Below are 60,948 nucleotides of genomic sequence, written 5' to 3' on the forward strand. Positions count from 1 at the left end.
ATAACAATTATGTTTTATTAAGTGAAATTGTAGGTTCGTAGGATGAATTGATCAAAAGGAAAATAAGTCTAAGCATGTGGTTTACGTTAGTAGTAAGAGTGTCGTTTTTTCCCTCCATCCCTCTCATTTTTTTCTATTTTGTTTTCTTTAACTAAATGTCCAAGTATTTGTTGGACTCGTTCTTCAGGCAAATTGCTTACCTGATCCGGGATTGTTGTGTCAATAAAATAAGATTACGTATTCTTATTACCAGTTTTATTTTGATAATTTTTTTATATGAATTTTATTGCACCGATTCAAGTTGCATTAGAAAAAAGTTGACAAAATATACAACTTTCATGTTTAATGTGATATGATCTTTTATTTGGATTGTTTTAAAAAATGTCGTAAGATTGCGTATTCTTGCTACATGTTTATTTTCTTTATAACTTTTGCATACAAACTTTCATTGCACTGATTCAAGTTGTATTAGAAAGACAATGAAATATTCTACAATTTTCATTATTTTTTGATTTTTTTTTATCATTGTAAAAAATGGCATTAACTCTTATTGTGGCTCGAGCCAGATGTAGGATTACGCATTTTCACCATAAATTTTGCATTTCTATTTTGATTAGGCTGATTCAAGTTAAGTTGTGGAGCTCACAAATATACCTAAAATAGTTTTGCAATTTGCGATACCCAAATTAAATAACTGCAGAAAATTACTACAAAACAAATGGTGTGATTTATTTTTATATAATTTTGTCATACGAAATCAGATCAAGCTGATTCTCATCGCGTTTAAAAGTCGATATGGAAAACTACAACTCTTGTGTTTTGCAATTTTTGAGATTAATTTTTTTTATCATAACTATGTAAAAGAATGAGCGTAATTTTGTAATTAAGGACCTTTAGGTGAAAAAAGATATATAATCCTTAGATGCTTAACTCATGATGGATGTTTGAATAGTTTTCCATTAGATATAAGTAGATGTACAAATATCATATTATTAAATTTGAACTATTGCTATTTATCATTTAGAATCCGACGAATATCTCACAAAGAGAACACCGACGAGCATGAATGTTGTAGGACCTCAAGCTCCATCGTTCATCTTAAAATAAATTGGCAGTACAAAATACGCAGACGACAAACCCTAACCTTAGATATACAATCGCCCATAACATTCAATTGCCGCCCACATTTTTTTTTTTTTTGCAAAACGCAAGCTAACAAACACAAAAGTTCATATAACCCATTTAACCATTCTGCAGCGAAGCCAAGTTATTTAGTATGAAACAATCACTTTGGGTATGACTCCTTTGTGCGCATAACTGTACGGGTTGGGATCGGAAATTGGAACAAATTGAGACATATTTAACATTCCTCCACAATCTAGAGATAATTTTATAGATCGAGTTCGTCACACATAAATAATCCAACACGATTTACATTTATCATGCGATTTGGTAGCTAGAGTGGAAGTTGCCTAGTACATTTCGAATTGTAAATTGACTAAATTCTATTGCTCTTGTCATTAATAAAAAGAGAACCTCTTGCATGAATCAAGGACCCTTTGCCACACACTCACTCATATCAAAACTTTAAAATTCCTCGTTCAAAAAAGTAAATAATTAAATAAAAGGGTAAATTACAATCAACAACCCCTGAGGTAAGATCAAATTATAAAATCTCCCCCAATGTTTGGATAATTACAATTATCCCTCAATTATGAATCTTCTTACATGTTCATCCATATATGATGTCAAATTCAACATAATCTTCTAGATTCTGTGGAAACTTGTTTTGTGCAAAAATACAGTTTTAAATGCAACATAAAAATCTGATATTTACAAGCCAAGAGACACATCTTATGATCATCTTGTTTTTGCAGCTCGAACGGTATAATACAGGTACAAACTGAGAATATTCCACATAATCTACAAGATTCCACTAAATTTGACACCGCAAGCGTGAACTAAAAAAAATTCATAATTGAGAGGATGATTGTAATTACTTAAATATGAGGGATTTTTCGTAATTTAACCGTATCTTGGAGGGTTGGCCGTAATTTATCCTTAAAAAAAGAAAAAGTTTGAAGTCGATTTCTGATTCCCAATTTGATTTTGAAACATTTAGGCCTCGTTTGCTTAGTGCTATTAACCTCTATTAACTAAATAGTAGGGGTTAGTAAGATGTTTGGTTGACGAGATTCGTATTTAGTCAAGCCCGCTATTACACTTAAAGCCCGCAATTAAGTGCTATTATTTGGTTAAATTAGTAGCACCCTTCCCCCTGCGATTAATTTTGTAGGGGGTGATTAAAAGAGGAAAATACAATTTTATCCTTACTTAAATACTTAATCTAATGAATATTTTTTTAATTAAAATATTTTTTAGACAATTCACATTAAATACCAGAATTTAACAAATTTAATACAAGATTTAATCTAATGAATCAAACATCTTACTGACTAAATAATTAATTAGTCAGTGGGGTATTAATCCAATCTCACCTAATTCATTGTAATCCGATATAGGTAAGTAAACGAGGCCTTAATGTACAACCCGAACCCAAAAAGCGAAGGCCATTTTGATTCTTGAATTTCTTTTAGTCCCGAAATTACCCCTCCCCCGTATGGCCGTAACATTAATAAAAGCAAGCCTCCTGTCTTCGTCAACATTCCCCCCTCTCTCTCTCTAAACATTAAATCCTTCTCTCTCTTCTCTCTCTATCTCTCTCTATCTCTCTCTATACTTTTTAGGCTTGGGAAATTGGGACCCACAAAGGTCGCCGAAATTCTCATAATTATATCTTCAGAAGGAAGCAGACCCATCACTCAAAGCACTTGACCACACTCACTCACTCTCACTCACTACTCATCACTCTCTCTCTCTCTTCTTTTTTGTTTCTCTCTCTAATTTCGCCATGGAATTGGCTGACAGTACTGATGCAGCTCAAGGGGCTGGGTTCTGGTTGCCATCTGAGTTCTTCGATGATTTTCTCACCGACAAAGAAAACTTCCGTGCTGACTCGGACTCCGAGTTCTTCTTTCCCACCGAGTTCCCTTACGACTTTGAAACTCAGTCAACACTGGACCACGCCGGAAGTTGGTCGAGCGGCCGTTCAAAGGACGCCGTTGAGGATCTGATTTCGAAGCTGAAGCTCCACGGCGCTGATGTGACCCGACCCACCAAACATTCGGGCCTCCTGCCCCACCCGAGAACCCTGGATCAACTTCGACCCGCACCCACCACAAACCCTAACCACTCTGCTTTTCAAAACGTTTATGTGAGACTCCTCCAATTTTTTCTAAAAAATATTTTTTTTTCTAGAAATTTGCATGATTAACCCGTGTTTTTGTTTAATCATTTTTTTTTGTAATAACAATATATTAATTGTTGGTTGTGCAGTTACAGCAGCAGCATATTGCGAAACAAAGCGGTGGGATTTGGTACAGTGAGCCGCAAATGTACCCAATGAGGTCCGGAAGGGAAATGGGCCAAGGCGCGTGGCTCATTCACCACCAGAACCCGACCCGTATTGTTGGGTCCGGTCATACGGCGGTTTTGTCGGGTGGATCTGTTGGCGGTGGCGGTGGCGGTGGCGGTGCGGCGGTGAAAAGAAAAAGTGCTGGGACAGGTGTGTTTTTGCCTCGAAGATACGGGAATATTAATGACAGTAACGCTCATTCAGATTCTCGCAAGAAGCCAGGTTTTTTTTTTTTTTATTTAATTTTTTCCTTTTTCATTTTTCCCATTTTCTTGCTTTTGTTTTTATATTTTTTTATTTGGAATTATTTGAATTTTGGATTTTTTATGGCATGCTTTTATTTTGTGATCTATTTGCTTTATTTGGAGATAGACCCATTTCTGTCTTTATCTCTTCCAAGATTGGGACCCTTCTGTGCAATAATGGGCCATTTGTTTGACCATTTTTTTCTTTTCATTTTTTGGGTTATGGAGCCATTTTATTTCAAATAAAAACATTCAAATACATTTGAACCTCTATAAATTAACACAGTCGCTCGGGACTAACAAAATTCTATTAATTTAGCAAAATATTAAATTATCGAAAGAATAACTTAATATGTTTTCACCTAGTCGGGGTCAAATAAATTAATATTTAAGCGAGGTTATTAGTTTATCGATGTTATACTGTAACTACCCATTGGCTTTGTATCCAATAATTTTGATCCCGAATCTTTAATTATGAGCAAAAATCAGGAGCAAATCTTTGATATTTTCGTATAACATGCTTCTCTCTACTATTTATATCTAGTTGCGATTCATCTAATTATTTTACTCCGATTTCAGGTTATTCGGCGCTTAACAAGAATGTTGATAACATGAATGGCTTTGTTCAATATCGACCACACTGTCACCCCGATTTCGCCGGGCGATTGAACCCCAACTATGGTATGGAACTTTTTTTTGTTCGGTTCTAATTAAATGATCTGAATTAGTTTACATCTTTTTATTTTGGATATTCATTGATTAATCATATGATCAGAAATGTTGATGGCTCGAAGAAACGCGCTAATGTTTGCAACACCGGCAAATTTTGCTACTCGAAGGCTCCTTTCCGATGGCTTGTAAATTCTTCAACAGTGCTTTTAGCGTAGTTTGTTGTGTGGGGCCCGTTTTTTCCAATGGTAGAAATTAGAACTTACTAGGTAAGAAATGTAGCTATTACAAAAGTTTGATCATGTGTGTGTAGTAGTTAGGAAGTGCAATAAGAGAGATCACAAGGATGTTATTTTTTTTTTTTTGTGGCATTGGTTATTTTGTAATAGAATGTAGTAGTTAGATTTGATTTTAGTGGGGAAATAACATAGATTGGTTTGGTTTGGTTTTTACTTGGGGCTGTTTTTTTTTTTTTGAGTTTTGAAATTAATCCACAGTCCTCGTGTAATGTACTATTTGCATTCAATTGCTAAAATTATAAATGTAATAACAAAAGGTAGTTTTGTCATTGATGCAAATAGTTGATAATTTATTGTCATTTTACTTACTAATCAATTATTGCCTTTGTGCAATTATCGTTGTGGTTATTTATGAATTGGGGGTTAGGGTTTGGTGACATAATGTTGCATGGATATTTTTTTTTTCTTGTTTACAAATAAAAAAATAAGATTTTTTTTTTATATTATTTGTTGTTCTGAGTTCAGTTTGTAATTATTTTTTTCTTACTAATTTTCTTCTTATTATTAATATTAACAAGTACCTTGTTTCCCTGTAATCCACGTTAAATACAAATTTCAAATTAATTATTAGATAAAAATATGTACATATATGCATTATAATATTTTTATCTAATTGTTTTCTAGTAACCTTCAAGTAGGGTATGGTGTACGCGTATCATGTCGAGTCGAACAAATGGTTGATCATGCTTGTTTGATTATTATTATTATTATTTTTTTTTTATGGATCTTTTAAAATTGTGGTTGACTTGGTTTGATAAGCAATTGAATCAAGCTCAAACGAGTTTTAATTGAGTTGAACATGAATCAAGCTCGATGAGCTTGATTTTCTTTACATGTTTTATTATTATTTTTTTAATTGAACTCGAGCCGAGCTTCATAACTTATCGAACAAAAATACCAATTTGTTATTTTCACAAATCTAGCTCGAACAATTACAAATCAAGTATCATGTAGTTTGATTAAATTTGTAGTTAGCGCAACATGTGTACTTTTAGTGCCATGAATTTGAAGTGAGTTGAACGTGTTGATCTAAGGAACGCAAACAACCGCATGACACATTATTTTAACGACGAAGCAAATTATTGTAAATACTACTGTTAATGAACTAATTAAATCATTATGAATCACACTATATCTATAATTTATTGATATGTTGTGTATGTACACTATTGAAATAACACTTCTTAATTGATGAAGAATTCACTATAAAAAATGTATTTTTATATAGAACAAGATCGAGACTCTTTTAAGTATCAAAATAATAATTGCGATGCTAAAAAAATATTACATATGTTGAATTTATCGGCACATTAGTTAGAAATGGCAAGTTAGTTCCTATTGACATTAAAGATTGGCATGTAGTGCCGAATTGTACTAGTTGCTGGATTTGGTTAAGGTAATACGATTTAACCCTCGTCTTTATTTAATTGAAATATATATGTTTTGAAACTATTTGATCACTATGTTTGCATAATTAAGGATAAGTTCTATGATGCACCTGACTTTGAAAATAGTACATTGATGAATTTAGCAAAGAGTTGGAGGAGCTGGAAAAATAGAGTAAAATCAAATTATTTTGATCGAAACAAATCACTGGAAGAAAACTTGCACAGGAGACTTGATATTGATGATGAAAGAATTTTTTGCAATCAATGGAAAAATGCTGTGATTTATTGGAGTAGTGATGCTGCACAGGTAGAATTTTTTTTTAATAAAATTTTAATTGAAGATAATGCTACTATATAACTAGTGATTAATTCACTTTGTAATTTATTGATCCACACAAGTTTTTTTTTTTTTTTTTTTTTTTTTTTTTGCATATTTAGAAAGTAAGTGATAAAAACAAAGATAACAGAGGAAACAAGAGCATGCATCATGTTACTGGAAAACGAAGCTTTGCATAAGTTAGGCATCATATGAAGGTTTGTTTTCTTGTAGAGATAGTTATTCCAAATAGCATGCATCATGTACTTATTCAACTAACTATACATATTATCTTGTAGACAGAGTTAGATGTTGGGAATCGGACACGTGTACGTAGCGGGAATTTTTTTTTTTTACGCAAATTTAAACAAATTTAAATCACATAATCACATGCCCGATAATTGTAAACAATTAATTGCGTACCTTTGCGCTTCCAGCAAAATTAAAAACAACATACATGCGAATTATTTAATCGACATTATATCAACTAGCATGCTCGCATTAAATCAACTAATCATGCTCGTAATAAATTACGAATTACATGTAATTACATAATACATATAAATTCATACAATATACTACGATACGAACATACATATTTAATCCAAATTAAATCAATATCAAATAACTACGGATTCGAAACTTTACCTCTTGAAGCGTGAGGTAGGCGCACGAAACGAAGCAAGATTGCCACAGAAACCAATCCGTGCAATCCGGGAGCGGCGACGGCGGAGTGGCAGCGGCGACGCATGAGCAACGGCGGCGCGTGAGGACCACGCGTGCGTCGTTGGCTCCTCCTCGATTCTTCGATATTCCTCCTCTCGGATTTCACCTCGTATACTTCGATCTACTAAAACGTGGCACTAGACACGAAATAGTTAGAATAAAACGGAAGAAACGAAAAGAGAAAAGAACTACCAAGACGATCGGCCAAGGGATGGCCGATTCCGGCGAGATGGTGGCGACGGCGGCGGTGGTGGCCGCGGGTTGAGGTTGGCCGAGAGAGAGAGGAGCGGCTAGGGTTTTGTGTTAGGGTTGTATATTTGTGCAAGACCTATAAATCAAGTATTTATAGTGTCTTGTATAAAAGCTCTAATGGGCTTAAGTTGGACCGGGCCCAACAACTTAAGCTCGTCAGTTCTTTACTCGCTCATTTCTCTGAATTCAATGATCGGAAAATTGTAATGATTACATTTTCGGAATCATTATAATGTCCTGGTCATTACGAGGGCCAATTCTCGATTTCCAGCTTTCTAAAAGTGGAAACCCTAATTCAGTGCACTTTCTAAATTTGGAAACTTCCCAATTTACAAAGTCCATTAAGATGATCGCCTATTCTTTTCCTTTTCTTATTCTCATTCATAATTCCAAATCACGAATGTCGGACTCAATCATATTGACTTCCAATCATGCAAAGATAAAATATTTTTATCTCTGACCGTTTATTCAAAGTTCAAAGATCTCATGTGCACGAGCAATGTGACCCTCGATGGTTCAGGTGTAAGCTAGCCGTGTGCCCATAACCCTTTGTGGTCAAAACTCGTCCCTTAGAGTTACTATTAAGATGAAGCTCGTTTCATCTTAATCACCCAACGAATCTAGATTGGCGTCTAGCAACTACGCGTCATGATTCCCTAGATACAAATGAAGTGCCTTCAAGAACCTTTTGATATAATTAGCGTACAGTACGATCCCTTCGATTCATATGTCCCGATTGAACTAGAGGCATTGGTTCATCGAGACCTCCTTAGTAGTTCAATGACTGTGCGATCGTTCTAAGTGTTGTAATCATTACGTGCATGACTTAGAGAATCGAATTCTCTAATCATCACTTAGTCATCTCTGGCTAGAGACTTAGAGATTACAAACTATGAGAACACATAGGACATCCAAGACTATTCTAGCGATCGAATCCCCGACTACAGTGCACAGACCTCCCACTAGATTTCAGACTGCACGAACACTGGCCCTTGGGGTGGTCCTCGGTGGAACTCAGGGACATGTCACGATACAGCTGGTCCTTTAGTGAAGTCACGGTGATGTCTAGGTCATAAGGACTAATGGTGTACAACTATACCATAGATATCTCTACTCGATTATTGAGAACCACTTAGAGATTTTTAGGGTGAGGGAGTTCAGTGAACTCGTCAACTTACGAGCACCCACTTATGCATGCCGATATGACAACACCGTTTACTGATGAGATGCAGTACACATACACTAAGTGCTAGTCTCTTAATGGGAAAGGCCGATATCCTCATTGGTGGCGTAACCCTTCGACTAGGAACACGTTTAACAGTTATAATACTAAAGTAAATATCTTACGATCCTAACGATCAATTACTAGTACTTTTAATAACTGCAAGGACTATATCTATGCTTGTGACAAAGGGACAAAGATATAGAATGTCAAGTTGTTTTTATCATTAATACGAATTTTATTTATTTATTACAATAATAAATAGAAAGACCACAGCCACAAGTTGGCTTGTTGGTCACCTACTTTAACATTAGAAGCATCGAAAGATGCTACTGTTGATGATGAACAAAGTAGTGATGGAAAACATGTTGATCCTATCGTAATTGAACCAAGTAGGTCCGACCTTTTTGAGAAATGCTATACTCGAAATGGAGAGTCATCTAATCCGAATGTAGCAGATTCTCTCGTAAGCGAGTACATTCATTTTATATACATATATTTTGAAATTTTAAATATGATAATGCAACGGTTTAATGTTGCCTAATTTAGAAGTTTGATTTGATCATTTACATGTGCAGCGTAAGATGAAAAAATTAATAAGTGAACTTCCAGATAATGCAAATGATAGTGGCCCAAATGACATTTTTTCTCAAGTTGTGGCACAAGATAAACGTGGGAGAATAAGGATACTCTGATGTTTACGGTGACATGCGTAGACGAAGGTCTTCTCATAACATCGCATGGCATAATAAATGTATGCATTAAAGCAAAAAGTTGAACAACAAGAAAATATGATAACGGAGTTCATAAAAATGAACCAACAAAGATCTAGCCACTATTCTTGCTCTACCTCCATCTGAAAATAGAGTCACTTCATCATCATCTCACCCCCATTCGACCTCTCGTGGTCCCTCAGTCTCGTCGTCAAGCATGACGCCTATAAAGGTAATCCCTCAGTTTTCCCTTGTCATCTGAGCATTGATTATTTTTCGTGTATTAAATTGGAATTGCATGTGGTGAATGATTTGTAGTTAATTGATTTTGCAATTCATATTATCAATTTATAATTATTCCTGTTGGTTGGAGCAAAAGTATGTCTGAGAAGTATGTTTGAATCATAAAAAAATGTAGCAATTGGTATTCTTGCAAGCTTAGATCCATCAAAATGCATTGGACAAGTACGACCAGGGAAAAATTGGTGTGAAATCATTATTAATGTTGGAATAGCTATGGATGAAGACTTACTTCGATCGATATCAGATTCTAGAACCACTGTTGGTGATGCTATTGGTGAGGCTATTGCATGGCCACATAATTTGGTAATATTCTTTGTATTTCAATATATTAAAAGTTATTCTGGTCCTTTTTATTAGTGATATAATTTATTGTTTGGTTGTCTTAATAGGTTACAATAGATGGATAATTTTCAGAACATGGACTTCGAGATTTCATGGCGACGATCTTTCAAGTTCTTATATAAGATAATTCCCTAGGTGACTTTGTTTTTGGATGAGCTTTAGGTATTGCTCATGGTTTGGTACATTTTGCAAAATTGTTAGACTTTATTGATATTATATGTTTCTCTATTAAGTAGTGCGGTAACTAGAAATTCTTTTAGGAAGAACTTTTTGTTTGAAATGAAAATATTTGTTACTTTACTATTTATTTTGCCTTGGACAAATGAAATGGATACTTAGTGATTGATTGTGTCTTTCAACCCCAATGGAGGTGGTGTTCGATTTAATTATTTGAGAAATGATTGACTATAATTTATATTTGAAAAGTGAAAATTAGATTTTTTTTAGTTTAATATTTATGGTATGCCCGGTTTTGTGTCATAAAAATTGCACTGGGGACACATTTGCTCTTAACGATAACACCTATTGGGACGACGTTTGTGTCACATTAACACTTATTGAGACGGTTAATAAAATCAGTTAAAAATTATGGAATATTTAATACGACGGTTGACAATGTCTCAAGGAAACTGTTTTGGGACGGCAAGTACAAGTTGTTGGGACGCTTTAGGTTGTCATTTTTAAAGTTAAGCCGTTAAAACACCTACTACGACGGTATTTGGCGTCATTATAGAAATGAATTGGGGACGACTGAGAGCATCATGAATAGAAGTTATTGGGACGCCGCTGATAATGCGTGACAACAATATATTAGAACGCTTACCTATGAGACGGTTTAGTGGGCCGTCCAAATAGATAAACCGTCTCAATATCTACATTTCGTGACACATTGCGGGGTCTTGATAAACTGTATTTCAAGTAGTGCATGTTGCTCCATTATAGTTTTTGTAAGGAAATGTCTCTAAAGAATCGGTTGATGCCGTCGAATTTTCACGTGAGTTTGTTATGCTAGACGTGGAATCAAAGAGGGTGAGGCCGAGCAGGATGAGCTTCACTGCGTCCACATTTCACTTCGTGACAACATACAATTCTACTAGAGAGTGTCGTCAACGAGTGTCTGTGTACGTTGATTGGGTGGTGGTTTACGGTTCCGGAAAATTCAGTGTCTTTGGGGATGCACAAAAACTGTGACACAGAGCGGTTGATACGGTAGAATTCTGACGTGAGATTGTTATGCATTGAAGCTGAAAGCGGTTGGTGTGGTCGAATAATGAAATGAAATTGTAATTCGTGAGGCGGGTTCCTCCCTTGAAATGTCGTGTGATTTAAGGTCCTTAACATGATTGTCAATCAATTGCACAACTTCCATAGCATAAGAACATGATATTAGGGTGTAGATATACATGTCAAACAAGTCATTTGCCCTTTCTAGAAATATGTAGATATGGAGATTTAATTTATGCGGTTGGCAGCCTTTCTCTAAATAATATTGGAAGAACTAAGTGATAGAAATAACAAAAAAAGGTAAAAATGCAAGAATAATTTGTAGGAAAAATACTTGTATTGCTTTGAATATTTGGATTTTTGAATACCTTACAAATGAGGTCCCTATTTTAATTTGAGATTATTTTAGAGACCCCATAATTTCCAAATTATATCTAACTAACTACCATGTGGATTCCACCCTATGGCTAACCCCCATCATTTCGAAAATAATTTGACAGACCCCCCTGGGCATACATGAAGTACCTAAACTGCCCTTAGTAGCCCTTTTTCTAAACGTGGACGTTGCCATGTATACGTGATCCCACCATTTTAATTCCATATGAATGCGGAAAACGTGCGACGTATCAGGGAAACTGATTTTTCTTCGGGATTTCGTGAGATATTCGTTTTGTTTCAAAGCTTTCGATTTTCGTATTCGGTGTAATTTGTGGATCTCTGTATCATTCATTTTCGAATACGTTGACGACGTCTCTGTAAGTGTTTTTTTAAATTTTAACACATCAGAATTAATTGTCGACGAATAATTATGTATTATGTAAATTGTTTATAATTTTTGTAGATCTTGCGTTTTTTTTTTTTGTCTTTAAATGTGTTTATGGAGTGATCGTGTGTTGATGTATTCTCTGTTTATGTGTTTTTCATTTGGTAGTTACATGTAGTAATGTTTATCAGATTTCGCGTATGTAGAGTTCGTTGGCAATGTGTATCCATGTGTAAGATATATTTATAAGACCAGTTATAGTTTAGTACTAGTTTTATATGCTTTTGTTGGTTTTTGTGTTTGAGGTGGTATGAAGGAGTTCATGCAGTGTGTTCGCGTTTATGCAGGCCAAAGAACAAAAGAATTCCTTTTCTTGGGGAAAATATATCAAGGAAGATGAAGTGCAGCAGGTGTAATCACATTGGCACCCACAACAAGCGAACTTGTATTAGGAGCATGGCTTAGAATTTTAACATTTTTCTGAATTTATTTTGCTGGATTGTTTTTTATTGTTTGTTGACGTCTGAAATTGAACTAATTACAAATTGGTGTTTGATTTTGCATTCGTTGATGTGTTTTCCTATTTGTTGATGGTGTGTCAAACTAATTCAATATGTATTGCTCGTGTGCACAACATCACTCGGTCCACAATTATGTGTAATTTACATATAGTTGTATGTAGTGATATTGTGATGAAAAGCATATAATCCGACTCTGAGTATGAATAGGATGACTTGAAACGATTACTTTGGAAATAAGCATCTATATCTATGTTAAGATTGAAGTTTTGGGTATGTTTTAGTTGTTTATTCGTGTATGAAATTGCATGTGTTGTATATATAAACAAGTATTTTTCTTGTATTTGTAGTCATAGTTACATGTAGTTATATTATTGTTGTCTTCAAGTCTCAGTTTATATGTAGGTTTATCAGTTGCAAATTCTCATGAGCTAATTGATTGTTTGTGGGGAAAACATTTGGGACAATGGGATGAAACTTTTAATTATAATAAAAGCATAATACACACAACTACACAAGTGCAATATCGAAAGCAAAACATTATCGAAAATAACAAAATAAGTTTAATCCCAAGAGTCTGCAGATTCCCAATCGTACTCGCCCGTCTCTTCATCTTCCAGGCAGTAGTCTGAAGACGATTCGTCAGAAACACAGAACACAGAAACGGAAAAACAAACTAAAAAAAAATCGAGAAACAGTGCCAATACCCATTTACAGAGTTTTTTGTAAAAAGTACATGTTTTCTTCATAGCTTTTGCCTTTTTCACCATTATTCTGGTTTTCGGGGAGGAGCTTTAATACGGCGGCGAAGAAACGAGTAGTTTTGTTGTCCGTCGGAGGTGAAAGACGGTGGGTTTTGTGGTCGGCGGTTTCCATAAGCGGAGGTAGGTTGGAGACGACAGTCTTCTTTGCTGATATGTTGAGTGTAATTTAGATTTTTGGGGAAATGCGCGGTTATATGGGGATTTGATTTTGTCGAATTTTTTATTTATTCTCCAGCGTATTTGTCCTGTAGGGATAGTAATGTACTTTCCTAACTCCAGGGGTATGTCAAAGGAAGATTTTTCATTGGGTTTATCCCTAATTAATTTGCCTCTTAGGGATATGTAAAATAAGCCCTTTAAATTTATATCAATCCACCTCCTCAATGAACTGTGGAGATGGACTTTATCTAATGGCTAAGAGTTGTATTTTAAAATATTATAAAAAGTTCCTACAAAACATCTAAAAAGAGAGAATTCTAGAAAATCTAATTACAAAAGATGAAAAAAGAAGAGGATTATTAGAATGACAAATACATTCTGTTGGAGTATTTTAATAAAAATATATATCTTATTATAAAATATAAATATTATTTTTGACCACATTTATGAGGTCTTTAGACCACTATTTTGAAACCTACAAAATTATTATTTTGCCTCATAAAACCTCCATATTCTCTTTAATTATATATTAAATAGAGGTTTTATGGTGGTCATATTTTATACTATGTAAAGGGGGTTTTGGTGGCTTTGTAAAAGCATGGGAGTAGAGGGAATATTATATTTCTAAAGATCATATATCATCTATATTATATACACATATGTTGAGCTCTTGTTGTGTGTCGGGTGTAAGCTTCTACTTCACTTCAACGTGCAATTTCGGTGAAGTTACTGTTCTTCGTTTCCACATTACTTCAGATAATTTTGCAGTACTAGTATTTATAATATAGCATGTGGTAATGTTTTGAGATGTGTATGCCTTTGTTTATATAATTTGACACACATATATTTATTGTTGCATGAAAATATTTTGAAATAAATTCTTGAATGACCAATTATGTGTAGTTTTTTTGAGAATAGTGGGTATATATTTAGTGCATTAAAATTATCGTTTACACGAGGAATTGTATGTGTAAAAATTGCATGTTGCGGCCGTTTTGGACTTCTTTTATGTTCTATCATTCATGTTTCAAATTCCATATTTGACTAGTTAACGTTTTTGCTAATGTGAACTTAATTGCATTTAAACTTAAACATATAACCGTTGTTGGAATTATGAGTTACAAAGATTAAAGTAGGTTATTGAAATTCATTTAATAGAAAATAAAAATTGAAACGTTGGAATGAAAACGGTTTTGTGTGTTTAAGAATTGATGAATTAATTTAGCAACAATTCCATTTGACCGTGAGAAATCCGTTGCACGCTGCCAAGGTTATCTCTATATATTAATTCATGTTTAGTTACATTGCATGCAATTCTTTTTGGGCAAAAGTCAAAAGAATAAAATATTTGTTCATGATGTGTTTTTTACCGTGCTCTGACTGTGCATTTCGAAGGATTATTTTTGCATGCATTAATCTGTTTAAATAAGATTTGGAGAATAATTTTGTGTAATAATGAGATAACTTTTTAAGGAGATAATATTTATGAAAATAAATAATTTATTTAAATTGAGAAATAGTGGGAGTATTATAGTTTTCTCTAAGTGTGAAAATGAGCATGATATATTATATTTTGATTTTAATTCATGATGCATGTGTTTGAATATTTGATGTAGTGGGGTTCTTAGAGAGCATGATCATAATGATTAAACATTTTATGTATTTTTTAAATATTGAGAAACAGTGGGGGTTTTAGTGTCTACTTATATGAGCATGTTACAATTGATTTTAACGTGATCTTTTTGTTTAAATTACTCACTTTATAACTGCAAATTTTTATAGTGATAATGTGAATAATTGAGTAATATTATTGTTGTGGATTAAAAAATATTATTTGCAATCTTGAATATGCAAGTAATTATCAAAGGCCTAATTTTGCATGTACGTGACATATATGTTATTTAGAAAGGCCTAAAAGTGGATATTGATTTGCGAAAATCAATTTGTGATTTGTTAAGTGAAACGTTTTCTGAAAATTTTCAATATTGTTGATCATTGAAAATCTAAATAAGAGGAATTATATTTCTATTTGATTAGATTTATCACCTTGTGCGAATGACTATACACTGATAATTTAAATGTTAAAATTCATATCAATTTTGAGTGATTGTTTTCACATTAACCTGTGAAGAGGTCTATTGGTGCCTAATGTGATATATAAAATCCCAATGTGGGATAGATCAATGCTTTGTGCTTTGATGAATTTGTTGTGAAATATCAATGCATTGTGAATCGAAAGATGTGATGGAGAATCTGCAGTTGGCAAATTGCGAGAATCTTTTAATGGAATCCGGAACCATTAAAAGAAAAAACAGTACTGTGAATATATGTGAAAATCACGTAAAATTTAAGTGAAAGTATATGAGAAATGGTTGATAAACCATAAAGTCTGTGACACTAAATTTGTCAAATTATATTTCACATTATTTGAGAAATAATCTGAAATGCATCGAGGGGGATTGGATTAAAGCCTAATATATTTTGTAAAGTTGTTGATGAGGATACTACCGCCTAGGGGCTAGAGATCCTACGAACTAGGCGAAGATAAACGAATTTGAAAGCAACTTGATAGTGATAAAAGTGCACACTTTTATTATCCATCCCTATGGTGCGTGTGCACTAATAAAGCTCGTAACGAATTGTGAGGTTGAGACTTTGATCTCATAATGAGTTCTATAGCCCGAATGGGTGGGGTGTTGGAGTTACGTAAACATCCTTGATAGAATTCACCTTGTGAGTGTGGAAGTGGGGCCGCTTCCTATGAGAATTATAGGTTGTTCTCTAGAGCTCTCACGAGAAATGGGGTAAAACACATGGCCGTTAACGTGCTGGCTTTAGAAGCTTCGATCGGGACACTTTGAGTATTATGTGTGCAATATGATTCTACGTGCCCCAAGGATCACTGTTTCAAGGCTAAGTCCACTTTGATTCTAGTACGGGAAACATATTGTACTAAGTGAAGGTTTCAAGGCATTGCTCACTTTCATTATGCATAATATTCCGCAAGAGCTCAAGTATTAATCTTCTTCTTATTTTTATTAAAATAAGTGGGGGATTGTTGGAGTATTTTAATAAAAATATATATTTTATTATAAAATATAAATATTGTTTTTGACCATATTTATGAGGTCATTTAGACCACTATTTTGAAACCTACTAAAATTATTATTTTGCCTCATAAAACCTCCATATTCTCGTTAATTATATATTAAATAGAGGTTTTATGGTGGTCATATTTTATACTATATAAAGGGGGTTTTGGTGGCTTTGTAAAAGCATGGGAGTAGAGAGAATAAAATATTTCTAAAGATCATATATCATCTATATTATATACACATATGTTGAGCTCTTGTTGTGTGTCGGGTGTAAGCTTCTACTTCACTTGAACGTGCAATTTCGGTGAAGTTACAGCGGAAAGATAGGCTGGGCTGTTGTATCCCATAGGCGACACGATCGGAACCTTTTTGCACCTCATTATAGAAGGGATCGTGAAATTCGTCTTAAGAAAGCGACCTAGTCCGCGCCTCACCTTGCCTATCTCCACATTATCGTGGTTTTTATTGCAGCAACTTGTTACATATAAAATTAGAGAACAAATGGAGCACATGCCTCAATCCGCAAGTTTCATGATCAATCGTCAAATTACAACCGTGGTTCCAACACATTCAAACAAATAATATATACTTAATTATCAATAAAATCTAATCTTACTTTCATAAATATTGAACTCGTGACGCATCGATGGTTAACTAATAGTAAAACCCTATTAACAGAAAAGCGCAAAAATGCATCATATCGTAGGTGCTCTGGACACCATTGTGCGGCGTTGCGGAACTCAAACAACTTAGATGAGCCAATGTCAAATCGAGATTTGAGAAACAATAAAAAACTTATGAACTTAATTGAAAGAGTTGATCTTTACGTGGAAATTTGCAAACCTTGGCAAGGCCGGACGCACAAATCTCGAGGTATAGATTGTTTTATCTCCTCCTCTTGGTAGTGATGTGTTTAATTATGACGTTTTTTCAAATCATTTATAAGATTTGTTGCTTATTAGAACAATAAAAGAACATTTTCTGCAATTTTCAGATAATTCAAGTGTGGCAAATTCAATTGACTAAACATGATCAATTATTTGAGAGTGTTCAAGTATTTTCACTCGTCTTTACATTTTATGGCAAATTTCGTAGAAGGCCATAACGATCTACTTATATGCAAAACTGTCTAGACTAAAATCTCTGTTAACTTTGTTGGAAAAATTTAAGTTAAAAATATTTAAGAGATTACATTTATTTTCTCGAAAATCATTTGTTGGTGAATGAGAAATTAACAAATCACTTAATATATTTATTCATGGAAAATAATAGGCCAAAAGTCACCTTAAAAGTATGTCGGTGTTTAGACCCATTCAATTAAAGATGTGTTTGATTAATATGAAAGAGTGTGATACATTGGGCCTTAAGGGATGTGCCCTTCGGCATACAAACTTTGATTGGGGGAAGGACTTATATGTTGTGAGTTTTGACTCATGCGTACACGCGTCGCCGCCTTCCGACCGGTTTAACGGCTCTATAGCCGAAACAAAAGTGGGGCGAACCGGTGGGTCTTGCACCTTTCAAGTTGTATTAGAAAGCAAACTCAAAAAGCTACAAATTCTGTGTCGCGTAACCTACCGAGTGATATTGAAATTTTCCTTTGGCGGACATGTAAAAATATGCTATCTACATGAAAACAAAAATGTTCGGTTTATACGGCACGTAAGGAATAGACGAGTTTTCGAAGTTAATAAACATGAGCCTATTTTCAAACGTCGGGTGAATACCATATGCATCAGAAGGCACAATATTAATTCATTAAAATTAACTTAATACAAAGTATTAAATTAGTGGGATATAGGGAAGCCAGTGTAGGGACATGACAATCATGACCGCCTCATTTTTTTTTTTTAATTTTTTGTACTATTATATATGTATATCATTTAATGTTTTTGTTGTACTTCTATAGTTTTTAGCAATTTTGATTTATATAAAAAATAAAATGAAGTATTTTGAATTGAAGAAAACCAAAAAGAAAAAAGAAAAAAAATTAAACCGATCTAACAAGTAGGATAAAAAGTTACGAATTGTGACTTGGAACCATGGGAGTCCACCCTTTGAAAATGATGGAACTCAAGCCCATACTCAATCGAAAAAAATCATTATATTACACTTATGTTTTTAAGTCCACTCAATTATTATTATTTAGTGCACCTAAAACCAAAATTAATGCAAAAGAAGTCATACATTTTTCTTTACCTATCTTCTTATTTTGTCAAAAAAAAAAAAAAAAAAAAAAATCCTAAGAAAAAATTCAGTGGCGTTGCCCTCAAACCCTAAAAAATTTAAGTTCACCGTGTAATAATATCTACTGTTGAAATAATCATTGTTGTAATTAATTTATTTACATTATTTTTTAATGTATATTTCGCTGTAAAATCATACTTTCGTCATTGGTGAGATGAAACAACATGTTCATGTAAAAGAGTCCAATGGGCTATGCAAAAGACTACAATTTTGCAGACAATACAATTTACCACGTGGAAGAATTTTTTCTTAAGACAATACATAGTTGAGAGGTTGGCTGTAATTATGCAAACAAGATATGTTTTTTTTCTTCGTAATTTGACCTTACCTCTGGGGTGGCCGTAATTTGCCCAACATTCAGTTAACCAAAATGACATCTCATATGCTTGCAACGTAATGCAGTAAATGCATTATTTGTGCTACATTAATCAGACACCGAGTTAATTGCAAATACCACTCCTGTGTAATACCTAATTGTGAAATACTCACCTGTCAAAAAACAAATTCACTCATACCTCTGTGTAATATTTTTCGAAGCACAGTGCACCTATTGGTAGTTTAATTTAGACCAAGGGCGAAAGGACAAAAATGCCCTTGAGTTTTTTTCAATTAGTAAAATATACAAGTGTTTAACAATTTTTTAATAATTTTATTGTTTTAAACAAATAAAATATATACTAAATATAAATAATAATAAGACAAATTGAAGGAAAAAAAATAGTCGTCTTCTTCGCAGCACACCACAACCCGCACACCACCCTACCCTACTCACCCAACTTATAGCTCCATCCACCATTTCTCTCAGCCCTTCGCCACCGCTTCGTCGCTCACCATCAATTCACCCCTCCTGCACCACCACCACCACCACCACCACCACCACCACCACCACCACCACCACCACCACCATATTTTTATGATCCACCGCCCACAACCGTGAGCAAGACGTCGTCATTCTTGGAGAAATTGGACATCAGAACGGTGCAACAGTGTTACACAAAATCCATCCTTGGCGATTGATGATGACGGCCATGGTTTTCCGGCGAAGATAACTGCAAATCCACAACTGAAATTTCGACAGCCATGGATTGAGAGTTTTTAACGCAGTGGGTCGATTGGTGCCGAAGATGACGAGCAAAGAAGAAAAAGAAAAAAGAAAAGAAAAGAAAAGATGTTGGGGGCAACTCTGTCATTTTACACAACAAAAGTGAAGAAAAACCGCACAACTCGCGCGTGTGAAACACGATTTGCCTCCAAGGATCACAATTCTTTGACTTTGATTACACACGTGGTTACGAGTGAATTTTTATTTGACAGTGAATATTTAACAATTAAGAATTACAATTTACACAATGGGTGGTTTTTGCAATTAACTCATCTGGGAAGTAAAAGCTCAAAAGCCATACTTAATAAAGACTCCTCAGAATATGGGTGTTTAGTAAAAAAAGAAAAAGAAAAATTAAAATCAATTAGCTTTTTATGTGAAACCAATATATACAAATAAACTTGTAAGTGATCACAATGCCGTTACCTAAAATGTAACTCAATATTATTTGTGTTCCTTTATGGGTTTGGTTCTATTGGGAAGGACCTTAAACACACCATCTGCTGATGTAGATAAAACATTGAATTGAATGTGTAGAAGAATACCAAAAATGAAAGCAACGTTCAAAAGCATTTTCTATACAAAGCACATAAAAACTGCAAAAATATAAAACTATCCTCTTATTTCATAATATATTTAATAACTAGTTTGAGTTTTATTTTTTTTCTTCTTTGGTAATAAAGAATCCACAGCCAATCATATAGGTGAACTACGTAAGTCTATATTAATCGAATATAGCTTGCAAACCTTAGGAGAGAAAGACAAGCATTATCTAGTGATCGTTGGCAAACAGATTCTAGCTTAGGTCAATTGACACCCCTCACTTACTCAGTTTCCTTAGGGGCCCATATATATATATATATATATATATATATATATATATATATATATATATATATATATATATATATATATATATATATATATATATATTATGTGCAATTTTTTTTTTAAATTTTACTCTTCTATTAAGAAAAAAAAGTATTTTTCTATTTATACAGTTAAACCTCTATAAATTAATACTTTTGGGACCATCAAAATTTCATTAATTTAACAAAACTTATCGATAAATTACTAATTATTAATTTATACATTAATTAATGACTTATTAATTTATGAAATTACTTTTATTATTATTTTCAATAAATACATTTTTTTTTAAAACATTACGTGTATATTATTCATTGTACCATGAGTTCAATGCACTATAAAGCCCGTTTCACGAGCGGAAGCTCTTAAAGCAGCAATGGTATAGAACGATTTTATGTTGAGTTTTGAGAAAACTATATCGAAAGTTCTAATCATGTTAAGAAAAGTGAGGGACGAGATTGATGGTAATGTGAACTTCTACAAGTAACAAGCGACAATTAAATTATATCGTATTAAGCTTTCTAGATCTATAAAATATGTAGTACTTCAAGAAGTATTTTTATGCATTATTAATTTATATATTATATGTGGCTTCTTAAAATTTTCGAATGTTTATTATCTTATAAATGTAGCGGATTATTAATTTAGCACGTTGTCCCCGAGTCGGGACCGGGAAAATTTATTATTTAAGCGAGGTTATTAATTTATCGAGGTTCTACTGTACTTCTCTAACATTCGCTTTATAAAAAATATATTTATATATATACATTAACATTTTCAATATATTTCACTGATAATGAAATTTATATTAATAAATATTTATTTATATTATGTCGGTATTTATATATATATATATATATAATATATATATATATATATATATATATATATATATATATATATATATATATATATATATATATATATATATATATATATATATATATATATATATATATATATATATATATACACACACACACAAATTGGGGCGTTGCTCCAAAACTCTATATTATTAAGGGTACAATTTATATTCTTGCCTCGGGCCCTTAAATATGCCGGACCGACTCTGCACTTACTCCAACTACTAGATCATCCTTTGCGGGACAACTATTTGGAGTTTCTGCATTTGATGTTCACCTTTTGAGATTCCTTATTCAGAAATTCAAAAGAACATTTCAAGAGTTCCAATGGGTTTAGGTGACAAATCCCTTTTATTAGAAATTGACATTTAGCGAATTATTAATTTAGCACGTTGTCCCCGAGTCGGGACCGGGAAAATTCATTATTTAAGCGAGGTTATTAATTTATTGGGTATTAATTTATCGAGGTTCTATTGTACTTCTCTAAGATTTGCTCGTATTATATTTCTATTGTAACATTTTCAATATATTTTACTGATAATGAAATTTATATTAATAAATATTTATTTATATTATGTCGGTGTGTGTGTGTGTATATATATATATATATATATATATATATATATATATATATATATATATATATATATATATATATATATATATATATATATATATATATATATATATATATATATATATATATATATATATATATATATAAATTGGGGCGTTGCTTCGAAACTCTATATTATTAAGGGTACAATTTATATTCTTTCCTCGGGCCCCTAAATACGCCGGACCGACTCTGCACTTACTCCAACTATCAAATCATCCTTTGCGGGACCACTATTTGGAGTTTCTGCATTTGAAGTTCACCTTTTGAGATTCCTGATTCAGAAATTCAAAAGAACCTTTCAAGAGTTCCTATGGATTTAGGTGACAAATCTCTTTTATTAGAAATTGACAAATTAGATGCCAACTCATTATTAAAAACCATTGAGAATGAAAAAATCAAACAATAATAATATATACAGACTTAGAAATAATTCTGTATAAATTAATTTGGAAATAATTAATTTTGATTGACAACTAATTGAGCCACCTAATTCGAGGAAAGTTAAGCCACAATAAAAGACACAATTTATCTTATTTTATGATGCATATAATATGGGAAAAAAATATAGTTATTAAAAAATATAAAATTTGTCATTATTTGATATACACATAATCCGGAACAAAAAATAAAAAAAAATAAACTTGATTTGAATGAATACTTATATATATAAAAATACTTATATATATATATAAAGTTGATTTATATGAATATTTATATTAATATTGAAATGAAATAATGTAATAATAAAAATATTTATATGTTGTATTTTAAACAAATATAATTTTTTGCATGCATATCTCGATATTTTATAATTACGAAAATTAAAAAACAAATATGTACATATTTAATTATTAAAATTAGTCGATTAATACTATGAAATTTTTTTTCCTAAAATTTATTTGAATATTCATAAAAAATGGACGTTCAAACGAATACATTTGAATATATATTCTTAATGTTAATGTAGTAATTTATTCAAAATAATTAAGATTGAAACATAAAATAGAAAATTATAATGAATGTAAAATATGTGAACTATAAGAAAATAAAATAAAATTCCAAAATTGCACTAATGAAGCAAAATACAGAAATTGTTTGTCTTTATTATTTACAAAAAAAAATAAAAACATTCAAAAGATGATACATGTCAATTGTGGTGAAACTTGTACACACAATAATATTGTCCAATCCTCTTTTCAAAATCAAAGAAAAATAAAAAAATCTTAAAGATTTCCACGTTTCCACATGCATTACATGATTCGGTGTCAATTTCTTTCATTTCTGTTTGACAAAGCAATAATCGATTTTTGGATAATGATAAATATATGAGTCAATTAAATTAAAAAACTAAATACAAACTTTTACATAAGAAAATAAATAAATGAAATTACAAACATTATATGCAAACTGTAACAATGTGGCACATAGGACATAAGTTGGATTCGTAAACAACATCTGCAAGAAATACATAAAGCAAAAGTATTAGCATAGTTTTTCAGTTAAATAAAAATATTAAACGGATTTAAACCATCTAAATTAAATTATAATACAATAAATGAATGAAATCAATTGAAAAAAAATTACAAAAAAACCAAAAAGAGAAAACGAAAAATGAAAACCAAAAACAACTCGAATGGAACGGGTGAAGAAGAATAGTGTAGGGTAAAATAAATAGATGGGGGTTTATATAGTTTTGATAAGTATATAGTAATTAGGAAATTTTTTTTAATTCAAATTTTAAATGACATGATTATAGGTGGAAAAAGAAAAAAGAAAAGGTAAGAAATCAAATCAATTCAATTCGGATAATTTGATTTCTATTGATTAGGAATTAATTTTAAAATATTAAACAATATTTATGGTTATTGAATATTTTCATTAAACTAACTATATCAATTAAATATAATCATCTTAAAGAGGTAAGAAATCAAATTTCATATCATAAAATGTATATTTTGATTTTAGAAAATTTTAAAATAAATAAAACCTACACGTTTTTTTTTTCTTTTTGTCTTTCTTTTTGTATTTTAATAATAAAATTATAAATTTCATAATATATTATTAATATGTTAATTTGAAATCGAATTTTAATGCATTATTAAACAATATTAATACATTTTTTTTAATAAATGGATATTCGAATATTCCAGAATATAGAAAATAAAAAAAATAAAAAACTGTATTCCTTTATTTTAATATTTAAATATTAAAAAATATTTTTTTTTCTGAAAATTATTTGAATATTCGTAAAAAAAATTGAGTCTACTGATTTTTTTTTTTTTAAAAAGGCTGCCAATAAATATATTTTGAAATACTGGAAATGTAAATAAGATTTTTAATTTCTAATTTATAAAATATGAATTTTGGAAATAATATATATACACGTGGTAATTGTTTAAATGAGTGTATAAATGTTAAATAGGAAATAACTTAAATACATACCAAAAGAAAATTGACAACTCACTAATTGAAGAATCCATCTCATCAATTGAACTCCAACTAAGCAATTTTGATAAATGATATCATCATTTGCCACACGGCAATCATTGAGGACATAGATCTCTTTTTATATTATATATAGATATGACAATAGCAATTTATATGCATTAATATGAGAATGTAAAATATTTAAAAAATATACTATAATCTAAATGATCCGCCATATCAAAACACCACTTACAAAACTTTAAAACATAGAACGTTTCAATATCCGAAAAAGGAAAAGAAAAAAAAACAACATATTGTTCAAAATGAAATGACAAACCAACGTCCAAAAAAAAATTATAAATAAAATAAAATAAAAAAAGTAAGCATGAGAATGATAACTACTCCGTTTTCTCTAGCTTAATTTTTTTTATCAACTTGCTGGTTGAGTGCTGCAGTGTTGGATCGTCGTCTACCTTTTGAAAACACTATCACCCGGTCGCTTTGACGATGGAGTAACATAAAGTACTTCACAATCATTATTCTCGGACAATGAATACGAATCCTAGCAGAAAAAACAATGTTTTTAATAAATATATTGACTTTGTATTGATTTGTAGCTTTTTTTGAATAACGAATGAGAATATGTTTAATCTACCTTTGAGGATATAACAGGACCACCATTATAATATTTACACTTAGGGAATGTCCGCCGTTGTTATGATTCTATGTAAATAAAAGACAAAAATAATATTAAATAGTGATTAAAAAAACAATAAGTAATAATGCAAATTAATCAAATGTACATACCTCATTCAATTCATAATGTTACATAAACGAAGTAATGATAGAATTATCAAAACAAACTTTTTGAACACTTGAATCTGCTGGATTGTGTGCATTCTTTTCCAGAACGTTATTAGAATAACATCATTCTATCAATCAGAGCATCAAGTTCTTTTGGATATTCCAAATCATCGTCTCCCTAATTAGTAGAAAACCATGTATATTATTATCAAAAAACAAAAAATAAAAAAAAACAGAAAATGAGTTTAAACATATGTACGTACGGACATGAAAAAAATCACGAATGCTTTTACCATCTTATGTATACGCTGAATTAATGCATTGACGGAAAGATCCAACCTCCTTTCACGGGCTGAGCGCAAACAACTGTTTTGATCGTCATAAAGTACAAACGACTTTGTACAATAAACTGCATAAAAAAATTAAAAAAAGTATATTAAAATTAACAACCTAAAAGAAAGAACGACAAATAGTACTCATATGTATATATAAAAATAATTATGAATATAAAACTATGCTAATAATTATAATAATCTGTAAGAAATGATGAAAAAAAAAATGTAATATGAAACTTTATAATACGAACATTATGCACTTTGTAATGGAATGGTGGTAGATAAAAAATGAAATCGATGTGAAGGGGTTTAAATAGTATTGAATATGAATTTTATTTTATGAAAAAATAAAAATTCAAAAGATTTATATATTAGTAAATGAAATCAAATCAAACAAATAAAAAAAACAACCCTAAAATAATAAGACAATAACTTATATAGAAAAAAAATCTTGCAACATAACAAAAATTAAATATAAAGACACCATTTTTATTTTTTACCATTGAATTTTGAAATAAAGAGTATACAAAATCAATCAAAGATGATATGCAAGAATCTTGCAATATTGAAGAACCTTTTTTATTGGTGATTAGATATTTTACATAAATTAGTCATTCCTTATTAAATATGTAAAAAATGATATGCGTGTAATTTGAAACAAAACAGACATTTTAAATTTTCTGAGGACAAAGATTACGTAATAAATAATATTGTTGTATTGAATGACAAAGATTTGAAATCTAAAATTTGAAATACGCAATAATAGAAATTGGGTATAATTGATACAATCTTTGACAATTATTTTATGTATACCTTATTTATAATTTGAAATATACCGTATTTATAATTTGAAATACGGTATAGTAGAAATTGTTATAGCTATAACAATTTCTACTATACCGTATTTCAAATTATAAATACGGTATATTTCAAATTATAAATAAGGTATACATAAAATAATTGTCAAAGATTGTATCAATTAAAATTTTAAAATATTGTACATTTATTAAATAGTACAATTATTTTTAATTTGAAATACGGCATACTAGAAATTATATACAAAAAATATTGTATATTTATTAGATAGTACAATTAAAAAAATAAAACATTTTTTTATAATTATTTTTAATTGAATGGATATTCGGAAATTCTAAAATATTGAGAGAGAAAAAACACAATTGTATTCCTTTATTTTAATATTTGAATATTAAAACAAATCTGAAAATTATTTGAATATACGTAAAAAAAAATGAGTATCATGATTTTTTTCAATAAATATATTTTGAAATACTGAAAATATAAATAAGATATTTTTATTTCGAATTTATAAAATATTAAAATTGGAAATAATATATATACATGTGGTAATTGTTTAAATGAATGTACAAATGTTAAATAGGAAAGAACTTAAATACATGCCAAAATAAAATTGACAACTCACCAATTGAAAAATCCATCTCATCAATTGAACTTCAACTAAGCAATTTTAATAAATGACATCAACATTTGCCACATGTCATTTATATAGGGCATAGATCATCTTTTTATATTATCTATAGATAGATTGTCATATAATCACATTTTATGTGACGAGATATAGTTTTGTCCTATAAAGTTTATGGTAATGTGACAACTTTGTATTTTGTCACAGAAGTTTGTTACTACCGTGACAAATTCGCAATTCATCACAAGAAGTTGTAACAAGACGATTCTTTTTGTAGTTGTTTAACTTATCTCATCTCATCTCATCTTCTATTTCGTCTATTTAGTAAAATTGTAAATCACGTGCGTAGCACATGGTACTTACTATTAGCTTAAAAAATACAAATTGGTTTCCAGAAAAAAAGAATGAAAATGAGATAGGAATAGAACCAAGCATTACCTTAATATCTTAAAGCAACTCTAATGGAGGCACTAAATGAAGTATCAAACCAAAAAAACTACCACTTTGATACTTCAAAATTAAAAATCTTCTTCCAATGGAGACATTAAAGTGAGAATTATTTTAATACTCAACCACCCCCGAGGTGCAAAAATACTCCCTGGGAAATGAGGTATAAAAAATATAACCTCCCAATTAACATATTACTATTAGACACGTGTCATTTAAAAATATAATTATTCATATACTTAAAATTTGATAATGTAGTTAATACTTGTGATTGAAGTGAATTTTTTTTCAACAAGTATCAATGTATTATATGAAGCATTAAATGAATATTTAATGCTCTATTTTGATGCATTGGAGTTGCTCTTACAAACTCTTAATTACAACGGTTGTTGGTATTCCGTATTCGTATAGAATATATTGGTAATCATAAATGTGATACAGGAGTATCTTTATCTAATGAAATTGCAGAAGATAAAGAGCTTGTTAAATCAGCTTTCTCTCAGTCAACTTTATATTTAATCATGTACTGACTCCTAATGAATTTAGGGGATGAATCTTATATATGGTTGGAAATAAAAAGTTTGTAATTTGCATATGCAGATCAAATTGATTGAAATAAAATTGAAGTGTTAGATTTTTCTTATTATATAAGCCATATATGTATCTCTTATCGAGTGGTGAGCCAAATTGTAGTTCGCTTGTGTTATCTTCTCTGTTCTCAATTCCCGGCATCAAAATGCTTATTCGTTTTTTACATAGTGACCTAAAAACATATAAATAGTGTAAATAAATGCATGTCGATGTAGTACTTCAACAACAAAAACTCACATTTTATTTCATTCCGTTACTAACATTGTAGAAAGCAAAACATATATATAGAGACCATCACACACTTATTATTATTATAATATATATATATTGAAATAACAAGTTCTAAGTTTTTTAGCCAGAGATGTCAATGGCTTTGACCTCAGGTTTCTTCACTTCCGCCTTCGGAACAGTAACAGTAAGCACTCCATTCTCCATATTAGCTTTAATCTGATCCAGCTTTGTGTTCTCCGGCAGGCGGAAGCGGCGGAGGAACTTGCCGGAGCTCCTCTCGAGGCGGTGCCACGTGTCGTTTTTCTCCTCCTCACGGCTGCGCTCGCCGCTAATCTGGAGGACATTTCCTTCCTCCACCTCCACCTTAACCTCCTCCTTCTTCAGCCCAGGAACATCCGCCTTGAAGATGTGTGCCTCCGGCGTCTCCTTCCAGTCAATGCGTGACGTCTCGCCGGAGGAGCTGAGAGCCAACTCGCGAAATGGGTCCCACAGGTCGAGGGATAGTGGGTCCAGGATGTTGCTCTGGCGACCAAAAATGCTTGAGATTAGCGACATTATGTATTTTTTCTTTCTGATTTAAACTGAAGGTTTTTTTCTTAATGTTGTATTGAATTTTTCTTTAATCTGTTTGAATGTGTTGTGTGCTGATTGAGAAAGGAGAGAGCTAGAGAGGTATTTATAGGGCAATTTTCTGTTGGTTAAGTTATTTCATAGAAGTGTTTAGAGAGTTCATGAAATGTACGGAGAGAGAAGAAATGGAACAACTTTGAAGTTCTAGGAAATAGAAGAAGTATCTGGACTGATCGAGCTTTACTAATTATTTGCAGAAATCTACGCGTGTCATTTCCGCTATATTTTGTGGCTAGATCATTTTTTGTTAATTGACGATTTTGCCCCTCCACGAACTTCTTGTTTGGCAATTGGACCTTTTCAACGATTCATTGCGACATTTAGTAGTAGCTTGTAGAAATTTGAGATTTCCCTCCAACTTTTTCTTTCTGCTTTAATGTGGTTCTCTTGTATTCAATTCAACCTCTTGAAGATGCCCTTAATTATTTACATGCACAACTACGTTGCTGATGACACAAGCTTACAAGCATAATTCATAAAAGTGTAAAATACAATTTTCACCCTTGTACTACAGCCATTATCGCATTTATCCCTTATAATATCAGAAAATACAAAATACCCCTCATCATCTATAACCGCTAGCCATTCCGTTAGTAAAGTCTCATGTGGCACATTGGCTATTAGCTGTTGGAATTGATTGTACAATTTCGCCCTTCATAATATAAAAAATATATTACAAAAGTATAAAAAAATAGAAGAGTTCAAATAAACTCTAATATTTAATTTATGAGTAAGTTCTATCTTAAAGGACTTTTACAAGGCCAGTTGAAAGTCCATGTTGAACAGGACACAACAACACCCGACAAATTGGAGGCCACCGGACATAAATGTTGTAAAAATGAATGTCGACGCTGGTTTTCACATTGGCGAGAATTTCTATTCATTGGCTTGCGTAGCGCGTGATTCCGAGGGGACTTGTCTCTGGTGGGGGTTTACAAAGTCCAAGAGCGACCGAAAGCTATCCAAGTTATGAAAGCTTTGCAGGAGAAGTCCTACACATTGTCATCTTTTGGTGGTTACATAGAAAATTGGCTTTCGCTTGTTTGTTTGTTTAGCTTTTGTCGTTTTGATTTTGTTAAACGTTCGGGTAATTCTCTAGCCCATGCTCTTGTTAAGCATTTCGGCTATGCATGTGCTCAAGGGAGCCTTTGGACTCTTTTGGCAAATATTGCCTAATAATATTGCCCATCTTTTCCTCAAAAAAAAAAAATAATATTTAATTTATGGCAAATTTGACTTAGATCCTCAAATCCAAGTTTCACTACATATAAGTCCACATTTTAACTTTCATTTCAAATAAACTCCATAAAAATATTAATTCCCCAAAAGGCGAGGCAGATGGACTGCCTAGCAACCGGCCGGGCTGTTTTGGGCCGATTGGTGCGCGCGCGCGCGCCCGAGCAAGGCTGATCTTCAACAACCGACTATGAGGACGGTTTTGAGGAAGTTACGGAGCGGTTGAGGGCTGGAAAGCATGCAAAACTGCCCATTATTACTTGTAATAGTTAGCCAAGTGTTAGACTGGTTTGCTGCCAAGTGTCCCTAGGTAGTTTTATGTGAAAACTACCTTCTTCCTTGTATTTATATGGCTTTGAGTGCATAAATACGACCCATCTAGCATTAGAGAGTTCAGATTGCAATTGTGGGCATTCTGAGTGAGGATTTTGTGTGTGCATCTTAGTCTCCTTTGTATTCTTTGTGGAAATTAATATAAAGGTTGGGCATTGCCCGTAAACGTGCTTGTGTGTTGTTTTCCATTACATACTCTTGTTATTGTTTACGCTGGCTTAAAGACTTGTGTTTGTGCGTTTTGTATGAAGAGAATCAAGAGGAAGGCTGACTGATTTGGTGGGCAAATCAGGTCACACGGGCGAAAAATTCTTGAGGAAAGAAACCCCTGTGACAGTTGGTATCAGAGACAGGTTTGAGGGTTCTGAACGTGTTGATGTTCGGCATGGCTGAAGATTCTGGATCTTCGACAATCCAAATCCTACTTGTCTGATGATGCTATAAATGGAATCAAGGTTGCAACGTCTTGAAGCCTTGGTTGAACCGCCCCTAGATCTAACGGATCCACCAATCTTGCAACGACTTGCTGATGGGAAACAAGAACTCGATCGTTTGTCAAGATTGTTGGATAATCTGCCTCAGTTTGTGGAGGGCAGATTCACGTCTGTTGCCGAGGAGATGGACTCCTCATTGATGCCGTTGAGACGATGCTTGAGGGAATGCTTACAGATTTGACGGTGTTAAAAAGGGTTGTTCGAAATGAATGATCAAGTTCTGAGGGCAGAACATCGGGATCCAAAGTTCGTGTGCCGGAACCGACTGCGTTTGATCGTGTGCGCAGTGCCAAAGAAGTCGAAAACTTCGTGTGGGATATGGAGAATCACTTCGAGGTAGCCAAGGTTTCGGATCGCGATAAAGTGACCATTACATGTATGTATCTAGTGGGTGATGCAAAGTTGTGGTGGCGTGCTCGTTTGTCATACGATGCAAGTGCTAATCGAGTAAAGATCGAGACTTGGGAAGTGCTGAAACGGGAATTGAAAGAGCAATTCCTTCCTAGCAACGTGTGCTGGATTGCAAGGGAATCCCTTAGGCAATTGAAGCACAAGGGAACCGTGCAGGAGTATGGCAATGATTTCAGTTGGTTGCTCCTTGACATACGTGACATGTCCGATGAAGATAAGATGTTCAACTTCATGGTTGGATTGCTGCCATGGGCCCAAACCGAGTTGTGGAGACAAGGGGTGAAAGATCTGCCAAGTGCTATTTCGGCAGCAGATCGACTTGTTGATTACAAGGTGATGGGGGCCAATGTCTCTGATAAGAAAGGCTCGAAGAAGGATAAGTCCAAGGGAAAGAAGTTCGGTGGCAATGGCCGTAATTGGATGCAGAAAGAGAGCGGTAATGACGAAGGATCCATGGTGCAAACTAAGCCGGGTGGACAACTTGTCGTCAACAAGCAAAACCGTGGTTGTTTTCTATGTGATGGCAACCATCGGATGATGGACTATCCTAAGAGGAGCAAGTTGAATGCTTTGATGCGGGAGTCTGATAGTGAGGAAGAGTCGGAAGAGACGAGGCGTGCGAATCCGATTCAGTTGCTGAGTGATTTGGTCGTGGACAAGGCACCCAACGGCACCAAGGGCTTGATGTATGCTACGGTGCTGATCAATGGCAAAGTAGTAAAGGTGATGGTTGATTCGGGAGCAACTCATAACTTCGTTGCCGAAAGAGAAGTCAAGAAGTTGGGCTTGACTCTCTCGAAACATGCAAGTCAAGTTAACGCTGTAAATTCAGAGGCGGGGCCGGTGAGGGGCAGTACCGATGTTGATTTAATGATCGGTTCTTGGAAAGGGCAGTGCAGATTGACTGCCATACCACTAGGCGATTTCGATGTGATATTGGGGCAAGAGTTCCTATTTGCTGCCAAGGCTGCGGTGATACCGTTTCTCGGAGGATTGATGATTATGAACGAAGAGTGTCCATGCTTCGTTGAATGCTCGTACGTGACTTAAGCAAAGGAGGGAAATAAACCGGTAGAATTGTTGGCTGCGGTGCAATTGGAGGCAGATTCGAATGACGAGGAATCATCAACAAATCCAAATCCTACTCGTGTGATGATGCTAGAAATAGAATCAAGGTTGCAACGTCTTGAAGCCTTGTTTGGACCGCCCCTAGATCCAACGGGTCCACCAATCTTGCAACGACTTGCTGATGGGAAGCAAGAACTCGATCATTTGTCAAGATCGTTGGATGATCTGCCCCAATTTGTGGAGGGTAGATTCACGTCCGTTGCCGAGGAGATTCAACGTAATTGTATTGCCGTTGACAATACATTTATGCAATTGTTCTGCCGTTGACAGTAAATTAATATATTATTATTATTATTATTATTTTGTTATTTTTTTTATTTTGTTTGATTTGTTGACAAATCAACGTAATTATATTACTGATGTTGACAGTAAAATAACTGTAAACACAATAATATTACCGTCAACCAGATCAATATTATTATTTTTTTTGGGTTTTTTTGTTTTGTTTGAGTTATCACGGAGTAACGTAATAATATTACTGTCTATTATTGTAATACTGTAAATACAATAACATTACTGTGGTTGACGGTAATATTACTGTTGTTATAGTAATATTGCTGTCAACCACATCAATATTATTATTTTGTTTGGGTTTTTTTGTTTGTTTGAGTTATTCACGGAGTAACGTGATAATATTATTGTCTATTATTGTAGTATTACCGTGGTTGACGGTAATATTACTGTTGTTATAGTAATATTATTGCCACTCACAGTACAATATTAATTATTTTGGCTTTTTATTATGTTTACATTTGTTGAACGGTCAACATAGTAATATTACTCTATTACACAATAATAATGAGTTTTGTTGTGTTAATATATTACTGTGCTAGAGATTAATATAGCAATGTTACTGTGTTAAACTATAGTATAGTTAATTTTACTGTGTTTAACAGTAATATAGTTAATATTACTATCAATCACAGCAATATTGATGTTTGAACGAGAAAAAAAGGATGTTACAAAAAGAAATAAAGAAAGAAAGAAAAAAAATTTCGAAAAAGTCAACGCCGGATACCGGTGGCGGAAAAATCAGGAGAAAAAAAAGTCAACGGTGGTGACGGATGAAATTGTTCATAAAAATGTGTTTTGGGTCAAAATTGAATAATTTATGAAATTTGGGGTCAAATTGAGGTTAAATTAAATTAAGGGATGATATTAGAGCATATTAAAGTATGAGGGGCTATTTTAGTCTTTTACAAAAATCTTGATCATATGTGGACTTTTTTGTAAATGAGTTTATTATCTGAATATCTTTATGAATAAGTATCTATTGATGGGCTTATTTATAAAGACCCCCATATATATTACAGGGAAAATTAACAATAACCCCCTCATCTAGGAAATGTAATTAAGGAAATCCCCCCTGCCAAAAATAATTAGAGAAAACCTCTTTTGCTATTAGTTTGGATACTTAATAAAGGTAATCTCCCAATTATACCCTACTCCTAACCCTAAATTTTAACATCTTTATCTTACGCCGTTGTTATTCTTTTCTTTTTCTTCCCTCTCTTCTCTTCTCTCTTCTCTCTGTTATATTCTCTCTTCTCTCTTCTCTCGTTCGTCTTCTCTCTCTCTCGCTTTCTTTTTTCTTCTCGATCTGTTTATTCTCTTATCGATCAGAATTCGGCGGCGTCGTTAAATATTGCTCCGACGAACATTGGCCGACATATTGGGTGAAAAACCGCTGTAGCTATCAGAATTGGACACAACCCTTTTCTTCTTCTGGATTGAACGAGAAGGAGCCTTCCCATTCGAAATATTTATGGCAGGTTTCCCAAGGGCGAACAACCATCCATCACTCCAACCAATTCCAGCCCCAGTTGCTTTTGTCTGGTTCGAAACCAGCTAGTGTTACCTGCTGCCTTGACCCTTCCTCCTATTGCATTAAAGCAATTATAGATCAACTATGATTTTTTTATATTTTATTGATAAATAATAATCTTTTGCGACGGGGTGGGATGCAGATGTGTGGTGTGGCGATGTTGTGGTGACGATGGGGAGGCAGATCAAGGGTTTTTTGGTGGATCGGGCGGAGGACGGCGTGTGTAGAGAAATTCGCGCAAGCTGGAACCTTAATCGATTATGAAACATAGTCGATTAAGGCTAATTGACTATGCTTCATAGCCGATTAATGAAACTGATACAAAAAAGAAAGGAGAAAATAAAAACGCTAAGCGCGTGACACAGTGATGATGTGGCGGGCAGGGCAAAGCTGAAAAACATAATAGCTTAAAATGATTGTAGGCTATTTTCAAATGAAGAGAAATATTTTGAGCCTCTCTCCATTAAAAGAAGTAATGAGGGGATTTCCTCATGAAACACCTATATAATATTATAATGGATAGGCTGCCACCTCAGCTGGCACTAACAAGTTAATAAAATCCACTTTCTAGCAAAATTATTGGAAAAAATATATTCTATAATAGTGGATTACTAAACAATCAATTATATGAGATTACATTTAATTTGGGTTCAGATCTGGAGGAATCAGATCCGACGGCACGGGGCAAATAGATAAAAGACGACGGTGACACGGCGGCGGTTGATTTAAAAGAAACAAGATGATCTATTCCTCTCTATCGATCTCCTAATGGCTAATACATATATTAACAATAATATCCATATATATATATATATACATAGTTCAAATCTTACAAAGTGATCATCAAATCAAATTTAATATGTGCACAAGAATATATCCCTACTACAAATTAAAAGAGAGATTCATTTCTATCTCATCAAATATATTAAACATATGTACATATAAATCTCTTCTTTTCAACATCATGTATATATATATAGCTAGAGCCCTCAGTTTCTCTATACATATATACTCACCACAGTAGCTACTACTACTACTAATTAATTATATAATTATTTTAAATACTAATTAATATATTTGAGTCGAGAATTAATGGAGGTAGTTGGAAGCAACAAACGGGGTTTGATGAAAAGCAAGTTGGTAATGTCTTTCTATAGAGGTGCGAAGCCGACTCCATCAACAACAGTGCAGTGTGCAGCAGCCGTGAAGCCAATTAGGGCAGCTTCCCAGCTGGTGTCGTTCAGGCATGATGATGGCAGATTCGTCAAGTCCGAGGATGATGGTTATATTCATGGTCGCAACGGCGGCGGTGGAGATGAACACGTGGACAACAGAGCTACCAGCTACATTTCTCAGTTCAAAGAGCGCCTCAGACTTGAAGAATCTAATTTAATCATCAACGGATCATCATTAATTAATTAATTACTTGTCTTGTCCCTACCCTATTCCACATATATATATATGGATTATATATGATCTTTTTTTTCATAAGTAATAATAATTATTACTTATGAAAATTAATATAGTCGGGATATTGTGTTTTGCTCTACACTGGTGTACGTTTTGTAATGAAATATGATGTTTGCCATATTAAATATTAATTAAATATATGTATATGTACGCCAGTGTATCATGCATGTGACTACTGCCTGTAACAAATGAATTATGCGTAATTAAAGAAACTAAATGAGATATCAAATTAAACTATTCGATGCTCGATAACAATTTTGTGGTTAAAATATATATATATTACTCCTTTGAGAACGAACGAAGCTTGATCTATGGGATGAAGCTCGGTCCGAGCTCATGCTCGATTCATTTTCGGTTGAATTATAAAGGTCGAATTTTGGTTGATTGAATAATGCTCATTCTCTGGATTAATTACTTATGACACAAGCTTATAAGCATCATTCATAAAAGGGTAAAATACAATTTCCACCCCAGTACTATGTTAATTTTATTTTATTTAATGGTCCATTAACCTTTGTAATTAATTAATTAATTAATTGTGGGTAATTCAATTATGGAATTAAGGCTCATTTTATGGTAACGTTGATGACAATAAAAAACTATGATGAGTGGAATTTGTCTTCTGCCATTACAAATCAATCGTGACCCTCTTCTCTCGTCTATAAAAGAATTCACAACTCTTCTCCTCAACCATCAGACACAATTTGAGAGTTCCATCACTTATGGAATATTTACGAGTTGTGATATTGGAGAGATAGAGAGAAGAAGGTATGTCTACGAATAAGGTTCATAAGGAGATTCAGGGAGGCTTGGCTAGGCTAGGCTCGGCTTGTAGATTGCTATCGTTAATCGTTCATCGTCTCTATCGAAATCCATGGCGAACGGTATATATGTCGATAATCCCAATTATGTACTTATGTTCTTAAGATGAATTTTGTTAGAATTTTATTTCGTGCAGATATAAATTATTTGTGTCAGATTCAGTTTTTCGTTACTGTTGCGTGAAGTGTTGCAACAGTTCGTGAAGCAGTTCGTAAAAACAGAAATAAACGAGACACAAATTTAATGTGGTTCAGATACAATTGTACCCTACATCCACGGGGACCTGCAAATAAAATTTACTAATTTTTTGTTTGACGAATACAATAGTAGGACTTAATCAAAATACAAAGACACCCTCTTTGTTGACGTCGTTCTTGTATACTACGCTGGATTATAAATCTTCAATTTGCAGCACGTCCCTTGCTCCACACGGTTGAACTCCCTTGAACGCTGAATTCCTCAGTCGGCGGATCGATCTCCTCCCGAGATCTGTTTAAGCCTCTCTCCCGAAGAACCAATCTTCTTTTTATATAGAATAAGCAAACTTGTGATACTCCTTGAATCTTGGTGTCTTCACCACAAAGCCTTGAAGCCGGTATATTTTCTATGAAAATCACGTATCACGATGGAACCATAAAAACGAGAGCCAAGAATATTTTCTCTGTATATTTTCTCTCGATAAAAAGATGTTCCAGGCGCAGCAATAAAAAGAGCAGAAAAATATGATTTTTCTCTCCAACGAAAGGCGTACAATATGAGGCGCCGTGCTGCTCTATTTATACTTCTACAGGTTATAAGAATCCTACAAGGAAATAGAGTCCATTAGGGTTAGGAAACTCTTAATTACATAGGAAATAATATTTTCAATACAAGGAAACTCTTTAGAAGAATAATTCCTATTATAAATCAATTAATGACAAATTCTAAGAATTAAAAGCTACAAGGACTCTTCCCTTCTTTAGCTCACGGTATATGCAAACTTGTGGCACAAGTTTCATTAATTCTCGTATAATTAGAATCCAAGGGATTCTAACAATCTCCCCCTTTATCGTTTATTGATTATAATTATTTTCTCCCGCTGAGTAAAAAACCTGAAAATAAAACAATCAGATGATTAGACGGAAGCAAATAAAACTAAAGATCATCATCAACTCTTTCAACAACAAGAGTGGCATCAACTGCTGCAATAGTAAGTGCCACAATTTCAGCAACTGTTCCCATAGTAGTGGCTTCGGCAGGTGATTCACAACGGAGTCAGCTCCCCCTGCATGTGGATCTCCCCATGTGAATGATCCTTAGGCAGCTCCTCTTGTAAATGCATTCATTATTCCCCTTTGCTTACTTGGCTCGGTAGACTTGGAGGGTGGTGGAGGGCGACGTGGTAAATCATCCACGTGATAAAAGACTCAGCAAATAACATCAGCATTAGCTCCTCCTTTTATATTCTTGTGAAGACCTAAACCAATTAATGACAATAAACACAATATTAAGAATGTGAAATTCCTTCTACTTTGGAGATACACGTTCAGGTGATTAATATGGAGATATAAATTATTTCTTCTCAAATTATCTAATTAGATAACTAAGGAAAATATGTTCCTCATATTAATACACATCTCCATAGAATTCCACTTGGTGTTGTGGACTTAGAATCCCATCGAGATTCTAACACTCTCCCCCTTTGGCATTGATTGATCAGAACAATTTACTCCCCCTAAATATATGGTACCTGCATGAACAATAGTTAGCAAATTGACAATAATATCTGCAAATATAAACTGTTGCAACAGTTCATCGAACTGTATGAGCTCTTAGCAAAAAATAACCTAGAAAGGCAGATACTCAAAATGGTTCAAATAAGCAGGGAACAAAAGGATATGCAGTAACAAAATCAACTTCCCACAAAAAAGATATGCAGTAGTAGAATCAACTTCCCTTCACAATACTCGTCAACTGTGCCAATAGATGAATGAATTCCTATGAATTTCTGCATTATTCCAACAGTTGTCTGATGCACTGTCTCAACAGTTGTCTGAACTCCCCCTGCATTCATGTATTGTTCCAGCAACTGTCTGATGCACTATAGCAACAGTTGTCGGAACTCCCCCTGTGTTCATGCCAGCGTTGTTGTTCTTTTCTCCCCCTTTTTTTGGGCAATCACCATGCATAGATAAATCAACATGGACTAATGATCTCGATGTGTCGATCAATCTGTTCAAACACTTAACAAAAAGATCAAACGAATAGAGAATCTTGAAAGCAAGTGAGAAGAGTCACCATACATAACGTGCACAGAAAATCACAAACTCATAAACTCAATACCACACGATAATTGCAATGTGAAAATCAAAGGATAGTGATATCAAATCCAACATTAAATAACAAAGACTACAGACTTTGCCAAACTTCGTAAGAAACGTGGAGATGAGAGGAGTAAGCTCAATAGATCCGGTTGCAACAAAATTCAAATTTAACCGGCACATAAAAAAATCCGTCTCATTTTTTATTTTTTTTTATAAATGCCTAATGCAAGACAAGAGGTAAACATGAGAAATAAACATGAGTGAAGAGACATATGTGAATAGGATACTGCATGGACAAACAAAACATATGAGATTTATCTTCACATTCACGATAAGCGCAATCCCCAAAAATCCGACTGCCAATGGAGGCTGAGTTTGTAGCATGTTTTTAGGCCTCGAGTCATGCACTATGGTTGCGAAATTTTATCTTAGCGCTTAAGGCTGTTGACTCAATTGCTAAACCTTTGAAGATATATTGTGATAACACCGTAGCCGTTTTCTTCTTTAAGAATGAAAAGTGATATGATTCAGCCATGCATCGAAGTTAACGTTGAACTACCCGGAGTGCAAACTCCCATTGTGCATCATGATGAGATGGTGGTGTCGAGGATTGACGCGTTGGGGCTTCGAGCTACAAAATACTCACAAGGGTTTACGCTTCAATGGCTGATAGATGGTGTGTTTTGCGATGTGGTGCCAAGATGTGTAAGTTTGCTACCGAAGGGAGAGATCGATTATGAAATCGATTTTGTTTGTACTCCTTCTGATATTTGTCCGGATTCGAGGACGAATCCTTTTAAAGAGGAGGACGAATTTTGAATAAAGTTATGAGATTATTCTCTTTGGTTCTTTAAGAACTTTTCGAACATATCGGTGGATTCCGTTTGTTCACCCCGACTTACCAATCGAATCTTTCACAATCGATTGTGGCGTCTTCACATACCAAGGTTCTTGCCTCTTTATAGGCAACGGGTCGCGGTTCCACCGTTTTGAATCTTTGTTTTTGGATGTTTTCGATCTTGCTTCCGCGTAGGGTATTTGGGTCTCGTAACAAGTTCTACGGGGTTCGTATCAGTTGGTATCAGAGCCAACATCCAAAACAGGTTTCACCTATCTTTATCTTTATTTTTGAGTCAGTCTTGTTCGTGTCATCGTAGTTTTCTTTTGTCTTTTGTCGAGTCTTCTAGTCCTCTTTTCTCTTATTCTTCGTTAAGTTGTTTAGAGTCAAAAATAAAAATAAATCGAATTTTTTGTTATTTTGTTTTGAGTTTCTTTGAGTCTAAGTTAGGTTTTGTCTAAAGTCCAAAAAAAAAAAAATTGAAATTTATCTTTTATTTGTAGTTTGTTAGAGCCCAAGTTAGGTTTTGTTAGTGTCGTTAAAAATAAAAAAAAGAAAAAAAATTGCTTTGATCATGTCCGAGAAGGTCTATTATAAAGAAGAAAGAATTGAGCAGCGTAGGATGTCGCCAATGGATAAACGCTTCCAAGAACTCCAAGATCGGATGGAAGGAATTGTTACCCAACCAAAGGAACTACGCAAAGATCAACATGTTCGAGGGTCATACGTACAGCGTGATGTGCACCAACCAATTATTCCTTATCCTGATAAAGAGGTAGATCGTGATGGAAATTTTGGTGTGAACACTACAAAATCAAGGAGGGAGAGTATGGGACGAGGGTCTGGAATGGATAGATCGAGCCGAGGATATTTTGGTCGAGAAAGAGATGGCGTAGATCAAAACTTCAGCTCACTCAAGTTGACAATACCATCTTTCCAAGGTAAGAGTGATCCTGATGCGTACATTCAATGGGAAAGAAAGATTGAGCTCGTATTCGATTATCATTATTATTCCGAGAAGAAGAAGGTGAAGCTCGCCGTCAAAGCGTTCATTGACTATGCAATTAGTTGGTGGGACCAATTTGTCTTAACTAGGCGGCGTTGTGGTGAACCACCAATTGATGTTTGGGAGTCCATGAAGGCAGTTATGAGAAAGAGGTTCGTTCCTGCCCATTATTATAGGGAATTGAAGATGCAAAGCATGAGGCAAGTTACTAAGTCAGAAGAACGGAGTTCGCCGAGGTGGGAATCGCAAAGGAGTTATCCAACGAGCATGGTGAGAGAATCGTTGCAAAAGCCTAAAAGAGAGAAATCAAAAACCGAGCAGCAATTCAAGACTAAGAGAGGAGAGTGTCCGAGCAAGCAATTCGTGAACTTGTGCTCCAACATTGAGGATGATTCTACAAAGGAGAAAAGGATTATTTACGTGTCATCACCACCTCAGAGGAATGATAACATTGAAATTCCCATGGAGGAAAATATTCTAGACATCGTGGAAAGCAGTGGTGTAAAAATTGAAGGGATGCAAGAAGATATTGTTGAGTTGCAGCCCGAAGAGGATGAAAAGTGCAAAACCGCTCCAGCACTTGAAGAAGAAAAAGAAGGTTCGGATTCGAGGGTGAATCCTTTTGAAGAGGTGGAGAATGATATGATCCAGCCATGCATCGAAGTTAACGTTGAACTACCCGGAGTGCAAACTCCCATTGTGCATCATGATGAGATGGTGGTGTCGAGGATTGACGCATTGGGGCTTCGAGCTACAAAATACTCACAAGGGTTTACGCTTCAATGGCTGATAGATGGTGTGTTTTGCGAATGTGGTGCCAAGATGTGTAAGTTTGCTACCACTAGGCCAAATTTCATTTCAGGCGACGTTTTTTTTTGCGACGATACTGAAAATGTCGCTCATATTGCAACGTTTTACTAACATATCGTCGCAATAATGCATAATTTAAATACAAAATTATAAAAAATGAGTAAATATTGCGACGCTCTTAAATTACGTCGCAGAAATCGTCGCAATATTTTAAACGAAAAGTTCCGGCGACGAATCAGTTATATACGTCGCAATGTTGCGACGTTATTATGAATATTCGTCGCAAGAGAAAAAATATCTTTTATTTTTTTTTTAATTAATAATATTGGCGACGATAATTATGAAACGCCGCAAGGTGATTGGAAGAGTTGCGACGTTTATATATTATTTCGTCGCAATGGTTTTCCAATTAAAAATTTCTGAATTTTTTTTGCGACGTAAATAGTGCAATGGACTGAAACGTCGCAGTATAATTGGTTTTTTTTTCACAATTTTTCTTTTGCGACGTTTAATTAATTAAAGTCGCTATTTTATTTCCATAAGTTTGTGTTGGCGACGAAAATGTAGGAAAACGTCGCAAGTAAATTTTCGGTCTTGCGACTAATAATTATAAACGTCGCAAATTACAATTAAAACCCCTTTCCCCACCCTAATTTCAGAACCACGTTTTCCCAAATCTCTCTTCCCAAATCACAGCTGCTCCCACAGTCCCACACCCCTCCTCCGCCGAAGCAAATCACTCCGTCGTCTCCCCGTCGCCGTCGGTGTCGCGGCACAAGGTCGACGAGATAGCCACCGCCGTCTCCCCGTCGCCGTCTCCCTATCTCAGCTCCTCCTCCGTCTTCCACACCGCCGCCGCCGCCGCTTCAATTTTCTCCACAGAAATCCACCCCCATCGGGCCGAGCCACCACCGAAGCCTTCCTCTCCCGCTCCTCCTCCCCGTTTCACACCGCCGCTGCCGCTCCCGCCGTCGGAGCCGTGGGATTGCCGTAAGTTTTTTATTTATTCTGCATATTATATTTTATATATTTTTATATATTTTATTATCAATGATTCATGAATTATTATTATTAGAAAACAAAAGAAAAATTATTTCTTAAAAAAAAAAAATCGAAATAATGTTGACAGCTGCAATTTGATTGAATTAATGTGAAGGTGGTTGAAGGGGCAAGAACGAGAGGACATATTTTATATTTCATTCCTTCGTCTGAGATCTTACCTCAATAGCTATATCCCCTGGGCAAACCGTGATCTATACTTTTAAACAGATTACGAGGAATAAGAGCCAGTATTCTCTAGTGCCAGCTGTGATATAGATTCTCCAATAAGAGGAATCGGGGACGGCACTTGTTTCAGTAGGTATCTCCGAAGTAGATGGTGGTTGATAGCATCAAGAATTATTGGAGTTGACATTAATCCCGATAAAATTATTTAAGGTATCAAATTAAATTAATAAATAAATAAACTCGCCATTTAATTTATTGTACTATAGTATATTCATCCACTTGGAGTAATTAATAATCAATAAATTTTGAAATTTTGTTTTAATAGGTAAAGCAATTGGAATCACAGACTTCATAAATCCCAAGGATTTGAACAAACCACTGCACGAAGTTGTAGAGGGTAAGTTAAATTATTTTAATGGGTTAATTTAGAATTTTGTTTATTAATTGTTGATGATGATGATACTAAGCAGTGATTTTAATGGGAATGGTTAATATAATGGTAAATCCATAACAGTGATCACAATTTTCAATCTCTCTCTAAACCCATAACAGTTTCAAATACTCTTTATATGCTAACAATATTTTATTAACTTCATCAGGCTAAGTATAAGTAAGATATGGGCATTTAACACACATAATTTCAAATATTCAGATTAATCAGTTTCCTATATTATTCCGAGAGAGACGAAGATATAAATTTAACTCTCTCGTTACCTTCTATGTTCCTCAGTTGCGAATATTTTGTAAATAAAAATGCCGAAGGATAGGAGTTGGGTTTTGCTAGATGATCATCGATTAGACGCATTTCAAAATGGTTGTTTAGAATTTCTCAACTTTGCTTTCGATAAGGCGACCATTGATGACAAAATAAGGTGTCCATGTAGAGACTGCAAATGTCGAAAAGTCGGGGATCGTGAATTCGTTCATGGTCATTTACTTTGGAGGGGCTGGGAGAGATCGATTATGAAATCGATTTTGTTTGTACTCCTTCTGATATTTGTCCGGATTCGAGGACGAATCCTTTTAAAGAGGAGGACGAATTTTGAATAAAGTTATGAGATTATTCTCTTTGGTTCTTTAAGAACTTTTCGAACATATCGGTGGATTCCGTTTGTTCACCCCGACTTACCAATCGAATCTTTCACAATCGATTGTGGCGTCTTCACATACCAAGGTTCTTGCCTCTTTATAGGCAACGGGTCGCGGTTCCACCGTTTTGAATCTTTGTTTTTGGATGTTTTCGATCTTGCTTCCGCGTAGGGTATTTGGGTCTCGTAACAAGTTCTACGGGGTTCGTATCAGAAAGTATTCAAGTGGATCCAAGCACATGGATCTTAAGTACTTGGTTGTTAAAGAAAGAGTCCAGAAACAACAAGTGTCAATAGAAAATTTAAGTACAACTCTTATGGTTGCCGATCCATTAACCAAGGGATTGCCTGTAAAGACATATGAGGAACATGTTATTAGAATGTGTCTTTTGAGGAATCCATGATTTGATGAGTTATGATTGTAATTGACACTTAATTTTAATCAAATGTTTATGTTTTCCTGTTTCCAATTATGTGTGCACATATTATATTTGGATTTAACAGGATTTGTCCTAACAAGACAAAATTAAAGGGGCTATTATGAATTAGAATAGTAAGGGTTATTAGTGGCGTGATACATAGAAGGGAATATGATGAATGAATCATACGAGCGCTATGATTTACATTAATAACTCAAACTAGTTCTAGTCTTAAAGTACTCTATTTACCTATTACGGTAATCAGCTTAATTTTCTTTTAAAATCGTGATCACGTGTCAAATGTTTTGTATGAAGAACCCACCGAGTCAAATATTTTTTAAACTTGTTTTTCTTAAACGGTTCAATGGGCCAAGTCAAAGAATGTTAATTTTATTTTATTTAATGGCCCATTAACCTTTGTATTTAATTAATTAATTGTGGGTAATTCAATTATGGAATTAATGCTGATTTTATGGTAATTGATCTGTAACGTTGATGGCAATAAAAGACCATGATGGGTGGGATTTGTCTTCTGCCATTACGAATCAATCGTGACCCTCTTCTCTCGTCTATAAAAGAATCCACAACTCTTCTCCTCAACCATCAGACGCAATTTGAGAGTTTCATCACTTACAGAATATTTACGAGTTGTGATATTGGAGAGATAGAGAGAAGAAGGTGTGTCTACGAATAAGGTTCTCACAAGGAGATTCAGGGAGGCCTGGCTAGGCTGCGCTTAATCGTTCATCGTGTCTATCGAAATCCATGGCGAACGGTATGTCGATAGTCTCAATTATTTGCTTATGTTCTTAAGGTGAATTTGATTTCAAGATTCTGTGATTAAGGTTTTCCGCATAAAGTTAAATAATAGTCTTTCATACTATAGCCATTATCGCATTGTACCCCTTATAGTATCGGAAAATACAAAATATCCCTTATCATCTACAACCGTTAGCCATTGGCTATAGCTGTTGGAATTGATTGTACAATTTCGCCCTTCATAATATAAAAAGTAGGGGTCATTACAAATAAGCCCATCAATGTGTACTTATTCATAAAGAGATTCGGACAAAAAACTCTTTTACAAATAAGTTCACACATGGTTCAGATTTTTGTAAAAGACTAAAATAGCCCATCATACTTTAGTATGCTCCAATTTCATCCTTAATTTAATTAAACCTCAATTTGACCCCAAATTTCACAAATTATTCAATTTTAACCGAAAACTTTTTTTTTTCAAAACACTTTTTTTTTTCAATTTTTGTTTTTTGCCGCCGGATTCCGGAGTTGACTTTTCAATTTTTTTTATTTTTTTTTCTTCCGTATTTTTTCGCCGGTCTCCGGCGTTGACTTTTTTTTTTCCTTCCGGATTTTTTCGCCGGTTTCCGGTGTTGACTTTTTTGATTTTTTTTCTGTAACATTTTTTTTTCGTTTAAACAACAATATTTCTATGATTGACAGTAATATTAATTATATTACTGTTAAACACAGTAAAAATAACTAAACTACAGTTTAACACAGTAATATTGCTTTATTAATCTCTAACACAGTAATATTAACACAACAAAACTCATTATTATTGTGTAATAGAGTAATATTACTATGTTGACCGTTCAACAAATGTAAACATAATAAAAAGCCAAAAGAATTAATATTACTGTGAGTGACAGTAATATTACTATAAAAACAGTAATATTATCGTCAACCACAGTAATATTACAATAATAGACAGTAATATTACAATAATAGACGGTTTCGCGACGTTTTTACTTATTAGTTGCAGGATCGAAAATCTCATTGCGACGTTATTGTGTATTTTAGTCGCCACAACAAATTTATGGAAATAAAATAACGACTTTACCTAATTAAACGTCGCAACAAAAAAATTGTGAAAAAAAAAATCGATTATATTGCGACGTTTCAATCCATTGCACAATTTACGTCGCAAAACAAATTTAAAAATTTTTAATTGAAAAACCATTGCGACGAAAATGTTTAATAGTCGCAAATTTTCCAATCACCTTGCGTCGTTTCTTAACAATCGTCGCAAATATTATTAATTAAAAAAAATAAAAAAATATTTTTTTCGCTTGCGACGAAAATTTACATTAATGTCGCATTTGTGCGACGTATATAAGAGATTCGTCGCCTTTTCTTCAAGGAACTTTTCGTTTTCAAATTTGCGATGATTTTTGCGACGTAATTTGGAATCGTCGCAATATTTACTCTTTTTTTAAAATTTGAATTAAATTGTGCATTATTGCGACGATATGTAAAGAAAACGGCGCAATACAAGCGACTAAAACATTATCGTCGCAAAAAAAAAAAAACATCGCCTGAAATGAAATTTGGCCTAGTGTAATATTATTACGTTACTCCGTGAATAACTCAAACAAACAAAAAAATCCAAACAAAATAATAATATTGATGCGGTTGACAACAATATTACTATAACAACAGTAGTATTACCGTCAACCACAGTAATATTATTGTATTTACAGTAATATTACAATAATAGACAGTAATATTATTATGTTACTCCATAAATAACTCAAACAAAACAAAAAACCCAAAAAAATAATAATATTGATGTCATTGACGGTAATATTATTGTGTTTACAATTATTTTACTGTTAACGACAGTAATATAATTACGTTGATTTGTCAACAAATCAAACAAAATAAAAAAAATATCAAAAAATAAAAAATAATAATATTACGTTAATTTACTGTCAACGGCAGAACAATTACATAAATGTATTGTCAACGGCAGTACAATTACGTTAATTAACTGTCATTGACAGTATAATTACGTTAATTTACTATTCAGTGACAGCACAATTACGGTCAACGTTTAGCGGTGGACGTAAAAAAAATAAAAAAATAAAAAAAAACCCTTAAAAAAACACTGAAAAAAATCAACGCCAGATACCGGCGAAAAAATCCAGAAGAAAAAAAAAATAAATAAATAAAAAATCGAAAAGTCAACGCCGGAGACCGGCGAAAAAATCTGGAAGAAGAAAAAAAACATCGAAAAGTCAACGCCGGAATCCGGCGGCAAAATTTTTTTTTGAAAAAAGAAAAGTCAAAATTTGATTTTTTGCGGTCAAAATTGGATTTTTATGGACAAAATTGATTAAATTGGGGTTACAATTAAGAATTGAGTATAAAGGATTGAGGGTAATAGTGGCATATACATTAATGTTTCCTTTATTTATAATAAATATTAAAGGGATGGACTTATTGATGAAAAATATATAGCCCATAAACCTAAAATAATAAAAATGCTTGGTTGGGGAGTTATGCAAAAAAACCCCTAAATTTATACTTTTTATATAAAAATTATAATATACACTTATTTTAGCACCTTTTTGTGAATAATTCCAAAAAAAAATCGGTGAACATTCGAAAATTTTAACCTATTCTTTAGAAAGAAAATTTCGGCCCCGTTACAAAAAGGTCCGGATTTGCCCCTGGGGCTACGGATTTTAGGTCGGAGACAGCAAGACTCGTCGCTCACGTCCTTTCATTTGCATGGCTAATCAGGAGGATTCACTGGCCGCTTCTGTCGTTCACGACATTTAACGGGATGATTCACCAATAGAGTGATATGACATCGCCGATGATGAACTCTGTTGAAAGAGAGATGTGTCAGTCTTGCGTTTGTTCGATGATGATGGTTTTTGAACTATTAGGGTGTGGAAATGCCTGAGCTGGTGAGCAGCGGATATGGGAAAGAGTAGTTGGCGGCGCATTATTTTGGTTGTAGAAGAAAAGTCAAAGTAGGATTTTAGTTAAAGTTTCATAATATTGCAATTTGGGTCCATATTTAGAAATTAAAGTTCCAATTCAAAGAATATAAAAATTCAACTAGGAGGGGTGGAAGCTGTTCTTAACATGTTCTTAACACTTCAACCCTTCTATTGCAAACTTTGCAAATTGCACCCTTCAAATATAAAGTGATTGGCACTTGGCACCCAAAAATCATTTTTTTTAGAATTGTTTCTTGGATTCAATATTTTCTCAGTAAAACTCACTTATGCAGATGTTTATATCATAAGGGAAAACAATATAATTAGAACAACAAGATTTTAATTGTTGAATTCATATAGAAACAAGAAGAACAATACTTCTTGGAGAAACTAATGTTACAAACACGTTTCATAAGTAATACCATTAATCTATCTGTGCAGGAGTACATCTTCTACCTGCTGACAAAGTATCTTCTTTGTGTACAAAAACAAAAAGCCAACAAAATCGTCCACGAACTAGCTAATAAACATTCTATTGCCCTAAGACCTAGTTTATGTCTAATTAACTATATACATATCATGTTCTGCTCAAGCGAGATGTAAGATCAACGAATAAATCCTCCCTGCAAGGAATAGTAAGACCGCCCATTGGATGATGGAATCCGAATTCTTGTTCGGCTTGGAATAGCAATTCTTGAAACGAAGGATGGTTTAAATACGACAATGGAATGACAAATCTCTTCATTTCATTTTCACCGACGTAAACAGCTAAATGCCCCTTTGGAACTTCATTTGATCTTCTTTCGTTGGATAAGATCGTTTCAGTACTATTTGGCTGATGGCCATTTTTGTATGAAGTGAATCTTGCTTTGATGTAAGTTTACAAGTATTTGAAAAAAGTGAGAGCTGAGTAAGGAGGAGTTGTTGATGATGGTTGTAATCAAGAAATGGTGTTTGTATATATAGACTATAAAGAAATGTTGCTCTATGAAACTCGAAAACACATAATATGAAATCACATGGATATGTCTTTAAAAACAAAATCATAATGAATTAATTAGGCCAATAACATGAATTTATGTGATCGAAAAATGTTGTATCCCACCAACAATGGCAACATGGCCCTAAAACCACCCTATAATTAGTTTTCTGTTGTAACTAATGCATGTAAGCCTTACAAAATGCAGGCCCTACACATATATCGATAGCATCATTCTAATGTGACCCTTAAAATGTTGCTATATGTAACTTAGGGTTTGGTATATATCCAATTATACTTGCTAATTGATTGCCGTCTACCAAACATATACATTGGATTTTCCATTTGCTAGTGCAGTTGGCAAATGTTATCCTAAATGCTAAGTTATGTTTTGTAATCTTAACTTATGCCACATTTAATTCGGTGGGTCTTATCACATTTTCTTGCTCAAATTTTGTGAAGATTTTACCGACAAAACCATGTGATTCTTCATAAATCAATATACCCTTTGGCCACTTCGCAACCACTCAATCCAGCTAAGAGGATTATGGTATTTACAAGTTCATCTATATATATATGTTTACACGACACATTTCTAAACTCACAACCAGCCTTCAAAACTCGATTTTCAAGATTTTCATCTGCTTCACTAAACCCTCATATATTTCTTTGCTTTCATCTTCAGCCTCACCAAGATTTTCACTTCCAACAAAAATCGATGGCTATCCATAAAATGCTTAGGCGGTCTTTATCGGCTGAAAAGAGATCAACTGAAGTTCCAAAGGGCCATTTGGCTGTTTATGTCTGGGAGAGTGAAAAGAAGCGATTTGTTATTCCATTATCATATTTGAATGATCCTTTGTTTCAAGAATTGCTATGCCAAACTGAAGAAGAATTCAGATTTCGTCATTCGATGGGCGGCCTCACTATTCCTTGCAGTGAGGACTTATTCATTTATCTCACTTCTCACTTGAGCAAAACATAATATATAGACTAGGTTCTAGAGCAATTGAATTTTTGTTAGCTAATCTCTTTACATATTTTTCATATCTGTACACACACAATATACTTTGTCGGATACAAAATGTATTCCCGGACAAATTAATGGTAATTACAAGTTTTATCATAAGCGCTTTTTCGTGTCTTTGCTTTCCAAAACTTTATCTCTAACTATTTGTACTTGTCAGAATATAAATAAGGCAACTCGATCATTGAAATTTCATGAAACCCCAACAACTGAATCGGCTGCAGAGGTTGTACCACTACAAAATAAATTTTTTTTAGTGACAACACCTATTTTTCACATACTTAGGCAAAAAGTGTCGTCACTATACTTGTCACTAACGGGATGTCGCTAATGCTCTATAGTGACGATAAATAATAATTAAGTGACAACAAAAAGAACTATTAGTGACAATAAAAGAGATGTTGTCACTTAATGTGTACATTAAGTGACAGCTTTTGTATTTGTCACAATTGGGGTGTCGCTAATGCAACTTTTTCTTGTAGTGTACGTAACTAGTGCGGATGCTTCTATTTTGGTCCGGGCAAAGAATCCCAAATAATAATTTATAGCCAGAGATATAAATACAAGAGCATTGAGCACATAGCAAACTATTCTTTCGGCTTCTTTTTGCAAACATGGTGTGCTCGCTACAATTCAAGCATACACCTCATTTTGGAGGGTCAATTTCCTTTTCGGAATTTGTTTCAATGTTTACTAATGTTAATTTGGTCACTGATAAGTAACAACATCCAAAAATATGTTTTTAATGAGTGCCTATAATCAAACTAAATTATGATGTTTCTAACGTCTTAAAAAACAGATATAGGACTTGGTTAAACTTGAGAAATGATATGGAAAATTTGATTTGTGGTATATTTAAACAAAGAACAAAAGATTGATTTGAACTGTTGAGCTCATATATATAAAATTAGTATATCCAAATCGAATCATACAATACTTTGGTATCTTAAAATGGTTCAAAGATTTTGCTATATATCTACTCTAATTTTGTGCTTCTATACAAATTTTTTTCCTTGATAAAACATTCGTCTAGAACTAATTTTTTTCCTTCTAACAAGAAGAACTAATTTTACAAAATTGTGATCCTCCTAACATGTGTATCATGTTGTGCTCAAACTGAGAGGTTTACTGTATATGGATATCTTATTTATAAAAGTAAGAAACATTAGGACAACCTAAGAAACCCTAATGGCATATTTGTAATTTTTTTAATAATAATTATTAGTATTTTTTTCATCTCCTATTTTCCAGCTTTTTTTCTCTTTTTATTTAATACAATTTAATTATCATATATTTAAATTGGCGGCCGTTATATGCAAGCCCATTTTTTTTATTAGTTCAAACCCACATTAAGGGATTTATTAGTTCAAATCCATAAATTAATTTAATTTTATTATAGCAAGACCAAAGAGGACGAATATACCCTTATCCTCAAATAATACCTAAATACAAATTAACCCTATTTTTTATTTGTACAAAACCAAAAAATAAAAAACTCAAAAGAAATTAAAAAAAAAAAGAATACGGAAAAACAAAACACGGCCGCACAGTCACGACCATGGCAGAAGACCGCCGCACGACTACCGCAGAAGACCACCGCACGACCACCGTCCAAGACTGCCGCACGACCACCACCAGACCGCCGGCGACGATCAGCAAGCCACCACCACCGCACCATCACCACCACCAAACCATCTCCACCGCACCATCACCACCACCACCAACAAGTAAGGCCCTCTTATGAAACTTTTGTTTGTACATACGAAAACATCAATCGAGCATCGATTCTTGATAAATATGTGTGGATGAACATTAATCTATACTTATTTCTTGTTGGGTTGCAATGATTTAGGCTATTTGGAAAAAAATTGAGATTGAAATTGGTTTTTTTTTTTTTTATTCTTCGTTGGTTCTGGAAATCGGTTTATACAGACCGATTTATTTAACAAAAATCGGTGTTCTGATGCCGAAATTTGTTCACCAAATCGGCTATACAACTTCGATTTTACAAAAAAAAAATGGCGTTGTAATGTCGATTAATGATTACAAAATCGGGTTCTCCATCGTGAATGTTTGGTGTGTATTTGATAATTTCGGCGTGTAGGGTTTCTTGGTGGCTTTGTGAAGAAGAAGGAGGAAATTTTTAAGTCGTGAAATAATGAAAGGAGATTTCTGGGGTTATGTATTTTATTTGGTCTTGCACAAAGGAAATATATTTTTTATTTTTTTAATATTTTGTGTTTTTTATTTACTTTTGAATTTCATTAAGGGTAAATTAGTATTTTTATGTTGGAGGTCTTGAACTTATAAACAGATGGACTTGCATATAACGGCCGCCATTTAAATTTTCTTCCTTTTTGCAATCCCGTGCATTGAACGGGGAGAATTGCTAGTAAAATATAAAAGAAAAACAAAGAAACGCGTAAATCTTATTTCATCCATGATATAACTAATAAATTTTATTATAATAGTATAATATATTAACCTCAAATTTCATCTTTAATTTAATTTAACCTTAATTTGACCCAAATTTCATAAATTATTCAATTTTGACCCAAATTTTTTTTTTCAAAAAACATTTTTTTGCCACCGGATTCCGGCGTTCACCGCCGGTCTTCGGCATTGACTTTTCAATTTCTTTTTTTCTTCTTTCGGATTTTTTCGCCGGTCTACGGCGTTTACTTTTTTTTTTTCTTCCGGATTATTTTCTTCCAATATGATAGGAAATCTTATTATATCTAAATAACCTAATTACATGGGGGAAATAAGAATCCCAGTAAAATAAAAGTTAAATGGCACAACAAATATAATTTAGAATCCGAACCAAAAGGAACTCTCTCACCAAACCGTTACAAACAAAGCCGATTTGTTTTCTTCAAAGAAATCCATCACACGGATCTTTTGCTATTCCGTTCCACTCACCTTTTAAATCAATACTCAATCTCTGATTTATTCCATTTCGTACAACAGCATTATGTTTCTTGATAATGGAGTTGAGTTCTCTCTAAAAGTTCTGATAAACAAAGAGAAAAACAAAGTACTATTTGCGGAAGTCGACAGCGATTTCGCGGAAGTTGTGCTGAGTTTTTTAACTTTGCCATTGGGAAAGATTGTGAGAGTTCTGAAGAAGCACTACGGAGATAAAGACGCAACGACACCTTTCAATATCGGAAGCTTAACCACTTTGTACGATGGATTATCGAATCTTGACGGCATCAACTTACGGAGTACATTCCGTAAGTCCATGCTTCTCAATCCCGTAAGTTCGTTTCAAGGTGAATGCCGAAAGCTTAAACTCGATATCAGTGATCCTTTGACCGCTAGGTACTTTTCTTGCCCGGATTGGAATTGTACACACCGATGGTCGTCAAAGGTGGCAATGCGAGGAGATACTACCGTAACTTGCCTTTGTGGGAAAACGAAGAACAAAAGCGTTTATTTAGATGAGTCTGAAACTTCTCTTCATGGATCCGGTGGAGTTTTCACGATTAAGACGACTTCTTTTTTGATCTCTGATGATCTGAGAATGGTGCCTAATTTGGCGGTAGGCTTCGTGCAAACTCTCGGAAATCTTGGCATCACCGACACTAAAGGCGCAGAGCTAAGGAATGTGACTTTTGGGTTCAATGAGGTAATATAATTTGTTTCTTGATTATATTAGTACTTTTGGAATTTTTATTGAATATGTTTAGGCCTCGTTTGGTTGGCAAGATAAGATAAGCCAAGATACAATTAAAATAATCTAATGAAACTCAATTGTATTATTAGATCTTAGAAGATCCAATAAAAAAATATGCCTAAAAGGCAAGATAAAGCATGATAACATAATATTTACGGGTCGACCCGACAAGTTATTGAGGATACCAAATATCAAATAAAGTCTCATTATTTAGTTAAGGTTAATCTCCCCAACCAAACGAAGCCTTACTGTATAAAATTATATTTTTTTTTTTTTTTTTTTTTTGTAATTTTGGTCCTCTATGTTGTCTATTTAGTTTAGTCGTCTAAGTTATTATATTTCAATTTCACATGCAATAAAATTGCAATTTAGCAGTTATTGGTTTTATGTTGCTTGATTTTTGCATTTCATGATGTGGCACTTGATGGATTTTGCTTGTACGACTTTTAGAAGTTATAAATTCTTCATCAAACATAATGTTCATAGAATTCTGATTGTGTGAGTTACAAGTTTACAAATCAAATTAAAGGACCATTTATAATATTTAAAATATTCGTATAAGTGCATTCCGAGTTTGTTAAAACTAAAATTTCTGGCAAAATAGGACCAAAATTGATAAATTTGCTAAGTTATTGCATGTAAACTTGAAATAGATGATCTAAAGTACAAATTTCTCGCATAGAACTATGTCGGTTTCGTGAATTTTAACAATCATTGTCCGCCTTAGGTTATGGATTTGCTCAAGGGCTCGTTAACGTCGCGTACTCCGCTTACCGACCTTATACTCAATAAAACAAAGGTTTATGATGACTTTGCCAGGCTAAAATATGAAGCGGGAATTTCCTTCCAAGAGAAGGAGAATTTAGAAGCGACCAAGAAGATGAATTTAAGATTGGTGGTAAAAAAATCGAACAATAAGTTATTGTTTGCTCAAGGCGATGACGATTTCGTAGATTTGCTTTTTTCTTTTCTTACCATCCCACTAGGAGGAGTTGAGTGCCTTTTGGGTAGTAACAGTTGTCTTAAGAGTATAGACAATTTGTATAAAAGCGTAGTGGATTTTATCGATGACAAGTATTGGGTGAGTCCAAGTATCAAAAATAGGGTGATGAAACCCAATCTACCTAAAGGTTATGTTTCCGAAGGTACGATTCTTCCTCTTAGTGAACAAGTTACTCTATATTACCATCGGGATATGAACCAGAAAAAAGAATGGTTGTCATATTCAATCGGAAAAGATTCGGGATTGTTCCGTGAAACGGTGTTCCGTCGAGGCCAAGAGAATTTTGTTAGAGGAACAAAAATGTACATGGTGACCGATGATTTAACCGTGACTCCTATGTGTATGACCTCAACCCTTTCTATACTGAAGAAAATGGAAATCCCTTTATCTGATGTCAAAGAAGTCGAGGTGCGCGTTGGATTGCAAGAGGTAATTAATATAATTTTATTTTATAATATCTCGTGTTTAATTTATTTATATTTTCTCATGCATTCATGTCGAGATTCGATTTGGGTGCAGGCTTTAAGCATACTGAAGGCATCTCTTACATCGACGTCTGCTCTGACCGATGGCCTGAAGATCAATAGTATGTTTAAGAAACAGCCTAACCATGCAAGAGCATTTATAAGGCGGTTTGCAAAATTGTTTAATTAGTAATTTTATCTGCAACATGCATGGATTATTTTGTTTCACGTTTCACGTCTCACGTTTCAGCAGTACTATGCAAGTTGTAGTTTACTTCATTGTTCAAGTAACTGATAATTTAGTTAATATTTACTGAAATTGTGTTTTCTGATCGGAATTGTTTTATGGTCATAATAATAAGGATAGATTAAAAGATTTATTGAGTTTTGGTCCTTTAATTATTTATATTATAATTGCCTCACAGAATTTGTATTTTGTTATGCAATGTTCTATTGTATGTTAGTATTAACATTACTAGCATTTTTTCCCCATGCGTTGCACGGGGTATTATTTCAAAAGTGCAAAAAAATAATCAATTTAATATATAATAATAAGAAAATGTAGTATACTAACATGGTAAAATTTAATACTGTAGTATTATTCATATTTTATATAACATTAGTTCTTTTAAATTTGTCATATTAAGATTTATAATCCAAATATATAGATTAAAATTTTACGAATCAAATTTCTATCTTTATCTCTTAAGATTTGAGATATATTGATAAATAATAGGAGATTGATAATTGTTGAAAATTATAATTAAAAAATTAGTGGACGAAAAATATTAAAAACAAATAATTACGAAAGTACCATTAGATAGGATTCTTCGGGATTTAGTTTCAATTTTGATAATTGTTAAAAATTATAATTAGAAATTAGTAGAGAAAAAAATATTAAAAAATTTTAATTACAGAAATACCATTAGGGTTGTTTAGGGTTGACCATCGTTTCTTTCTTTTATATATAAGATATAAGATTAGTGGACAAAAAATATTAAAAACAAATAATTATAAAAGTACCATTAGACAGGATTCTTCGGGATTTAGTTTTAATTTTGATAATTCTTAAAAATTATAGTTAGAAATAAGTAGAGAAAAAAATATTAAAAATTTTTAATTACAGAAATACTATTAGGGGTTTTTAGGGTTGACCTGTGTTTCTTTCTTTTATGGGGCTCTTTGAGAAAAACCCCTCATTACTTATTTTAATGGAGAGAGGTCCAAAATATTTCTCTTCATTTGAGAAAAGCCCACACCCATTTTCAGCCATTATATATTCCTTGCCCCCACCCGCCACATCATCACTGTGTCACGCGCTCAGCGTTTTATTTTCCCTTTTTTTTTGTATTTTCTGTATCAGTTTCCTTAATCGACTTTGGAGCATAGTCGATTAGCCTAAATCGACTATGCTTCATAGTCGATTACGGAAATTCTTTAATTTTTTAATTTTTAAATTTTTGTTTTCTATATGAGGTATATTAATCGACTATGATGAAGTATAGTCGATTAAGAATCTGCTTCTTAACATAATAAATCACAATTGCAAAAAAAAAAAAAAAAGCAAAATCAACTATATTTTACAAAATACAAAAAATATACAACCATTATAATTGATTTATACAATTGCAATCAATAAACAAAAAATTCAAAAAATAAGAAAAAAATTGGAGCCGATCAACCTTAATCGACTACCAGAGCATAGTCGATTAGCTTAATCTACTATTGAATATGTACATAGTCGATTAAGGTTCCAGCTTGCGCGAATTTCTCTACACGCGCCGTCATCTGTCCGATCCACCAAAAAACCCTAGACATGCTTCCCCATCGTCACCACAACGTCGCCACACCACACATCTGTATCCCATGCCGTCGCAAAAAATTATCATTAACCAATAAAATAGACAAAAATCATAGTTGATCTATAATTGCTTTAATGCAATGGAAGGCAAGGTCAAGTCAGCAGGTAACACTAGTTGGTTTCGAACCAGACAAAAGCAACTGAGGCTGGAATTGGTCGGAGTGATGGATGGTTGTTCGCCCTTGGGAAACCTGCCACAAATATTTCAAATGGGAAGGCTCCTTCTCGTTCAATCCAGAACGAGAAAAGGGTTGTGTCCAATTCTGATGCCGGCCGAATTCTGATCGAGGAGAGAGAGAGAGAGAGAGAGAGAGAGAGAGAGAGAGAGAGAGAGAGAGAGAGAGAGAGAGAGAGAGAGAGAGAGAGAGAGAGAGAGAGAGAGAGAGAGAGAGAGAGAGAGAGAGAGAGAGAGAGAGAGAGAGAGAGAGAGAGAGAGAGAGAGAGAGAGAGAGAGAGCGAGAGAGAGAGAGAGAGAGAGAGAGAGAGAGAGAGAGAGAGAGAGAGAGAGAGAGAGAGAGAGAGAGAGAGAGAGGGAGAAAATAGAGAAGAAGAAAAAAAAAGAAAAAAAGAAAGAAAGAGAGAGAATAAAGAACGAGACGAGAGAAGAGAGAATAGAGCAGAGAGAACAGAGAACAGAAGCGGCGTAAGATGACATGTTTAAATTTAGGGTTAGGAGTAAGGGTATAATTGAAAGATTATCTCTATTAATTATCCAAGCTAATAATAAAAGGGGTTTTCTCCAATTATTTTTGGAGGAGGATTTTCCTTAACTACATTTACTAGATGAGGGGGTTAGTGCTAATATTCCCTTCTTTTATATATAAGATTATCAACTATCAATTTGCAATTGACCATTAAATTATGTCATTAATTAACAAAAACAAAAATATTTGGAAATTTGTTATTCAAATATACTTCTAATTTTTCAGAAATAACAAAGACACTAGAATTTTTCTCCCTCGTACTTGCTTTGCTTTTGCCAAACGAGAAATATGGAAATTCTATTTTTAAATATTGTATCCCAGAATAATAGTATTAAATAGGGTAAATTCCACTTTCCTCCCTTGTATTTTGGCTTGATATCACTTTTCTCCGTTTTACTCTCGATTGCATCGAGTTGCCCCCCTATACATGAAAAATTGTTTCAATGTGGCTCTTGCCGTTAGTTTTCAGACTTTTGACCTTCACACCTTTTCATTTAAGTCTGAAAATTACAAAAAATCACCCTTCACAATTTAAATAATTATTAAAAGATTAAAAAAATATGGCTGGCGTCGTGGACTATGTTTTCTCATTGTCTTGAATTTTTTTATTATTTTATTTATTAATTTTGTTTTAATAATTATTTAAATTGAGAGAGGTGGCGTTTTTTGTAATTTCAGAGCTTAGAACAAACGGTGTCTGACAACTAACATTGAGGGCCACATTGAGACAATTTTTCACATGCAGGGGAGCAAATCGATGCAATCGAGAGTAAAAAGAGGTAAAGTGATGCCGAGCCAAAGTACAAGGGAGAAAGTGGAATTTACCCTATTAAATATTGATTCGAGAGAATTAAGGAGAACCCCCTCAAAACCCATTTATCAATATAAACCCAATTCTTTTTTTTTGCATTTTGACACACCCAACATATGATGTTATGAATTGACATACCTCCATTAATTTATTATAACACAATTTTACCCTTTTTAATTTGTTTAACCCTAGAAACATTATGTTTACTTCTCAACCACTCTGTCACTTTCTCTCCTTCGTCAATGGTTCTCTCTTCCCTTTCTCTCTTATATCTTCCACCACTACCACCACTCTCTTCCACTGTTGCCACTGCTCTCTTCACCGTAACTATCGCTCATGCCTCTCCAATTCGCCGCCGCGAGTTCTTACCCACGCAGAGTTGGAGGATTCGTTGAGGAACATGGAGAGACAAAGGTCGTCTTTCGCCAAAATTTGTAATTTCCGATGACACCAGCCACTGCTTCTTTGACAACCTGACGAACTACTCTTCTTCAACCAACAATAATAACATCCTCAGCAATCTCTCCCTATTAACCCTCCCATCAGTCCATTCTCTGCATAAACTAGCATTCTCCCCCGGTCAAAATGCCCCCGTTGACGCGCCCACGTCAATTTCATTGCCCTCCACAACAACCGGAGAGCGGCCGCACGGCTAGGAGATTTCTATTAGAGTAGGTGACCAACAAGCCAACTTGTGGCTGTGGTCTTTCATTTATTCTTGTAGTAAATAATCATTTTTCGTATTAATGATAAAAACACCTTCGGGCATTCTATATCTTTGTTCCTTGCATAAGCATAGATATAGTCCTTACAGTTATTATAATTACTTATAATTGATCTATTAGGATCATGAGATATTTATTTAATTAAGTATTATAACTGTTAAACCATGTTCCTAGTCGAAGGGTTACGCCACCAATGAGGATATCGGCCTTTCCCATTAAGAGACTAGAGATCTCTATGATATAGTTGTACATCATTAGTCCTTAAGACCTAGACATGACTGTGACTTTACTAGAGGACCAGCTGTATCGTGACCTGTCCCTAAGTTCCACCGAGGATCGCCCCAAGGGCCAGTGTTCGTGCAGTCCGAAATCTAGTGGGAGGTCTATGCATTGTAATCGGGGATTCGATCGCTAGAATAGTCTTCGATGTCCAGTGTGTTCTCACAGTTTGTAATCTTTAAGTCGCTCGCCAGAGCTCACTAAGTGATTATTAGGGGAATGTGATGCTCTAAGTCATGATCGAAGGGACTAAGCTTAGAACGATCGCACAGTTACTAAGCTATAAAGGAGGTCTCGATGAACCAATGCGTCTAGTTCAATCGGGACATATGTATCGAAGGGATCGTACTGTACGTTAACTATATCACACGGTTCTTGCAGGCACTTCATTTGTAGCTAGAGAATCATGATGCGTAGTTGCTAGACGTCAATCTTGATTCGTTGGGTGATTAAGTTGAAACGAGATTCATCTTATTATAACTCTAGGGATGAGTTTAAACCACAAAGAGTTGTAGGCACATGGCTAGCTTACACATAAACCATCGATGGTCACACTGCTTGTGTACTCGAGTTCTTTGCATAAATGGTCAAAGATAAAAATGTTTAATATTTGCATAATTGAAAGTCGATACGATTGAGTCCAACATTCATAATTGGGAATTATGAATGAGAATAAGAAAAGCAAAGAACTAGGCGAGTAGTGAACTTTCTAAATTGGGAAGTTTCCAAATTTAGCAGGTCCACTGAATTAGGGTTTCTAGTTTTAGAAATTGGAAATCGAGAATTGGCATTCGTAGTAACGAGGACGTTTCGATGATTCCGAAAATGTAATTGTTATAATTTTCCGATCATTGATTTATGAGAAACGAGCCAAGAAAAACTAACAAACTTAAGTTGTTGGGCCCGGTTCAACTTAAGCCCGTTAGGGCTTATATACAAGACACTATAAATACAAGATCTAAAGGTCTTGTACAAAAGAGAAAAACCCTAGCCGCTCAACCCTAGTCCACTGCCATCTCCGTCAGTCCGCCGCCACCGTCGTCGCCGGAAATCGGCGCCCACGCGCCTTTTGTTCTTCGATAACTTTTTCCATCTATTATTCTTCCATTTTATTCTGAGTTTTGCGTGTCTAGTACCACGTATCAGTTTAATTCGGTATACGAGGTGAAAT

General features: G+C 33.8%; 3 protein-coding genes and 1 long non-coding RNA gene across 5 annotated transcripts; 3 read left to right on the top strand and 1 right to left on the bottom strand.

Annotated features, from left to right (window-relative positions):
* The first annotated feature begins 2,674 nt into the window (after positions 1 to 2,674).
* Positions 2,675 to 4,967, top strand: LOC105960427 (uncharacterized). Its single transcript, XM_012984599.2, has 4 exons — positions 2,675 to 3,274; positions 3,397 to 3,697; positions 4,300 to 4,401; positions 4,496 to 4,967. The coding sequence occupies exons 1-4, from the start codon at positions 2,912 to 2,914 to the stop codon at positions 4,579 to 4,581; spliced, it is 852 nt and encodes a 283-aa protein (XP_012840053.1). The 5' UTR covers positions 2,675 to 2,911; the 3' UTR covers positions 4,582 to 4,967.
* A 23,467-nt stretch (positions 4,968 to 28,434) lies between these two features.
* LOC105960428 (17.3 kDa class I heat shock protein) lies at positions 28,435 to 29,361 on the bottom strand. The gene has a single exon (XM_012984600.2). It carries the CDS (start codon positions 29,006 to 29,008, stop codon positions 28,574 to 28,576), a length of 435 nt encoding a protein of 144 aa, XP_012840054.1. The 5' UTR covers positions 29,009 to 29,361; the 3' UTR covers positions 28,435 to 28,573.
* A 13,727-nt stretch (positions 29,362 to 43,088) lies between these two features.
* LOC148770053 (uncharacterized) lies at positions 43,089 to 43,939 on the top strand. 2 transcript variants are annotated; one of them, XR_016031540.1, is made up of 3 exons: positions 43,089 to 43,196; positions 43,312 to 43,383; positions 43,717 to 43,939. It is a non-coding gene; the product is annotated as an uncharacterized LOC148770053 (long non-coding RNA). The 2 variants fall into 2 exon arrangements; XR_016031541.1 differs by having other exon boundaries at positions 43,754 to 43,939.
* A 9,220-nt stretch (positions 43,940 to 53,159) lies between these two features.
* Positions 53,160 to 55,781, top strand: LOC105960429 (uncharacterized). The gene is made up of 3 exons (XM_012984602.2): positions 53,160 to 53,882; positions 54,658 to 55,362; positions 55,453 to 55,781. Exons 1-3 carry the CDS (start codon positions 53,226 to 53,228, stop codon positions 55,585 to 55,587), a joined length of 1,497 nt encoding a protein of 498 aa, XP_012840056.1. The 5' UTR covers positions 53,160 to 53,225; the 3' UTR covers positions 55,588 to 55,781.
* The last annotated feature ends 5,167 nt before the right edge of the window (positions 55,782 to 60,948 follow it).

Source organism: Erythranthe guttata, chromosome 6 (genome assembly GCF_056151865.1).
Source record: "Erythranthe guttata isolate IM_541 chromosome 6, IM_541, whole genome shotgun sequence".
In the NCBI taxonomy this organism is placed as follows: Eukaryota; Viridiplantae; Streptophyta; class Magnoliopsida; order Lamiales; family Phrymaceae; genus Erythranthe; species Erythranthe guttata.

Bases quoted from the DNA above. Each gene is read 5' to 3' on its own strand.
- LOC105960427 (XM_012984599.2), top strand. From the start codon at position 2,912: ATGGAATTGGCTGACAGTACTGATGCAGCTCAAGGGGCTGGGTTCTGG. The intron at 3,275-3,396 runs GTGAGACTCCTC...TTGGTTGTGCAG, and splicing joins CTGCTTTTCAAAACGTTTAT to TTACAGCAGCAGCATATTGC. The intron at 4,402-4,495 runs GTATGGAACTTT...TCATATGATCAG, and splicing joins GCGATTGAACCCCAACTATG to AAATGTTGATGGCTCGAAGA.
- LOC105960428 (XM_012984600.2), bottom strand. From the start codon at position 29,008: ATGTCGCTAATCTCAAGCATTTTTGGTCGCCAGAGCAACATCCTGGAC.
- LOC105960429 (XM_012984602.2), top strand. From the start codon at position 53,226: ATGTTTCTTGATAATGGAGTTGAGTTCTCTCTAAAAGTTCTGATAAAC. The intron at 53,883-54,657 runs GTAATATAATTT...TGTCCGCCTTAG, and splicing joins TGACTTTTGGGTTCAATGAG to GTTATGGATTTGCTCAAGGG. The intron at 55,363-55,452 runs GTAATTAATATA...ATTTGGGTGCAG, and splicing joins TGCGCGTTGGATTGCAAGAG to GCTTTAAGCATACTGAAGGC.